Source organism: Triticum aestivum, chromosome 2D (genome assembly GCF_018294505.1).
Source record: "Triticum aestivum cultivar Chinese Spring chromosome 2D, IWGSC CS RefSeq v2.1, whole genome shotgun sequence".
In the NCBI taxonomy this organism is placed as follows: Eukaryota; Viridiplantae; Streptophyta; class Magnoliopsida; order Poales; family Poaceae; genus Triticum; species Triticum aestivum.
Genome location: NC_057799.1, coordinates 73,031,438 through 73,102,574, shown reverse-complemented (window position 1 = coordinate 73,102,574; position 71,137 = coordinate 73,031,438). Strand labels below are relative to the sequence as shown.

Genomic DNA, 71,137 nt, shown 5'->3' with positions numbered 1-71,137 from the left:
GATATTTGGTACTCCTCACTAAGCTTGCACTAGAGTATTGGTGTATATATGATGGTGGAATTTGTTAGTGATCTCTTTGTACTACCCTATTGGAAGAAAATGCTTCCGTGAGACATTAATCTCGTGAATTCACTGCCGTTGGTTTGCGTACTTGTATGCACGGTAAGAACGTTCTGCAGTTGGTTTGCGTACTTGTATGTTGTATGCACGGTAAGAACGTTCTGCAGGTGGGTTATGTATGCGTTGCCATTTTGAATATCCTCATGGTTATCAGGGGTGGTCATCTACTGTGCCTCTACCTGCTGGCATGTCGTATTGTACTCCCTCCCTCCCTGGATTGTAGTTGTAGTTGTAGCCTTCAATTTAGGCATCGCAAACTTCAAACGTACGTGAAATTCCATGTCCTTGTGGCGGGTTTAGGTCTTATACAATGTAAGGTGCTTAGGAAAATAAACCAGACTTAAGCACCGGTGCTTATTTGTACAGGGTAGATATTTAATTAGGCGTCTCTCCTGTAGAAAAATTCACCGGTGCTTCAGAAAAAACGGTTTATTTTTCTAAGTACCTTCCTAAACATCTAGCATTGTACAAGGCCTTAATAATCCGATCAAGCGACCAGGAAGGTTGGGGGCTTAGGGCAATGAGCACATATGGGCCTCTGCCAAAGAAAAAGATCTTGCAGGATCCATTTATGTTCTCAAATCAGTGTCTCTCTCGTCCATCTCCAATGCACCGAACTCAGTCCAAGCACATCTCTACTCCCTCCTTTTCGGTTTATAGAGCCGATCTCAACTTTTTTGTTTTTTTCCAATTTCAAGGACTCATCTTCATCTCATTTTTAATTTCCGAGAAGCATTAAATCTTTGCATGCAAGAATTAAAAAGGAACACACCAATGCATGCAATGTTTCTACTCATCTAGTGGCGAAGCATGCATGTGTTGGTTTGATCTGACGACTAAAACAACCAGTTAGATCTATTAGTCTAACAGAAAAAAGGAAAATGGATAACGATAAGTGAAGGGGTCTACGCACCAACGTACGTGAGCCTCGACCAGAACTAACGCGCCCTGATCGGGGGCGCCCAAAAACCAACTCAGATTTTGGGTCCCCTGTCGCTAGCGCTATATTAAAGGATACGAGAGAGAGCTGGCACCTGTGCGGTCACAATTCATGTAAGGTTTTCTCTCCTCCCGATATTCTCACCCCATCCGATCAAGGGGAGCGCTGCAGCAAAGGGAAGACCTAAGCCAGCGGCCGCCGCCGTCCCAGGCCAGTGCCGGTGGTGTTCGGATGGCATCAGGACGTCGAGGAGAACCTCTACCTCGACTACATCACCCCTCGATCACGCCTGCGCCGAGCAGGCGATCATGTCGACTTCCGTGACATGTAACGATCCCCTAAAGCCTTCTTTGTTCATGCTTTTAAGGTGATCTAGATGCAATCGGTTCCTGCTAATGGCATCCTAGAGATGTATTAAACCCTTCTCTGTTCATGTATTTGATCTAACGGCTAAAACAAGCCAGTTAGATCTATTAGTCTAACAGAAAAAATGGTCTAGGGTTTGACCCATCCGGTTGTTTTGCTCGTTTGCGGGGCGATCCGAGCCGTCGCCTCGATCCGATGACTGAGACAACGAGCGGCTCCGAGCTGGGCCTTCGGGCATTAAATGGGCCAATTTTGACCGTGGGCTGCGGCCCAGGTTGTGACAGTCCAGCGGAAAGTTTTTTAACGTGTTTTTTCTGCTGGACTGGGCTCTTTTATGAGTAGTCGTGGGAATTTTGGGCCAAAATCACTGTCGCGATTTTCTGTCTTTTTTTACAGTGCGTTTAAGTTAACAATTATTATGTTCTGCACTGTTTAAAACAGAAAATGCCTACAAATATAATGAACACATTATTATTCTGGGTAAAATTGAACCAACGAGATATTTTATTGAGGATTTATTATGTGTTTTTGCATGATGAAATGTTTTAAGCATCAAATAATGATAATGTTTTTTAATGTTGATGTTTAAATTGAAAATGAAATGACTCTAATTTTAATTCAGACCAACGTTGTTTTATTATTATGAGTCATCACTTTATGATATTTTTTAGTTCCATGTCTTTTATGCCCAACGGTGATATGACATGGAGTTGAAATTAAATTCTTGGCATGTTTGTTTATTTACCAACGTAAATTTATAATCATGTAAGTTTACTTATGATTTTTTATTGATAATTTCATCTTCCGCTCCATTCCGGTCCGACACGATCGAACCACTTACGGGAGTAACATCCCGCGTTGGAAGTCCCAAGTCAAATTATGTTTGGGTTGTAATGAGTTCAATTATGCCTTGAGGGAAGAAAAACCTGTAGCACCCGTGGTAGGTGCTACAGGGTATGCAGAACTCAAAAAGGACTATGATGTTAAGATGAAAAATGGAACAAGTCCAACCATATGGCGCTTCTCATTATGAAAGCGACAATATCACTGGACATTTCTGAGGCACTCCCTAAGAAAGACACTGCTAAAGAATTCCTCAATGAAATGGAGGAGCAATTTAAAGGCTCCGACAAAGTGTATGCTCATGAGATTTTCATTAAGCTTCTTCAGAAATACAGTATTGACGGAAATGTTAGGCATCACATACTAAGGCTAGTGAACGCTTTCACCAAGCTTAAAGCTTTGGAGTGTTCTTTAAGTGAAGGTCTTCTTGTAATAATGATTCTTGAGTCTCTTTGAGAAGAATTTGAACAATTTAAAGTCAACTATAACTCTTTAAAGGAAAAATGGCCACTCTTTGAGATGACCGCAAGGATCGTCCAGGAGGAAGAGAGGATCATGAGACAGAAGAAATACCATGTTTTTCATGTTGGCTCTAACAAGAGAAAGCATGACGGGCAAGGTTTCCCTAAGCCTCAAAAAAAGCAATTCAAGAAAGAAGGCCCTAAGCCATTCAACCCTAAGCCATTCAAGGGTAAAGAAGTCGAGAGCTCTTCTTCTGCTCCTAGCAGCTCCACTGCTGGAGAAAATGCTTGTAATTAACTTCTATAAAGTCATGGTGGATTAATTCAGGTGCAACCACTCACATTGCTAACTCTATGCAGGGATTCGATACGATCCAAACTATAAGAGGAGGAACAAGAAAGCTTAAGGTTGCGAACGGAGTTGAAGCTGATGTTGAAAGCTGTGGGATCTCTCACGTTGGAGCTACACACTGGCCACACTCTTAGATTGAATAATGTTATTTATGTGCCTACCTTAAGTAGGAATTTGATTTCAGTTTCTTTTTTAGATGATGATATGTACGAGTGCCATTTTGGCAAGAAAAAATTTGCTTTGAACAAATGTAATAAGAATGTAGGCCTCGGTGTTAGACGAGGCCAACTATACATGTTATCTCTTAATAATGATTCAGTTATGCATGTGAGTGATGAAATTAATGTTGAGAAGAAGTGGAAAGGAGTTAGTAATTCTTCAAAATGGCATTGTTGTTGGGGCCACATTTCGAGGGGGAGAATGGAATGCTTAGTTAAAAATGAAATACTCCTCCCATTAGACTTCTCAGATGCGGACAGATGTGTCGACTGCATTAAAGGAAAATACAAAAAACAATTAAGAAAGGAGCGGTAAGAGCCACATGGGTTTAGGATTAATTCACAACGATATATGTGGACCCCTTAATGTTAAGTTTGTAGATGGGTTTGATTCATTCATTACATTCGTAGACGACTTTTCCCGCTATGGGTATATTTATCCCATACGTGACCGGGCCCAAATTTTATTCTTAGGCAACTTACATCTAGCTAAAAGTGATAACTTTAACCATGGTAAACCTTTTGTTTAGACCATGGCAAATTTGTTACTTTAATCATGGCAAACTTCCTTGTTTTTACACCGTCATGTTTTTACACCGCCATGGAATCTTGTTATTAACCATCATTATTTTTTTGTAAACTATTTTTTGGAACATGACAAATTTAACGATACAACATGGTAATTTTGTATGTTCAACATGGCAAACATTTGTTCGGGGAGTCCAAGAGTAGCCGATGCCCACATGCGACCCCTCATTGATTGGCCCAACAAGGAGGCGATCTTTGGTTCGGGGAGTCGTTTGTTTTCTCGCTTTATGGCCGCAGTTGACTGTTTTCAAAAAATGATTTTAAAAAGAAAATGTTCACAAAAAAGGAAAATTTTTGCCGAATTCAAACAAAGTTTAGGATTTTGAAAACAAGGCTCACCGATTTAAAAAAAATCATCCATCTTGGAAATAATCACTGGTTTGAAAAAAGTTCATCAATTTGGAAAAAAGTTCACGGATTTTGAAAATCAAGTTGACAAATTGTAAAAAAAGTACACAAATTTGAAAAAGGTTCATGATTTTTTTTAAAGTTCACGGATTTGAAAAAAAAGTTCATAATTTTTTAAAACATTCATGCATTTTTGAATTTGAAAAATATCACCGATTTTTTTCAAGAATGTTAAAGAAACTTTGCATATTCAAAAGAATTAAAAACGTAGACATTTATATAGACACGTATACATTTATTTCTATAAACATAAGCATGCATCAATTATCTTATGAGCATCTCTGAGAGACCGAACCATCACATCATTTTAAGATTGATGAAGTCCCATAGACGCATTCACAGTCGACGAAAACACCTCCTCCCACTAAAATAATCCAGAAACAATACAAGCACTAAGCTTATACAGACGCACATATAAGCACCTTCTAGAGACCAATCCATGAAGAATAATTATGGAAAATAGTTGTCAGTTGCCCGTTTATTATCGAAAGTGTCCTTCTGCTCTCGAGCTCAAATGAGCTTGGTGAACAGCGAAATAAAAAAATCTGATTTTTTTTTGACAAAAGTTTCAATTGCTTGCAAAAAAATCGTCATGGAATCACATTACTCTAAGGCGTGGCAAAAAAAAACTTAATGCTTCAAAATGCTTTTGAAAGTAGTATTTTCAGAGTATTGATATTGTTTTTCTTGCCACGCCTTCTATGAATGTGATTTCATGACGAATTTTTGCAAACACTTGAAACTTTTGTCAATGTTTGTCATAAAAAAAATAGATTATTTTGAATTGTTTTTTATTTTACTGTTTGCCCGAACTCATTTGAGCTTGGGAGTAGAAACTCTGTGTCCGTTTGTTACGGGCTTTCCATCCAGACGTAGGGCAGTTAGCCGCGAATAATCAGGGGGATTTGATCATATACCATTATACTAAATTACTCCTCCAGCCATCTTTGGGAGACCATGATAATTGTCTCTTTCCCCCTTAACATGATTGTACTTGTTTATTTTTGTATCAGCTTGTTTGGTTTGAAGAATTTCAAACTTTCAAGGACAAGACCAGCGCCACTGTTACTGGTGTTAACGAACAGCTTACTACCATGATACAGAAGCACATCGAACCTGGGCAGAAAATAGCTGTTGGAAAGCTTGAATATAAAGATATCATTGAAGACAAGTTCGTCGGTGTTGACTCCCTTGTTTGCTTATTCTGAACAATTAGAGTACCGATTTTGTTGTGGCTTTCTTCAGGGAATTTCCTGCCTGTTTGATGATACTGTCATGGAGTTGATGTGGGGCCTGAAGAATTGCATGCAGTATTTAGTGCCTGGAGAAAAGTCGGAGCTGACTAAGGAGGATCACCCTCATATGAGTGAAGGGATGAAAATTGTCCTGTGTAAATATAAATTTGAAGTCGAACCGGAGATGGTGAGTTCATCACCTCCTTCATTTCCCAGTGCGCCGATTCCTTTCTGCTTTATTACTCCAGTCACGTATCGTTACATTTCTGTGCACCTAGTGCCACCAATTTCCAGCGACCAAAGTATTTTGATGCAATTGTCCCCCATATTTTTGCCGTTTGATTTCTCCTTCTACTGTCCAGGTTAATACACTTATCATTGAGAAGACAGGCATTCTGTATAGTTCTGATGTTTGTGTCAACAAACATTCCGAGTTTATGCGGTCTGCTGGTGAGCACCTTAAGAAGATATCAGACATCGACTCTCGGCATTGGGGTTTAGTTAAAATAGCGGCTGCTCTCAAGATACTATGTTACCCTGACGAGGGACTTCCTGGCGATCCTCGACAGGTAAATCATACAGTAACATTAGCAGATGTATTATTGGCCTTTCGCTGTGTGCTTTTGAAGGGAGCCTGTTATTCAAGTAATGCATGGGTCAAAGTATACAATCTTTTCAGGTTTTCTCAAGAGATGAGTTATTCAAGCTGGTGCATCATGGACCTCTATACGAAGGTAAAATATATAATGTGGCTTGCAAGATGGTCTTAGAACAAATGGTGTGGGCACGTGGCCTTAGGAATAAGGCACTAACACTATTGGCCCATTACGTGAGGGGAGCTGACCAGGCTTTGATGAGCAGCAGATGATCCGAGAGGAAAAAGTATACTGCCTCCAAAGTTCTCTTGCTGACATTCCCTACTCAGTAGGGGAGTACTACTCGCCATTCTAGCTGAAGTACTACTCAGCAATATTAGCAACATCGAATGCCTAATAAGTACTTCCTCCGTTCCAAATTACTTGTCGTGGTTTTAGTTCAAAACAACGACAAGTAATTTGGAATGGAGGGAGTAGTCACTAATCTGCATAGAACTCTTGTGGGATAGAGCTTTTGCATGAGATGCTCTTTTTTACAGCGAAAGTAACCTCTTATTGCTCAACGAGTATCAAGCATTTTACAAGCACGGGCAGAAGAAAATTAGGAGGTTCATCCAACCACGAATCAATAGGGTTTCTATTGGCTTGCCTATCTAACTCGTCTACCGCGTAGTTAGCTTCTTTTGGGTAGGGAACGAAGGTTACCTTCATGAACTTGCAGGCAATCTGCAAGCACAACTGGGCTAGAGTATAAGTTCTCGATTCATAGCATCAATTATCGCTTGCGCATGCACAATTAGATGGTTTGATGCTCCGATGAAGAAGCCTTTAGGGTCTAGCACTATGGCACTTGTGGGACCACTTAAGGTAGCCTCACCAAAGGAAGTGTTGACATTCAACTTCACCATGTACGTCCTTCAGTGGCCGTTCTTCTAATCCCAATAGTCTTCTTTAGAGCCGACTCAAAATTAGCTGTGAGCACTGTAATTTGACGCAGTCGATCACTCAGGGGACTGAACTCGCTTTCCGTTAATATGTTTCCTTCTTTCCCACCGAACGTTCCATGTACAAACTACAATCAATAGTTTGAGTTGTGCATGGTCAAGAACCGGCGATTTGTGGATTGCATCACAAATTAAATGTTCCAGCAACACCTGTCATGCTGTATCAACTTGCAACACTTCCTTAATTAGTGGTTGGGGTCCTAGGGCTTTCCAAATAGATGTAGCTTGATCACAGGTTTAGAACATCGCAAATCCCCTACTCCATGCCCGCATATCGGCCATTGAGCGTTGACCTTAAGAAGTCGATCCGCTAGGCATGCAAAGCCTTCCACATGAATTTCTACCGCTTGGATATAGCATGCAACTTCCATAACTTGCACAACACATGATTAGTATGGGTCGAGTCGATGTCGGCCATTCTACGAAACTTATGTCCGTACTGATGCTCCGCTCTACATAATACTCCCTCCGTCTTAAAATTCTTGTCTTAGATTTGTCTAAATATGGATGCATCAAGTCACATTTTAGTATTAGATACATTCGTATCTAGACAAATCTAAGACAAGAATTTTGGAACGGAGGGAGTATTACTTTACTGTCAACACTCTAGTCTTGGAGTGGTGCCGAACAAGAAACTCTTTCATCGATTTTGGAGAAGGAAAATTTGAATACGCTCGGCGTCTACAGGCCAAAGCACATCTATCTCGTATCAACACTTCATTGCAAATTGTTACTACCTTGTAGTACTATTCAACATAAGAATAGTGCAAACCGACGGCAGTCATACCAATTCATCACCAGATTAATGTCTCGTGGAATCATTGTCTTCCGATATGGCTATTACAAACAGAGAGCACGAATTCTACCATCATATACACACCAATACTCTGGTGCAAACTTCTAAGCAAGTAGCCCGGAGTAAAACATCATCACCACACCCATAATGACCCACCAAACTTCACGGCTATAGACGATTACGATCTAGTGATAGCAGAAATAAGCAAGTCTATAAACGTGTTCATGGCTAATGACAATTAGGGTCTACTAATAGTAGAAAGGAGCAAGTCTGCAAAGATTCCTTTTCCTCTGAAAACTTGCATCTGTTGGGATCACTCGTAAGTCACAACCATCAGCGGAATGGGAACTGTGGCTTCTCTTCTTAGCTTCATCTGCAAATTACCCAACGTAAGATTTGATCATATATTCATATTGCCACATTTTCATATCAACGTTAATAAGCATCCAATAGGATAGTTGCAAGTACTGTAAATCTAATCTAAAGACCATTTCCATATGTTTGTTCTTTTATGAGTATGAATCTTTCCTGTCCATTCAATTGGTTGTGCTAACAAACACACAACTGATGACATGAATTTAGCTGTTCTCAAAGGCACGCCTACCAAAATATAGTGGCATAGCACCACCTTAAAGTACTAGATGAGCGTCCACTTACTGTCATGTTATTTATTTACATGATCAAACAGTTTACTTGCTGGGCGGGGACCGGTTCGATGGGCGGACCGGCGCGCGAGCGACGGCTATGATTGGTCGTCGCTTGGCGCGAGGCCGCCGGGTCGGGGCGATGCAGGTGTCCCGGTCGGAGCAGGGCGTTGACGGCCGGCGCAGGGCGATGAGCGGACGGCGGCTGGCCCTGACGGGCCGCCTCGGCACGCATGGCCGCCGGGTCGGAGGAGAGGCCAGCTGGTCGCGCCGGGGTCGGAGTAGAGGCGCACGGGGGTCGACGGCGGCGGCGGGCGACGCAAACCGATCAAGAATAGATCAAAAAACAAAAAGGAAAAACGCCGATCAAAACGACTGGCGAGAGAGCGAAAAAACCCGGAGCAAGGGCTCGGGAAAAAGACTCTCTAGGGCAGCCGGCCAACACGGCCGGCGGACGAACCCTAGGTACGGGCGGCGCGGCCCCCGACGGCGGTCATGGAGGCCGACCGCCCCGGGGCGGCGCGCAGGTCCGGAAGCGGCGGCGGCTAGGGTTTAGGATCGACTTGCAATAGATACCATGTTAGAAGGGAGAGAAAGGATTGGTGAAATTGTTCGTTGTATAGCTTGAGCCTCGTGGGCATATATATAGGAGTACAATCATCTACTTGGAGTACAAGACAAGCCAGAACAAATCCTAGTCTATCTCGTCTTTCCTAATAAACATTATACTCAACATCCCCCGCAGTCACAACGGTAGCGACGCAGACGGTGAGACTGGAGAAGAATCCAAAGGCAAGCCGACGGACACCCCCCCCCCCCCACAGTCGTAACGGTCGACGCATCGCGGAGTCGTGGCTGGAGTGGAAACCGACGAGGTTGCTCAAGCAGGCGATAGCCCTTTGTGCCGTTTGTCGATGTAGCAGAGAGCGTGGGTGGTGGAGCCGTGGTCGAGGTAGCCGTGCGAAGAATGCCGTGGTCGACGTCGAGTCGGGGTGGCCGTTGTCGAGGAAGTCGCCGTGGAGCCGCGGGCGCAAGGGGGCGCCGAGTTAGCATGGGCGCAGTGGTGTCGAAGTTGGGGTACGCCGGGAAGAAAATGTTGTTGACGACGCGTCGCGGCGTGTTTGCCAAGCCCGGGGACACATCGTGGACGAAGGCACGCATCGGTGTTGCCAGCACCGGGCATGCGTAGACGGACGAAGACGAAGTTGACGAAGCGCCGACCAGGCTTGCCAGGCCCGGGGACACGTCGTGGATGAAAGAACGCATCGGTGTTGCCAGCACCGGGCATGCGTAGACGAGGGACATGCATGAGCTGTACGCCATGTCGGAGAAGTCGGAGAGGCCAGCAGAGAAGGACTCGACGACGGTTGCGGCGCCAATCGCCGCAAGGCCAATGTTGCCTGCGGTTGTCGAAGTAGATGAAACGGTCGGGGTAGATGACGGCGACGCTGGAGACGAGCTGGTGCTGGTTGTTGGCTTTTGATCTTGTAGATCAAATCACCCGAGCAGCGGCACACGTACGTGTAAACTAGCAAGCAAGCAGTCTGGCGCTTGATTGATCCACAGTACACGGGCCGGCTTTGGACCAGTGCGAGAGGTGCGACGGCCCGGGGCCCATACTAAAAGGGGGCCCATAGTATATATGCAGTATATATATTATATATTACGGATTAGTGGAAAAAAAGAATGACTAACGTCCAGCCCAGGTAGCTCCGAGCCCACCCAGCAAGCAGCACACAACCACCACTAGGGCCTGCCCAACCAAGCCCAGGCAACGCACGTTGCCCTGTCGTTCGCCTGAAATCCAGGGAGACGCACCGACACAGGAGCACGGAGACGCATCGACACAGCAGCACGCCGCCTGACGCCGACACCAGCGCACCGCACCGAACCTGGAGCTGAGTTTGGGATCAAATCGGCAAGAATTCGGGGAAGAGATCAACTGATCAAGATCATCATTCAGAAGGTAATAATTCTTAGATCAATCTATTCATAAATCCTAATCTATAGGCGAATATTTTCCGGTGGTCTCAATTCTGAAACTTCTCATCTAAAAACATAACATCTTCAATCTCTGATACTGTATTCGTGTTTCTCACTTGCAGCATAATCATGTTACCTAAAAACATCTATCTGGCTGTGAGAAAAGAAACAACAAGAAAAGAGTAGACAAGTTGATTAAATCTCAGGAAGGCGCTATGGATATGTTTGTCTTGAGGACTGGTGCTGCTACAAATTCAGAGCAATTATATATCACAAATGGTGAAGAAAAACCTGATGATACTAAGAATGCCGTTGAGGAAAATCATGTCGAGAAAAATAATGCTGCGGAAAATGATGCCGATCAGCACACGGAAAATTTTAGTGACCATGAGAATCTTGGAAATGCAGATGAGCAGGGTTCTTCTTTTGATATATATGATCCTAGAACTTGGAATATTCTTGACAATAAATCAAGAGATATTCTCATTGAAAAAGGACCTATAAGGGAATACAATCTTGTGTTTCCCGAAGATGAAATTAGTGGCAGGCATTTTTCATATGATTACTACACAAGAAAGTTAAGGAATGGCGAGTTCAGTGATCGGAGGTGGTTAGTGTACTCTAAACACGTGAATAAAGTCTACTGCTTTTGTTGCAAATTGTTTAAATCTGGAAAAAGCAAAAGTCTGCTAGCATCCGAGGGATTGAAGGATTGGAGACATCTTAGTGAGAAGCTCAAATTGCATGAGAATAGTGTTGAGCATATCACTAACATGAATACTTGGAATGAGGTAAGGCTGAGGCTAAGTAAGAAGGAAACAATTGATAAAGACATGCAACAAGAGATTGCAAGGGAGAAGGAGCGATGGAGACTTGTTTTAATTAGAATTGTTGCTGCTGTGAAATTTCTTGCTAAACATAGTCTGGCTTTTCGAGGATCGAATGAGAAATTATATCAAGATAACAACGGAAATTTTTTGGGAGTAATTGAAATGATGGCAGAATTTGATCCTGTAATGCAAGAGCATCTTCGGCGCATTAAGAATAGTGAAATCCATCATCATTATCTTGGCCATAATATTCAGAATGAGTTAATTTCCCTTCTTGGTCGCACTGTTAAATATTCTCTGTTGAGGATAATTAAGGATGCAAGGTATTTCTCTGTCATCTTGGACTGTACACCTGACGTGAGCCATCAAGAACAAATGACTCTAATTGTGAGGTGCGTAAACATGTCAAGTACTACTACAAAAATAGAGGAGTTTTTTCTGGAGTTCTTGAAGGTGGATGATACATCCGGACTTGGACTTTATAATGTGTTAATAGATTCACTTAAATCTGTTGGTTTGGATGTTAAAGATGTTCGTGGACAAGGGTATGACAATGGTTCGAACATGAAGGGAAAACACCAAGGGGTACAGAGCAGACTACTTGAAACTAATCCAAGAGCATTATTCATGCCATGCGCTTGTCATAGCCTGAACCTTACTCTTAGTGATATGGCAAAATCTTGCGGTAAAGCTGTTACCTTCTTTGGTGTTGTGCAAAGAATTTATATATTGTTTTCAAGCTCTACTAAAAGATGGCAGCTATTGCTTGATCATGTTCCAAAAATGACAGTTAAGTCTTTGTGTAACACTCGATGGGAGAGTCGAATAAAGAGTGTTCAGGCTATCAGATATCAAGCACCCGAGTTAAGAAAAGCATTACTGGAATTGAAGAGAACTTCTACCGATGACGCCAAGACTAAGAGCGACGCAAAATCTTTGGCTAGCGCACTTGAGAAATTTGAATTTTTACTTGGCATGGTCATTTGGCATGACATTTTGTTCACTGTAAACATGGTGAGTAAGAAGTTGCAGTCTAAGTTTGTGTGCATTGATGTTACTCTTAAACAGATTGAAGGTGCCATCTCATATTTTAAGAAGTACAGAAATGACGGCTTTGCAACTAGTCTGGATATTGCGAGATCTATTGCAATTGACATGGGTGTACAACCTTTGTTTCCTGTCAAGAGACGTATTACTAGAAAAAGACAGTTTGATGAAATTAGTGGCAATGACGAAAATAACCAGAATGAAGAAACGCAAGCAAGTGAGGTGGAATCATTTAGAGTTAAATACTTTTTGGTGATGATTGATGTTGCAATTGCTTCCCTAACTACTAGATTTGAGGAACTGAAGACATTTGGGAGCATATTTGGTTTCTTGTTCAACTCGAAAGAGTTGAAGTCCTTGGGTGATAATGATCTAAGAAGATGTTGCACTAATTTTGTCAACAAATTCACTCATGGTAAGTCAGCAGATGTCGATCTAGATGATTTCGTTTCTGAACTAAAAGTACTGCAGATGACATTGCCAAACACATTCATGTCAGCGGATCAGATATTTGAGTTTGTTAGAGATGCGGATTGTTATCTAAATGTCTCAATTGCTTATCGTATCCTTTTGACCATACCTGTGAGTGTTGCATCAGCTGAAAGGAGTTTCTCAAAATTGAAACTATTGAAAAATTATTTGAGGTCAACGATGTCTCAAGAAAGATTGAATGGATTGGCCATGTGCTGCATTGAGAAGAATATGCTGGATAGTATTGATCTTGACACTCTCATTGATGATTTTGCGTCAAAAAATGCACGAAAGTCTCGTTTCACATGATCACTGGAGGTTAGCATGCTACTTCAATATGTTTTTTCTGCGTTGTAACTTCCATGATACTTGGTTTGGAACAAAGACAGGGAAAATAACATATGCTTGATTCTAGTAAAAATATATTAGTTTTATGATTTTATAGCAATTTTATATTTTCATGTATCAAATTGGATTTTTCTCTCTATTGGGCCCACTGGTCGGGTTCGCACCGGGGCCTTCGAAATCATAGAGCCGGCCCTGTAGCTTCAACTTGGCGACCGGCAACTTAGATTGATCAACTCTCTCAGCGGAACTCACGAACACGAATGAATCGATGGATAGCCAAAGGCTCGTATCGAGCCTTGCTTTTCTTTATTGGTTTGAACTTTTTCGTTGTGATACAAAAGCTACCCTCCCGGTGCTTTATATACACGTCCAGGGGCTAGATATCCGACTAGGACTAGTAATCCTACTAGAACTCCACTAATCTACCCCTACACGGACACAACAAGGTTAATCTCTACATTTACCTCCTTAACCTTATTGATCTTCGATTACGACCTACTCGTATGCTTTATCTTTGGCATTGCTTTCGCCGTTCCTTGTTGCATTTCAGGGACCGCCTTCGCTGTCGTTGGCTCGTCAAATGCTTGACAACGACTCTCCTACTTGGTCATGTCTTCAATCTTCACATGTTCTTCGGTGCTTGGTAGACTATCTTTCGGATCGTCGAGGGTACATCTCTTGAACCCGAGCGAGATCAAACTTTGGTCTAACATTGAGTTCCAAGCTCTTGGCGCTTGCTTCAGCCCGTAAATTGCCTTCTTGAGCTTGTAAACTTTCCCTTCTTCTCCTTTCTTCTCATAGCCGAGGGGTTGTCCCACGTACACTTCTTCTGTGAGGTCGCCGTTGAGGAAAGTGGATTTAGCATCCATATGATGAACCTTCCAGTCCTCTTGTGCTGCCAAACCTAGGAGCACTCTCACCGTCTCAATTCGAGCAGCCGGTGCAAACACCTCCTCATAGTCAACTCCTTGACGTTGTACGTAGCCCTTTGCAACGGGTCTTGCCTTGTACTTCACAATGGCACCCTTCGTGTCCTTCTTCAACTTGTAAACCCACTTCAAACCTATGGCCTTTTGGTTCGGAGGTCGGGTTACCAAAGTCCACGTGCCATTGCTCTCGATCGCCTTCATCTCCTCATCCATGGCATGCATCCAACTTGAACTTTTGCTCGCCTCTACGAAGTTCGCCGGCTCCTCAACTTCGAGTAAACACAAATCGGAGTACTCGAGCGTAACTGGCTTTGCGTACTTGTAGACTTTCTTGAGGTTCTTGTAGCGACGAGGCCCGGAAGAATCCGTTGTAACTTGCGAAGGAGGCGACACAAATTGTGTCGGCGTCGATGCACTTGAGGGAGACGGTTGAGTCTCAGGCGTGGTAGATGTCGGGTCATTGGCATCCGCGTCGTCGGCGTAGTCGTCGTGATCGTGACCATCATCTTGATTGTCATCATCACTATGCGCCTCGTTGTCGATTTCGTTGCCGAGATCTCTACCCGTGTCTTGCGCGTCGTTGTCGCTATCACCTTGCGACCCATGCGCGTCGTCGTTGGTGTTGGCACCATGATGATCACTACCATTGTGGTCACCTTGGTTGGGCGTCTTGCCAACCACCTGGACGTCCTCCCCTGCATCATCATCAGTTGGAAATTCAACTGTGAATATGTTACCATTTGGAGCATCGTCGGCTGCTGCGCTCCAATTCCACGCTTAGTTTTCTTCAAACACGACGTCGCGTGAAATCCGTAGACGCTTGGTTCATGGATCGTAGAAGTGGTATGCCTTGGTGCCGGAAATCCTCTCGTATCCGATGAACACCATCTTGGTGCTGCGATCGGCAAGCTTTGAGAGATGCGGCTCCGCCTTCTTCACATGTGCCACACACCAAAACGTCCGTAGATGAGACACATTCGGCTTCCGTCCGTAAATTGCTTCATACGGAGTCTTGCCGACCACTGCCTTCATTGGAGCCCGGTTGAGAAGATAGACCGCTGTCGAGACAGCTTCTCCCTAAAAAGTCCCTGGCAAGTTCTTGCTCTTGAGTAAACTTCTCGCCATGTCAACAACAGTTCGATTGCGCCTTTCAACAACCCCGTTCTGCTGTGGCGTATAAGGTGCTGTGAGGAACCTCTTTATGCCAATATTCTCGCAGTAGTTGTTGAACTCGTTCGACGTAAACTCTCCGCCGCGATCTGTCCGAAGAGCGCGAACCTTTAGCTTGTGTTCCATCTCCGTTGCAGCCTTCAGCTTCTTGAACGCTTCAAACGCCTCATCTTTAGATCGTAGGAGAACGACCCACATGTATCTCGAGTAGTCATCTACCACAAGGAAGAAGTACTTCTTTCCTCCGTGAGTTGCTGGGGTGATAGGGCCACATAGATCACCATGGAGCAGCTCGAGTGCATCACTTGCACGATAGGTAGACTGAGCAGGGAATGGCATGCGGTGCTATTTTCCAACCAAGCACCCATCACATACTCGATCAACATGGTCGACAAATGGCATCCCAGATACCATCTCCATCTTCGACATCTTCTTCAAGGTGTAGAAGTTAACGTGTCCAAATCTAGCATGCCATAACCACGAATCATCATCACTCTTGGCGAGCCAACACTCCGGTTGAGATTGATCAAGGTTTAGGATATAGAGCCTGTTCCGCGTGCGATTCACACGGGCTAGGACGTTTCGGAGGTTGTCGAAGATCGTCATCACTCCGTTCTCGATATCCACCTTGCATCCATTCTCATCAAGTTTCCCGAGAGAGATGATGTTGTTGTGAAGCCTTGGGATGTAGTATACTCCAGTGAGTATGTGATGTTCTCCTGTGAGACCTTCGAAGAGGACAGAACCTTGCTCGCAAATCTCCACATTTGAACCATCGCCGAACTTGACCGAGCCTTGAACATCATATTCCAGCTCAAGGAACTTCTCCTTGCACCCCGTCATGTGGTTACTGGCACCTGTGTCTACATACCACAACACGTTCTGGCTCCCGGATAACTTTGGTGTTACCTTTTTCTCATGAAGTAGCACCTTCCGGTTTGGTTTCACAACCGCTGTTTGGACGAGATCACAAACTTTGGCCATCAGAAGACCTGGACGTTCGTCTTCCTGCTTCGCCAAATTTGCCTTGATCTCCCACTTGTTAGGCTCCGGACAATCCTTCGCAAAGTGACCCATATCGTTGCAGTTATAGCACTTGACCTCGGACATATCCAAGTTCCGTGGCTTCCGCTCTTTAGATTGGTCCGCCTTACCACGACCTTGTGGCTTGCCTTTTCCTTTGCCTTCTTCGGGTTGTCCACCGCGCTTCGCGTTGCTTGGGCCTTCACCACCGTCACGCCTTCCTTTGCTACTTGGGGCCTCCCAATCTGCACGCGAGTACATGAGTTGGTCGCTACCTCCTCCTTTGCCTTTCCGACAGCCACGAGCATTCTCTTCCCATGTCCGTAAGCGTCCGATCGCCTCCGTTATGGTCATGTCGTCGATGTCGTAAAGCTGCTCGAGCGTGCCGATGATGTACGTGAATTTATCAGTCACCGAACTGAAAAATTTCTCCACAATCTCGGCTTCCTCGAGCTTTGCACCAAGCGCGCGGATCTCTCCCACCAAAGTAGTCAGACGCATGGCATAGTCGTTCACCGATTCAGTTTCCTCCATGTGCAACTTGTGAAATTGGCGCTTCAGCACTTGTGCCCGAGCCTTCGTGACGCGATCTTCTCCAATCCTCATCTCTTTGAGTGCGTTCCACACCTCTCTTGCTGTCTCGACCTCCGCCTATGTCATCAGCATGGAATCTGGCACAGACTGGGCTATGGCGGCCATGGCACCTTCGTCGCACTCCTCGTCGACGTCGTCGTCCGTGATGGCCTGCCACACTTGTAGGGTTCGGAGAATGATCTTCATCTTCACTGCCCACATGCCATAGTTGGCGTCGGTGAGCATCGGGTACTAGATATGGATGTTGCGATGCGCCAGTACGTTGACGCCGCTCGTTCCTCCACCACTAGTCGCTGACTTGCCGCCCTTCTTCACCTTGTCGCCGTTCTTGTTCGCCTTGGAACCGCCATTGCCGGACTTGTTCCCCTTGGAACCGCCGTTGCCGAACTTGACTGACTTAGCATCGTTGTCCGTCATTGTAGATCGTCGAGGCTCTAGATACCAATTGTTGGCTTCTGATCTTGTAGATCAAATCACCCGAGTAGCAGCACACGTACGTGTAAACTAGCAAGCAAGTAGGCTGGCGCTTCATTGATCCACAGTACACGCACGACCTGGGCTAGCTTCAACTTGGCGACCGGCGACTTAGATTGATCAACTCTCTCAGCGGAACTCACGAACACGAATGAATCGATGGATAGACAAAGGCTCGTATCGAGCCTTGCTTTTCTTTATTGCTTTGAACTTTTTCGTTGTGATACAAAAGCTACCTTCCCGGTGCTTTATATGTTGGGGAACGTAGTAATTTCAAAAAATTTGCTACGCACACGCAAGATCATGGTGTTGCATAACAACGAGAGGGGAGAGTGTGTCCACGTACCCTCGTAGACCGAAAGCGGAAGCGTTAGCACAACGCGGTTGATGTAGTCGTACGTCTTCACGATCCGACCGATCAAGTACCGAACGCACGGCACCTCCGAGTTCAGCACATGTTCAACTCGATGACGACCCTCGAACTCCGATCCAGCCGAGCTTTGAGGGAGAGTTCCATCAGCACGATGGCGTGGTGACGATGATGATGTTCTACCGACGCAGGGCTTCGCCTAAGCACCGCTACGATATGACCGAGGTGGATTATGGTGGAGGGGGGCACCGCACACGGCTAAGAGATCCAAGGGATCAATTGTTGTGTCTATGGGGTGCCCCCTGCCCCCTATATAAAGGAGCAAGGGAGGGAGAGGCGACCGGCCAGGAGGAGGCGCGCCAGGAGGAGTCCTACTCCCACCGGGAGTAGGATTCCCCCCTTCAAAGTAGTAGGAGTATGAGCCAAGGAAAGGGGAGAGAGAAGAGAAGGAAAGAGGGGGCGCAGCCCCTCCCCCTAGTCCAATTCGGACTAGGCCTTGGGGGGCGCGCAGCCTCTCCTCTCTCTTTCCCCTAAAGCCCAATAAGGCCCATATACTCCCGGCGAATTCCCGTAACTCTCCGGTACTCCGAAAAATACCAGCATCACTCGGAACCTTTCCGATGTCCGAATATAGTCGTCCAATATATCGATCTTTACGTCTCGACCATTTCGAGACTCCTCGTCATGTCCCCGATCTCATCCGGGACTCCGAACTACCTTCGGTACATCAAAACACATAAACTCATAATATAACCGTCATCGAACTTTAAGCGTGCGGACCCTACGGGTTCGAGAACAATGTAGACATGACCGAGACACGTCTCCGGTCAATAACCAATAGCGGAACCTGGATGCTCATATTGTCTCCCACATATTCTACGAAGATCTTTATCGGTCAAACCGCATAACAACATACGTTGTTCCCTTTGTCATCGGTATGTTACTTGCCCGAGATTTGATCGTCGGTATCTCAATACCTAGTTCAATCTCGTTACCGGCAAGTCTCTTTACTTGTTCCGTAATACATCATCCCACAACTAACTCATTAGTTACAATGCTTGCAAGGCTTATAGTGATGTGCATTACTGAGTGGGCCCAGAGATACCTCTCCGACAATCGGAGTGACAAATCCTAATCTCGAAATACGCCAACCCAACAAGTACCTTCGGAGACACCTGTGGAGCACCTTTATAATCACCCAGTTACGTTGTGACGTTTGGTAGCACACAAAGTGTTCCTCCGGTAAACGGGAGTTGCATAATCTCATAGTCATAGGAACATGTATAAGTCATGAAGAAAGCAATAACAGAATACTAAACGATCGAGTGCTAAGCTAACGGAATGGGTCAAGTCAATCACATCATTCTCCTAATGATGTGATCCCGTTAATCAAATGACAACTCATGTCTATGGTTAGGAAACATAACCATCTTTGATCAACGAGCTAGTCAAGTAGAGGCATACTAGTGACACTCTGTTTGTCTATGTATTCACACATGTATTATGTTTCCGGTTAATACAATTCTAGCATGAATAATAAACATTTATCATGAAATAAGGAAATAAATAATAACTTTATTATTGCCTCTAGGGCATATTTCCTTCAGTCTCCCACTTGCACTAGAGTCAATAATCTAGATCACATCGCCATGTGATTTAACATCAATAGTTCACATCACCATGTGATTAACACCCATAGTTCACATCGTCATGTGACCAACACCCAAAGGGTTTACTAGAGTCAATAATCTAGTTCACATCGCTATGTGATTAACACCCAAAGAGTACTAAGGTGTGATCATGTTTTGCTTATGAGAGAAGTTTAGTCAACGGGTCTGCCATATTCAGATCCGTATGTATTTTGCAAATTTCTATGTCTACAATGTTCTGCACGGAGCTACTTTAGCTAATTGCTCCCACTTTCAATATGTATCTAGACCGAGACTTAGAGTCATATAGATTAGTGTCAAAACTTGCATCGACGTAACCCTTTACGATGAACCTTTTGTCACTTCCATAATCGAGAAACATATCCTTATTCCACTAAGGATAATTTTGACCGCTGTCCAGTGATCTACTCCTAGATCACTATTGTACTCCCTTGCCAAAATCAGTGTAGGGTATACAATAGATCTGGTACACAGCATGGCATACTTTATAGAACCTATGGCCGAGGCATAGGGAATGACTTTCATTCTCTTTCTATCTTCTGCCGTGGTCGGGCTTTGAGTCTTACTCAATTTCACACCTTGTAACACAGGCAAGAAACTCTTTCTTTGACTGTTCCATTTTGAACTACTTCAAAATCTTGTCAAGGTATGTACTCATTGAAAAAACTTATCAAGCGTCTTGATCTATCTCTATAGATCTTGATGCTCAATATGTAAGCAGCTTCACCGAGGTCCTTCTTTGAAAAACTCCTTTCAAATACTCCTTTATGCTTTGCAGAATAATTCTACATTATTTCTGATCAACAATATGCCATTCACATATACTTATCAGAAATGATGTAGTGCTCCCACTCACTTTCTTGTAAATACAGGCTTCACCGCAAGTCTGTATAAAACTATATGCTTTGATCAACTTATCAAAGCGTATATTCCAACTCCGAGATGCTTGCACCAGTCCATAGATGGATCGCTGGAGCTTGCATATTTTGTTAGCACCTTTAGGATTGACAAAACCTTTTGGTTGCATCATATACAACTCTTCTTTAAGAAATCCATTAAGGAATGTAGTTTCGATATCCATTTGCCAGATTTCATGAAATGTGGCAATTTTCTAACATGATTCGGACAGACTTAAGCATCGCTACGAGTGAGAAAATCTCATCGTAGTCAACACCTTGAACTTTGTCAAAAACCTTTTTCCGACAAGTCTAGCTTTGTAGATAGTAACACTACTACAAGCGTCCGTCTTTCTCTTGAAGATCCATTTATTTTCTCTGTCTTGCCGATCACCGGGCAAGTCAACCAAACTCCACACTTTGTTCTCATACATGGATCCCATCTAAGATTTCATGGCCTCAAGCCATTTTGCGGAATCTGGGCTCATCATCGCTTCCTCATAGTTCGTAGGTTCGTCATGGTCAAGTAACGTGACCTCCAGAACTGGATTACCGTACCACTCTGGTGCAGATTTCATTCTGGTTGACCTACGAGGTTCGGTAGTAACTTGATCTAAAGTTACATGATCATCATCATTAGCTTCCTCACTAATTGGTGTAGGAGTCACAGGAACAGATTTCTGTGATGAACTACTTTCCAATAAGGAGCAGGTACAGTTACCTTATCAAGTTCTACTTTCCTCCCACTCACTTCTTTCGAGAGAAACTCCTTCTCTAGAAAGGATCCATTCTTAGCAACGAATGTCTTGCCTTCGGATCTGTGATAGAAGGTGTACCCAACAGTCTCCTTTGGGTATCCTATGAAGACATATTTCTCCGATTTGGGTTTGAGCTTACCAGGATGAAACTTTTTCATATAAGCATCACAACCCCAAACTTTAAGAAACGACAACTTTGGTTTCTTGCCAAACCACAGTTCATATTGTGTCGTCTCAACGGACTTAGACGGTGCCCTTTTTAACGTGGATGCAGCTGTCTTTAATGCATAACCCCAAAACGATAGTGGTAAATCGGTAAGAGACATCATAGATTGCACCATATCTAATAAAGTATGGTTACGATGTTCGGACACACCATTACACTGTGGTGTTCCAGGTGGCGTGAGCAGTGAAACTATTTCACATTGTTTTAACTGAAGACCAAACTCGTAACTCAAATACTCTTCTCCATGATCAGATCGTAGAAATTTTATTTTCTTGTTACGATGATTTTCCACTTCACTCTGAAATTATATGAACTTTTCAAATGTTTCAGACTTCTGTTTCATTAAGTAGATATACCCATATCTGCTCAAATCATCTGTGAAGGTCAGAAAATAATGATACCCGCTACGAGCCTCAATATTCATCGGACCACATACATCAGTATGTATGATTTCCAACAAATCTATTGCTTGCTCCATTGTTCCGGAGAACGGCGTTTTAATCATCTTGCCCGAGAGGCATGGTTCGCAAGCATCAAGTGATTCCAAAATCCCATCAGCATGGAGTTTCTTCATGCGCTTTACACCAATATGACCTAAACGGCAGTGCCACAAATAAGTTGCACTATCATTATTAACTTTGCATATTTTGGCTTCAATATTATGAATATGTGTATCACTACGATCGAGATCCAACAAACCATTTTCATTGGGTGTATGACCATAGAAGGTTTTATTCATGTAAATAGAACAACAATTATTCTCTAACTTCAATGAATAACCGTATTGCAATAAACATGATCAAATCATATTCATGCTCAACGCAAACACCAAATAACACTTATTTAGGTTCAACATTAATCCCGAAAGTGTAGGGAGCGTGCGATGATGATCATATCAATCTTGGAACCACTTCCAACACACATCGTCACTTCACCCTTAACTAGTCTCTGTTCATTTTGCAACTCCTGTTTCGAGTTACTACTCTTAGTAACTGAACCAGTATCAAATACCGAGGGGTTGCTACGAACACTAGTAAAATACACATCAATAATCTGTATATCAAATATACCTTTGTTCACTTTGCCATCCTTCTTATCCGCCAAATACTTGGGGCAGTTCCGCTTCCAGTGACCAGTCCCTTTGCAGTAGAAGCACTTAGTCTCAGGCTTAGGACCAGACTTGGGCTTCTTCACTTGAGCAGCAACTTGCTTGCCGTTCTTCTTGAAGTTCCCCTTCTTCCCTTTGCCGTTTTCTTGAAACTAGTGGTCTCGTCAACCATCAACACTTGATGTTTTTCTTGATTTCTACCTTCATCGATTTCAGCATCACGAAAAGCTTGGGAATTGTTTCCGTTATCCCTTGCATATTATAGTTCATCACGAAGTTCTACTAACTTGGTGATGGTGACTAGAGAATTCTGCCAATCACTATCTTATCTGGAAGATTAACTCCCACTTGATTCAAGCGATTGTAGTACCTAGACAATCTGAGCAGATGCTTACTGCTTGAGCTATTCTCCTCCATCTTTTAGCTATAGAACTTGTTGGAGACTTCATATCTCTCAACTCGGGTATTTGCTTGAAATATTAACTTCAACTCCTGGAACATCTCATATGGTCCATGACGTTCAAAACGTCTTTGAAGTCCCGATTCTAAGCCGTTAAGCATGGTGCACTAAACTACCAAGTAGTCATCATATTGAGCTAGCCAAACGTTCATAACGTCTGCATTTGCTCCTGTAATAGGTCTGTCACCTAGCGGTGCATCAAGGACATAATTCTTCTGTGCAGCAATGAGGATAAACCTCAGATCACGGACCCAGTCCGCATCATTGCTACTATCATCTTTCAACTTAGTTTTCTCTAGGAACATACATAAAACATAGGGAAGCAACAACGCGAGCTATTGATCTACAACATAGATATGCTAATACTACCAGGACTAAGTTCATGATAAATTAAAGTTCAACTAATCATATTACTTAAGAACTCCCACTTAGATAGACATCCCTCTAATCCTCTAAGTGATCACGTGATCCAAATCAACTAAACCATGTCCGATCATCACGTGAGATGGAGTAGTTTCAATGGTGAACCTCAGAATGTTGATCATATCTACTATATGATTCACGCACGACCTTTCGGTCTCAGTGTTCCGAGGCCATATCTGTTATATGCTAGGCTCGTCAAGTTTAACCTGAGTATTTCGCGTGTGCAACTATTTTGCACCCGTTGTATTTGAACGTAGAGCCTATCACACCCGATCATCACGTGGTGTCTCAGCACGAAGAACTTTTGCAACGGTGCATACTCAGGGAGAACACTTGTACTTTGATAATTTAGTGAGGGATCATCTTATAATGCTACCGTCAATCAAAGCAAGATAAGATGCATAAAAGATAAACATCACATGCAATCAATATAAGTGATATGATATGGCCATCATCATCTTGTGCTTGCGATCTCCATCTCCGAAGCACTGTCATGATCACCATCGTCACCGGCGCGATACCTTGATCTTCATCGTAGCATCGTTGTCGTCTCGCCAATCTTATGCTTCTACGACTATCGCTACCGCTTAGTGATGAAGTAAAGCATTACAGGGCGATTGCATTGCATACAATAAAGCGACAACCATATGGCTCCTGCCAGTTGCCGATAACTCGGTTACAAAACATGATCATCTCATACAATAAAATTTAGCATCATGTCTTGACCATATCACATCACAACATGCCCTACAAAAACAAGTTAGACGTCCTCTACTTTGTTGTTGCAAATTTTACGTGGCTGCTACGGCAAGAACCGTTCTTACCTACGCATCAAAACCACAACGATAGTTTGTCAAGTTGGTGCTGTTTTAACCTTCGCAAGTACCGGGCGTAGCCACACTCGGTTTAAGTAAAGTTGGAGAAACTGACACCCGCCAGCCACCTGTGTGCAAAGCACGTCGGTAGAACCAGTCTCGCGTAAGCGTACGCGTAATGTCGGTCCGGGCCGCTTCATCCAACAATACCGCCGAACCAAAGTATGACATGCTGATAAGCAGTATGGCTTATATCGCCCACAACTCACTTGTGTTCTACTCGTGCATATAACATCAACGCATAAAACCTGGCTCTGATACCACTGTTGGGGAACGTAGTAATTTCAAAAAATTGCTATGCACACGCAAGATCATGGTGATGCATAGCAACGAGAGGGGAGAGTGTGTCCACGTACCCTCGTAGACCGAAAGCGGAATCGTTAGTACAACGCGGTTGATGTAGTCGTACGTCTTCATGATCCGACCGATCAAGTACCGAACGCACGGCACCTCCGAGTTCAGCACACGTTCAACTCGATGACGTCACTCGAACTCCGATCCAGCCGAGCTTTGAAGGAGAGTTCCGTCAGCACGATGGCGTGGTGACGATGATGTTCTACCGACGCAGGGCTTCGCCTAAGCACCGCTACGATATGACCGAGGTGGATTATGGTGGAGGGGGGGCACCGCACACGGCTAAGAGATCCAAGGGATCAATTGTTGTGTCTATGGGGTGCCCCTCGCCCCCGTATATAAAGTAACATGGGAGGGAGAGGCGACCGGCCAGGAGGAGGCGCGCCAGGAGGAGTCCTACTCCCACCGGGAGTAGGATTCCCTCCTTCCAAGTAGTAGGAGTAGGAGTCAAGGAAAGGGGAGAGAGAAGAGAATGAAGGAGGGGGTGCAGCCCCTCCCCCTAGTCCAATTCGGACTAGGCCTTGGGGGCGTGCAGCCTCTCCTCTCTCTTTCCCCTAAAGCCCAATAAGGCCCATATACTCCATGGCGAATTCCTGTAACTCTCCGGTACTCCGAAAAATACCCGAATCAGTCGGAACCTTTCCGATGTCCGAATATAGTCGTCCAATATATCGATCTTTACGTCTCGACCATTTCGAGACTCCTCGTCATGTCCCCGATCTCATCCGGGACTCCGAACTACCTTCGGTACATCAAAACACATAAACTCATAATATAACCGTCATCGAACTTTAAGCGTGCGGACCCTACGGGTTCGAGAACAATGTAGACATGACCGAGACACGTCTCCGATCAATAACCAATAGTGGAACCTGGATGCTCATATTGGCTCCCACATATTCTACGAAGATCTTTATCGGTCAAACCGCATAACAACATACGTTGTTCCCTTTGTCATCGGTATGTTACTTGCCCGAGATTCGATCGTCGGTATCTCAATACCTAGTTCAATCTCGTTACTGGCAAGTCTCTTTACTTGTTCCGTAATACATCATCCCGCAACTAACTCATTAGTTATAATGCTTGCAAGGCTTATAGTGATGTGCATTACTGAGTGGGCCCAGAGATACCTCTCCGGCAATCGGAGTGACAAATCCTAATCTCGAAATACGCCAACCCAACAAGTACCTTCGGAGACACCTGTGGAGCACCTTTATAATCACCCAGTTACGTTGTGACGTTTGGTAGCACACAAAGTGTTCCTCCGGTAAACGGGAGTTGCATAATCTCATAGTCATAGGAACATGTATAAGTCATGAAGAAAGCAATAGCAGAATACTCAACGATCGAGTGCTAAGCTAACGGAATGGGTCAAGTCAATCACATCATTCTCCTAATGATGTGATCCCGTTAATCAAATGACAACTCATGTCTATGGTTAGGAAACATAACCATCTTTGATCGACGAGCTAGTCAAGTAGAGGCATACTAGTGACACTCTGTTTGTCTATGTATTCACACAAGTATTATGTTTCCGGTTAATACAATTCTAGCATGAATAATAAATATTTATCATGAAATAAGGAAATAAATAATAACTTTATTATTGCCTCTAGGGCATATTTCCTTCAGTCTCCCACTTGCACTAGAGTCAATAATCTAGATCACATCGCCATGTGATTTAACATCAATAGTTCACATCACCATGTGATTAACACCCATAGTTCACATCGTCATGTGACCAACACCCAAAGGGTTTACTAGAGTCAATAATCTAGTTCACATCGCTATGTGATTAACGCCCAAAGGGTTTACTAGAGTCAATAATCCAGATGCAGCCGCGAAGAGAACCATGGGGCGGCGGCGCTGCGGCCCGACGGGGCGACGCAGCAGCAGCCCGATGCTCGATCGGCGAAGAGGCGTGCGATACTTGGGACGATCTTCACGGGACCTGCGGAGGCGCGCGTAACCGACAGGCCAGGTCGGTCGCGCGGCGTAGATGAGGCGGATCACGACGGCGAGCGGGTGATCAAGCCGAGCGCGCGCGAGGTCGAGGACGCCGCTCGGTGGAGGCGGGGTGGCGGCGGAGTCCGCGATGAGGCCGGCGACGACGAACGGCGTGGGACGTCGCACGGACAAGCTTGTCAGCACCAGCACCCGGGCTGCCAAAGCAGCACCAACGCCCGGGCCGCGAGGCCCGAGCGACCATCGGAGCAGCGGCGCCCGAGTTGAGGCAGCCGACGAGCCTAACGTAGCCGTCCCGACGCAGCCGAGAACAAGGCCGGCGAGGTAGACCGCCGGGCCACCGTGCAGACGCGGCAGAGGCGGGTGATGTGGATCGATGGGCGGGCCGGCGCGCGAGCGACGACTATGATTGGCCGTCGCTTGGTGCGAGGCCGCCGGGTCGGGGCGATGCAGGTGTCCCAGTCGGAGCAGGGCGTTGACGGCCGGCGCAGGGCGATGGGCGGACCGACGCGCCGACGGCGGCTGGCCCTGACGGGCCGCCTCGGCGCGCATGGCCGCCGGGTCGGAGGAGAGGCCGGTTGGTCGCGCCGGGTCGGAGTAGAGGCGCACGGGGGTCGACGGCGGCGGCGGGCGGCGCAAACCGATCAAGAATTGATCGGAAAACCAAAAAAGAAAAACGCCGGTCAAAACGACTAGCGAGAGAGCGAAAAAACCCGGAGCAAGGGCTCGGGAAAAAGACTCTCTAGGGCAGCTGGCCAACACGGCCGGCGGACGAATCCTAGGTACGGGCGGCGCGGCCCCCGGCAGCGGTCATGGAGGCCGACCGCCCCAGGGGCGGAGCGTAGGTGCGGAAGCGGCGGCGGCTAGGGTTTAGGATCGAATTGCGATAGATACCATGTTAGAAGGGAGAAAAAGGATTGGTGAAATTGTTCGTTGTATTGCTTGAGCCTTGTGGTCATATATATAGGAGTATAATTATCTACTTGGTGATCTTTTGAATTGATATGCACATTTCAAAGCAAAGGGGAAGAGATCTATGTATATACCTCAACAAAATTGCGATGGTGCTTTGCTGTCCGCCCGGTCCTGCCTCCAGGCACCAAGTGCTTGAGCTGGAATGACAAAAAAGCAGGATATTGCGTTGAAACCAATTATCCCCACATCCTTGAGTACAGAACCGACCATTTCTCCGTGAGATATCGATCCCTCCACATGCGACAACGTCGCTAACAGAAGACCGGCGCCAAATAGGAGGAAGAATGACACATCTGCGATCAATCCAAGCACCACAACGCGGGGTAGCCTGTACGAGTCTGGAGCCAACTCCCACTTGATTGCTCCCAAGGCACCCTAAGGACGACAATTTCAGCAAAGCCACATGGATGGGCATGAGCATTTATGCAGACGAAGTGATGAACTCAAATGGAACACTAGCACTACTGCTACTCATCTGCTGATCTACTAGTGTTGTAATTCGGCCAGAATAAATGTTACTAGATTGAGTTAATTTGCATGATATACCTTCTTGAATTCTGAACCGGATCCAGATAGAACTGCAACCGCGGACGCCACGCAGAGGACGCACAAGAGCAGCGCGGCAAGCGCGAGCGAGACAAGGGAGCTGCAGGCCAAGACCAGGAAAGCCCAGTCCGTGAGCGTCTTGAGGAAGAGGAAGGAGGCGGGGCCCTCGCCCCAGGCGCGGCGCGCCACCACCTTGGCAGCCTCGGCCACGGAGAGAATCCACGCAACGGTGAAGCAAAGGTAGCGGAGGACCCCCGCCACGACGGGGAGGGCGCGCCCGAGCGCCGGCAGCGGGTCGAGGACGAAGCGCACGAGCGCCAGCACCGCGACGACGATCTGCGGCGGCGAGGGCAGCACCGCGTCGGCGACGGCCATCGGTACGGAAAACCCTAGCTCCTGGAAGCTTCCGCCTTCGATGGGAGCGGAGACGCGGAGTGGGAGTGGGAGTGGTTGGTGGGAGTGTGAGTGTGAGTGGTTGGGTACTTGGGTTGGCGGAGCGAGGGGAGGAAATGGGGACTAGCGATGAGCACGGGAGGATTTTTCTTTGCCGCGAGGCGAGCTCCTCCGTTTGCGACTGTGAAGTTTTGAAGACCGAACTCCAGGGAGCTGGTATTTAAAAAAGAAAATCAAAACGCATATTTAAAAGTTTCAAAAAAATCTGAAAATTTTCATGGAAACATATATTTATTCCATAAGAACTTGTTAAATTTCGTTTCAAAATATTGTGATTTGTAGACTACACAAAAAAACAAAAAATACGGCCCAACAACAAAAAGAAAAGGCCCATTTAAAAATGCATGTTTCTATTTTTTTGCATGCCACGTGTGAAAGTATAATGCTATGAAATTTTGCACATACGTAGTATACATGTGTATGTGTGTCCATAAATAAATTCGAAAATTTTGTGCTGTGGAAATTTGAATTTGAAAAACGAGCTCCCTGTATCTCGGGCTCTATTGGCATTTTCAGATTTTACACCCGCCTATCTAAAAGTTCTAACCGGGTATGCAGCGATGGATCGTTTCAATTTTTTGCAGATTCAATTAAATGTTGGAGAATAAGCAGAGCACAATGAGGTCGAGGTGGGGGTGACACGGCCGACTGGCGTCTCCGACGTGCCCTCAGGGGGGCCATGCCAGAGAAGTTGTTTTAGTGTTTACTTGCTGCTGGAAAAGCCGAATACATGACCAGACGGTGAGGGGTAGCACCCTCTCGGAGGACAGTGCTTTTCTAGGCGTATATAATTTGGCATGTTTGCAGCTTTATGTTGGATGGCTACTAGTTCTTCGGAATTGGTTGGTCCTGTGACAGTTATCATAGAATTAATGTTGTGTTTGCAGTGGTCTGCACTACAATTCTGTGGAGTATGTTCATTCTTGTCGTGTGGATATTTCGTAGGCAAAGCTCATATCTTATGTAGCTTACGCTTTAAAATAAGAGGTGGTGATCTTGAATCTATAACTACAAATGTTTAAAAGGAAGGGTTACCTCTTAAGTATTTTGATTTTGAAATCAATTCTTGTGGGTTAACATTTCTTTGTACTGTTCTTCGGATTGTTTGCATTGAAGGCATGCCTCAACTCCGAGGCGTATACATTGTTATATAGTTGCCCAAGTTTTGTTCGTACCAACGGCAAGCAATTCTCATATGTGCATAATTGACTATTATTCACGTCAGTAAATTACATTGAATTGCAACACTATTTGAATATAGTTCCTGAAACTGGGTTATCCCCAACAAGACGGTACAGATATTAGAACGAACATGTTCCGGGGCACACTTTCCTCACACCCTAATCTTCACCTCGTAACCTGGACTCCAAGCTATATTCATGTTCATGATGAAAACCTGGACTGTAAAGTGGTTATGGGTATGAACCCCCTAGCCACTGCCATCCACTTGACTCCATGTGGCACAAAAATCTCATCTTCAGAAACAAGAAATCGAATTCATGTTCCTCCAATCCCATTAGCTTGAGCATTTCAATGATATATATGACCATCCTTGTTCTTCCTCGGATTATCGCTACCCCTGTCTCTAGATGAGGAACTCGCTTGCACACCAAAACCCTAATCGCAACACCTAACGTCTCGGTCTCCGGAGCACCACGAAAGCCCGGCAAGTGCACAAGTCAACCCCCCCCCCCCCCCCCCCCTAGTCAGCTCGAGCAAGCGTAGTCGGGGGAGAAGATGGACTCGCATGGGATATTGGAACTCACATCGGGAGGAGAGAAATCATAGTCACGAGGAAACATGAGAAAAACAATTCTCCCAACCGTAAAACATAAATTGACTATTATTCTGTTACACATGCCTAATGGTGAACTGGTAATGTTTGACTATGCCATAGTAATAATGGCACTGCCACATGGAGTGAAGGCAGGTGTTAGCTTAGTTTGTCCTAGCCGAAATACGTTGCACTGATTTCTTCTATTGTTATCCACCCGAACATAAAAATGAATAGTTGTGGTTGACGAGTGATGCATTGAACTTAAAGTCCACCATGGAAAATATATATGCATGAAGCATAGAAGAGTTGGGTAACAAAACAACAAAATTTGCATTTAGTCAAGCAAGATTATAGTAACATAATGCAATGCCAAACGTTTAGCCTGCTTGTGTTCTCCCACCCGACCCTCTTTATTTAGTGTGGACATTTGCGGCTCCAACTAGGTTTTCCGCCTCCTACCAGTAAGGCGGCCGATCTGCCTCGTCTATTGTGGCCTTAGGGCCATGGAAACGTGTGGATCCCGACCCTCGCCGAGGGAGGGCTCCTTCTTCCTTTTAGGTGTTTTTTGTGTTTTTCTAGGGTTTGTGTCCTACCCAGTAAGGCGAAGCGGCGATGGCACCCTGAATATGGAATAAGGTTCGCCCTGTCTAGCCACGTCCTTGTGGTGTCCCTAGCGTCACAGGAGGACGTGTGGAGGTGTGTCTCCAACAGATCTCATGGAATTCGATCGGTGTTTGTTTGCGGTGGATCTGTTTGGATTCAGTCTTCGTTTGTCTGCATAGGTATGTCTACATGTCGGTGCTACTCACGATCCAGAGGATCAAACTAGGCTAGAAGCTTGATTCCACGGCTATGTAGACGAACTAGTTGTATTACTAGATAAATTCCTCCCGACCTCTCCCACCTCTGTTCTAGTACTGAATTACAAGCCGACCGAAAGGCCAATTCCTTCTTCGCCAAGTTGATCCCTACGACTAGACTAGTATATTAGGTAATGAGCTTTTACGGGGTTTAGTGGACCCATTCTCGGCCTGCAAGCCGAGCTGGTAGTTTAGCTTCGCGTCTGGGCTGGGCCGCCGGCCCAATAATTGAATTAGAGTTGGCGTCGTTGACAATCCCCCCTTCTTGAGTACTGGCTTGATCCCAAGCCTTTGATCGAGGAAATTGTTGGCGCAATGAATCCAAATCTTCCCAAGTAGCATCTGATGCATCCGTCCCACACCATTGGATGAGAACTTGTGGGATAGTACGGTGACCCTGACAAGCATGGCGATGCAAGACTATGATAGGAACCTACAGTAGAGCATGAGGAGGAGGCAATGTCGATTGTACCTGATTTTGACACTAGTGCATAAATACTTACACATAATCATAATTGGTGGCGCGCCATTTTCTATCCACACCACTACTATTTTTTTGAAATTGTGATGGCATGGGTATATTTCGTATGCGACCACTATCCTATTACTGGTGGCGTGTGAGCAGGAGGCTACGCGGCAGATGTGTGGGCCCAATAACCTACCCATTCGCGGACATAATTGGTGCATCAGGTACACGGAACGCCACTGATTAATTACCTAGCTATGGCGTGGCCTAAGGCGGTTGGGCATGCACAATTATTAGATGGTTTGATGCTCCGATGAAGAAGCCTTTAGGGTCTGGCACAATGGCACCCATGGGACAGATTAATGTAGCCTCATCAAAGGAAGTGTTGTATTCAACTTCACCATGCCCTTCAATGGTCGTTCCCGGGCATGTCCTCTGTTAGCACTGTAATTAACATAGTCGATCTATTAGGGGATTGAACTCTCTCTCCGTTCACATGTTTTCTTCTCTCCACCAAATGTTCCAAGTACAAACTACAATCATAGTTTGAAGTTATGCATGGCCAAGGACCAGCGATTTGTAATTTGCATCACAAATTAAATGTTCCAGCAACACTTTCCATGTTGTATCAACTTGGGACACTTCCTTAATTAACGGTTGGAGTCCTCGGGCTTACCAAATAGATGTACTAGTTCGACCACAGGTGAATAGAACATCACAAATCCCCTATTCCATGCTGGCATACCGGCCATTGTGCGCCGACCTTAAGTAGTCGATTTGCTAGGATAGCACGGAATGGTAGAGTGCCATGCGAAGCCTTCTACATGAATATCTACACCTTGGATATAACATGTAACTTCCACAACTTGTACCAACACATGATTAGTATGGGTCGACTTGATGTCGGCCTATCTGTGTTGATGCTCGGTTCTACATAAATAAGCTTATTTTACTGTCAACACTTTAGTCTTGGAGTGGGGCTGAACAAGAAGAAATTCTTTTGTCGATTTGGTGAAGGAAATCCTAAATATTCGCTCGGCATCTACGGGCCAAAGCACATCTCGTATCAACACTACTTCGTCCCACTACTTATCTCGTGTCAACAGTACTTCATCCCACTACTTACCTTTGAATTAGGGTTTTGGAGTTGGAGGCGCAGCGGATGGAGTTGGATCGGGGTCCTTCAAGAAAATGGCTTGGTTTGACTTAGACGGAGCTGACCGCTGGTTCAGGTTTTTGGTTTCCATCGACTCACCTAAGTGGCATACCCATTTGTATATCCAAAGCCAAATTGTTTACTCCCTCCGGGTGTGAACAAGTCAGACACAAGTGTGTAAGTCTTTGGTTTGATTAGCAAAAAATTGGTTTGTCATAAAAAAATAAAAAAATAGTTTTACATTCATCGTTGAGTGAAGTTTCTAAACATACTTCTTTTGGCATTTTTTTAGATCTCTTTTGGCATATTATATATGTTCCACTTGTTAAATTGACCACCTAAGTTCCCGTGCCCATAATGACCAAACTTATATTCCCATCCAGAAGGAGTACTAAATATTAAATACAATTGCAAAAGCTAATCATATCTTCTTTCTTTTTATTTAAACTGAAAGCTAATCATTACACCAATACTTCACGGGGTAGCATCAACCATCATGACCAGACCAATAATGACCCAACAAACTTCATGACTATTGACGGTTACGATCTAGTAATAGCAGAAATAAGCAGGTCTACAAAAGTTTCATGGCTAATGATGATTAGGGTCTACTAATAGTAGAAAGAAGCAAGTTTGCAAAGACTCTTTTTCCTTTGAAAACTTGTGTCTGTTGGGATCACTCACAACCATTAGCGGAATGGGCACTGTAGCTCCTTGCCACATTCTCTGGACATCTTCTCTTCTTAGCTTCGTCTGCCAATATATAACCCAACCAAAGATTTGATCAAATTATACCACATAAAAGAGCATTGACATATCAACATTAAGCATCCAATAGTATAGTTTCAAGTACTATAATCTAAAGGTTATGCCACTCATTTTCCAGCAATGAAGTAACTTCTACCTTGTGAAATGGTATTGAATTCGATTTGTTCTTGTCCTTTCAGTCGGGAGTGCTAAAAAACACACAACTGATGACACGAACTTGCAACGCCAGAAATTCGTTCTCAAAGGAACGTCTACCAAAATGTAGTGGCATGGCACCACCTTGAAGTACTAGATGTGTGTGTGTCCATTTACTGTCATGTTATTTATTTACACGATCAAACAGTTTACTTCTTTTTACTAAACTATAAAAAAGCATTAAACTGAGTCATAGAACAGGGGACAGAGACACAATGGCACTTCTACCAAAATGTAGTGGGCATAGCGCCAAATGGAAGTTGGTAATCGTTAAAAGGACTAGAAGTGTGCTGTTTTACTGTCATGTTATCTATTTACATGATCGAATAGTACACTTCTGTTTACCAGAGTCACAGAACATGGCACAAAGTCACAATTGCCAAAAGCGGCCAAGTAGAGTATACTCCTATGGAAAATACACAGGAGCACATGGGTGCTCGACCTCCTATACAAAAATTAAATTCAAAAAATACCAGGAAAATTTAAAAAAATCCTTAATCTTGGGATCTCGAACTTGGGTGCCTAATCTACTCCCGTATGAAGTTTCGTAGAAAAATACCAGGAAATGTATCCGTGGCGAAGAAAATACAATCCGAACTAAAACCCATCCAAACAGGGTTTTTTTCAACATAGGAATTGTTTGTCTTTTTTGCGACGGATACGTTTCCAGGTATTTTTTTCACAAAATTTCACATGAAAGTAGATTGAGCACCCAGGTTTCATATCCCCAAATCCCACATGTTTTTTTAATTTCGTGGTGTTTTTCTGAACTTAATGTTCATATAGGGGTGGGGAGCACCCAGGTGCTACAAATCCTCTTCCATACTCATATGCCAACTTAAAGACATTAGGTCTTTCCATTGCGGTTTCAATAGAGTAATTATCAATGATGAGAGCTCTCAAGAAAGTGGCTTGGTTTGACTTAGACGGAGCTGACTGCTGGTTCAGGTGTTGGTTTCCATCGACTCACCTAAGTGACATACCCGTTTGTATGTCCAAAGCCAAATTGTTTACTCCCTCTGAGTGTTAATACAATTCAGACACAGGTTTGTAGGTCTTCGCTTTGATGAGCAAAAAATTGATTTTCATAAAAAATTAAAAAATATATGTTCAGATACATCCTCGAAAGAAGTTTCTAAACATACTTCTTTTGGCATATTATATATGTTCCACTTGTTAAATTGACCACCTAAGTTCCCGTGCCAAACTTATATTCCCATCCAGAAGGAGTACTAAATATTAAATACAATTGCAAAAGCTAATCATATCTTCTTCCTTTTTATTTAAACTGATAACTAATAATTACACCAATACTTAACATCATCACCAGACCCATAACGACCCAACAAACTTCATGAAGATTGACAGTTACGATCTAGTAATAGCAAAAATAAGCAAGTCTACAAAAATTTCATGGCTAATGACGATTAGGATCTACTAATAGTAGAAAGAAGCAAGTTTGCAAAGACTCTTTTTCCTCTGAAAACTTGTGTCTATTGGGATCACTCACAACCATCACAGGAATGGGCACTGTAGCTCCTTGCCACATTCTCCGGACATCTTCTCTTCTTAGCTTCGTCTGCCAATACATAACCCAACCAAAGATTTGATCAAATTATACCACATAATAAAGAACATTGACATATCAACATTAAGCATCTAATAATATAGTTTCAAGTACTATAATCTAAAGGTTATGCCACTCATTTTCCAGCAATGAAGTAACTTCTACCTTGTGAAATGTTATTGAATTCGATTTGGTCTTGTCCTTTCAGTTGGTAGTGCTATAAAACACACAATTGATGATACGAACTTGCATCGCCAGAAATTAGTTCTCAAAGGAACGCCTACAAATGTAGTGGCATGGCACCACCTTAAAGTACTAGATGTGCGTCCATTTACTGTCATGCCATTTATTTACACGATCAAACAGTTTACTTCTTTTTAGTAAAGTATAAGAAAGCATTAAACTGGGTCATAGAACAGGGGACAGAGACACAATGGCACTTCTACCAAAATGTAGTGGGCATAGCGCCAAATTGAAGTTGATAATTGTAGATGGACTAGAGGTGTGCCATTTTACTGTCATTTTATCTATTTACATGATCAAACAGTACACTTCTGTTTACCGGAGTCACAGAACATGGCATAAAGTCACAGTTGCCAAAAGAAGCCATGTAGAGTATACTCATATGCCATAGGCAAAACTTGAAAACATTGGGTCTTTCCATTACGGTTTCAATGGAGTAATTATCAATGACGAGAGCTCTCAAGAAATGTGTTCGCGACAGTTTAGAGGCATGCAAACATTGTTATAATCTCACTCGCTGCAAAGATACAACAATCACAGGGGGCGATGGAGGGTAAGAAATTAATATTATTATTTTTCTAATACATGGAAATGATCATTTATATTATCATTACTTCGTAACAAATTAAAAGCATATGGTAGAATTGCATCAGCTGGCTACTCTCACAAATATAAGATCCATGACAATCCAAATTTTATCATGAATGCTAGTATGCAATGACCAGAGGAAATAGCAGAATCCTCATCGATCAGTTTTATATACAAGAACACTCCATCTTAACAAATATCAACACGAGTAATCAGTAAACTAAGATGAATGATTCCATGTATCTATGCGCCATAGAGAAAGATGTTATAGCTCCCGGGTGCCCCTACACCCTCTATCAACAGTAAAATTAAAAAAAATAGAAAACAATCAAAAAGATCGTAAACTTTGTGACATCAAATATGATCAAACTGTGTAGGTTCTTGCAAGTTTTCATAACAAAATATCATGTAGAGGAAGGTGTATGCACGAGTTTCAGATTTCAGTGCGCTAAAAGTGCTCAAAACTTCAAGCACTTTAATCTTTTTCTATTGTAAAGCTCCTCGAATGTTTTTTTTTGCATGAAACTTGCAAGAACCTATAAGGTTTGATCATATTTGATGTTGCAAAGTTTCAGAATTGTTTTTTATATTTTGTGAATTTACTGTTCATAGAGGGTGTAGGGGCACCCGGGAGCTGAAAAACCACTTTCATGCGCCATAATATCGTTCCAATTGAAGTGCGTATTTCAAAGCAAAGGGGAAGAGGTACCTCAACAAGACTGCGACTGTGCTTTCCTGTCCGCCTGGTCGGACCTCCAGGCGCCAAGTGCTAGAGCTGGGATGATAAGAATGCAAGACGTCGCGTGCATTCCAAAAAACCCCACATCCACGATTACAAAACCTACCATTTCTCCCCGAGATACCGATCCCTCCACATGCGACATCATTGCCAACAAAAGGCCGGCGACAACTAGCACGAAGAAGGGCACAACTGTGATGAACCCAAGCACCGCCATGCGGGGTAGCCTAAACGAGTTCGCAACCGAATCCCACGTGATTGCTCCCAGGGCACGCTGAGGAGCACAACAATTTCAACAAAAACACATGGATGGGCATGAGTATATTTGCAGATGAAGTGATGAACTCAAATGGATACACTACCGCTCTTCATCCACTGCCACTAGCGTGTATAGTGCTGTAATTCGGCCAGAAGAAATGTGATAGGGAGTTGATTTGCATGAGATACCTTCTTGAATTCTGTACCGCGTCCAGATAGAAGTGCGATTACGTACGCCACGCACAGGCCGCACAACAGCAGGACGGCGAGCACGAGTAGGACGAGGAAGCCGTAGGTGCAGACCTTGCAGGCAGCGGACGTGAGCGCCCGGAGGAAGAGGAAGGGGGCGGAGCCCTCGCCCCAGGCGCGGCGCGCCACGATCTTGGCAGCCGAGGCCGCGGAGATGGCCCACGCGAGCGCGAATGCCACGTAGGGGAAGACCCTGGCCGCGATGCGGAGGGCGCGCCGGACCGCCAGCATCGGCACGAGGGCAGAGCGCATGAGCGCCAGCGCCGCGACGACGATCCGCGGCGGCGGTGGCGGCGTCGGCGGCGTCTGCGGCGACGGCGAGGGCGGCACATTTTCGGCGACGGCCATCGATCGGTGCGGGAAACGCTAGCTCCTCGCCCTGGGCTCGATGGGGGCGGAGTGGTTGGGCTGCGCAGCGAGGGGGCAGGGGGTTTGTGGGAAATGGGATTAGCGACGAACGCGGCAGTTAAACTGAATGTGTGCATGGTTACAAGCATACATGCGTGAGAAGGAGAGGCTAACCGTATGCCCTCTACAGATGGCCTACGTGAGATCCTACAAACCAGGAGTGGAGTGCATGCGTGAGACTAGGCAAACGTACGACAATAAACACGCATGGCGCTTACTTCAGGACCCTGATTTCCATGGAGACTTCATGGACGCGCAGTTGGGCAATGCTCCATCTCAGGTTTGGCAGGGTATCTGTGAAGGCATTACTCCCTCCTTTTCGGTTTAGAGGCTCAAATCTGAAATCTCATCAACCATGGCATTTTGTGAGTGGAGGAATATATCTCGTACTTTACAAAACTACTTCAACTAAACTTATGCATTAATTTGGATTAATTGCAGTGCATGTTGTTGGATCTAATACATCTCTAGGATGCCATTAGCAGGAACTGATTGCATCTAGATCACCTTAAAAGCATGAACAGAGGAGAAGGGTTTAGGGGATCGTTACATGTCACGGAAGTCGACATGATCGTCTGCTTGGTGCAGGCGTGATCGAGGGGTGATGTAGTCGAGGTAGAGGTTCTCCTCCGGACGCCACCGGCACTGGCCTGGGACAGCTGCGGCCGCCGACTTAGGTCTTCCCGTCACTGCAGCGCTCCCCCTGATCGGATGGGGTGAAAAAATCGGGAGGAGAAAAAACCTTACGTGAATTGTGATCACACAGGTGCCAGCTCTCTCCCGTATCCTTTAATATAGCGTCGGCGACAGGGGACCCAAAACTTGAGTTGGTTTTTGAGCGCCCCCCATCAGGGCGAGTTAGTCCTGATCGAGGCTCACGTACGTTGGTGCGTGGACCCCTTCACTTCTCGCTATCCGTTTACCTTTTTTCGGTTAGACTAATAGATCTAACTGGCCTGCTTTAGCCGTCAGATCGAACCAACATTCTCTCTCTTGATCGTTAGGCTTAACTTCATTCGACCATTCTATATAAGAATGATGTACCAAAGTGAGGTGTTACAACGGCTCGAAACGCCATAGAACTCCAACACTTATAGCACACCCGCCTATTTCGAAATGCAAAACATTTTACTAATTGGGGAGTGGTTTATTTTAATGGTCCTCTCATTCCAGAATCATAAGGCTTCCAGTAATCCCATGCCGGCAACATGCTCATGAAAAATACTGGGTGGTAAACCTTTAGTTAACAGATCCACAAGCATATGCTTCGTTCTTATATGTTTAACATCAACTGTTTGATCCTGGATTCTATCTTTCACAACACGATACTTGATGTCAATGTGTTTGGCCGCATCACTTGACCTGTTGTTACTTGTATAGAAAACTATGGGTTCATTATCGCAGTATAATAAAATTGGTTTAGATATGTTGTCAACCACTTTAAGTCCGGGAATAAAATTCTTTAGCCATACAGCCTGCCCGGTAGCCTCAAAACATGCTACAAATTCTTCTTGCATCGTAGATCCAGCAGTTAACGTTTGTTTGGAGCTTTTCCACGATATAGCCCCCCCCCCCCACGAGTGTGAATATATAACTTGATGTGGATCTCTTACTATGCACACACCCGGCAAAATCAGAGTCTAAATAACCAACAATTTCTAGGTTATCAGTTCTTTTATATGTAAGCATGAAATCTTTAGTTCCTTGCATATAACGCAAGACTTTCTTTGCGGCCTTCCAGTGGTCCGGTCCTGGATTTGATTGGTATCTGCCAAGCATCCCGGTTACAAAACATAAATCAGGGCGTGTACACACTTGAGCATACATGATGCTTCCGATAGCTGAAGCATAAGGAACCGACTTCATCTGATCAGTTTCATACTGGTTCCTCGGACATTGAAATGTCCCAAACTTATCGCCCTTAACTATAAGATCAGGTGAGGGTGAGCACTTATGCATATTGAATTTCTTCAGCACTCTCTCAAAGTATGCCTTTTGAGATAGTCCCATCGTTCCTTTGGACCTGTCTCGATGAATCTCGATGTCGGGGACATACGAGGCTTCACCAAGATCTTTCATATCCAAATTGGATGACAAAAAATTCTTGGTCTCATGCAGCGTATCCTTATCGCTACATGCCAACAATATGTCATCAACGTATAGGACTAAAATTGTGAACTTACTGCCTTTAAACTTAACATATATGCAGTTGTCCACAAAATTTTTGGTGAAACCAAAAGTTTTGATAATTTTATAAAACTTGAGGTACCACTCTCTTGAAGCTTGCTTCAAGCCATAAATTGATTTCTTTAGACGACATGCTAAATGTTCCTTCCCTTCCACAACAAAACCTTCCGGCTGAGCCATGTAAACGTTTTCTTTTAGGTCATCATTTAGAAATGTCGTTTTAACATCCATTTGGTGTAGTTCTAGGTCGTAATGAGCTACTAATGCCATTATGATTCTGAAAGAATCCTTCGTTGGCACAGGAGAGAAGGTTTTCTTATAGTCAATTCCTTCTATCTATGTATACCCTTTTGCCACTAGCCTTGCCTTGAGTCGTTCGACATTCCCTTTGGAATCATACTTGGTTTTGTAGACCCACTTGGAGCCTACTTTCTTAGCTCCATCGGGAACTTCTACTAAGTCCCAAACGTCGTTTGAGCCCATAGATTTCAACTCGTCTTCCATGGAAACCAACCACTTGGGACGAATTTTCGCTTTTAGTGGCTTCCTTATAAGAGGTTGGATCCTCCACCTTTCCCATATCATTCATATCATCAATCATGAAGGTGACATAATCATCTCATATGGCTTTCTTCCTCTCATACCGGGAGGAGGTGGTGGTGGTACATCATCATTTTGAGGATCATTATTTTCCTGGTGGTCCTCATTTGTGTCTGGATTTTCATTATTAGTCTCCGGATCACCATTTGACTGAGAAACTGAACCGTGAGATTCAGGATCATCAAATGTCACATTTCTTCGTATTGGAAGAACAATCTCTTGGCTAATCGGGGACGGTGCACAAACCCACTTCTCTTCAAGATCGATCTCCCTTAAATTTGTGACCTTATTATCCTCAAAAAATACCGCTTGCCTAGTCTCCACAAACTTGGTGGTGTGACTTGGACAAATAAAACAATATCCCTTTTCCCTATGAGGGTATCCAACGAAGAAACAACTAACTGTTTTTTGGATCCAATTTCTTAAGTTGTGGATTGAAAACTTTAGCTTCGGCAGGGCAACCCCACACCCGTAAGTAATTCAAGCTCGGTTTCTTTCCCGCCCACATCTCGTAAGGTGTGTTCGGTGCTAACTTAGTTGAAGCAAGATTTAGTATGTGTGCAGCTATCTTTAATGCCTCTATCCAAAGGCTTACTGATAAAGTCGAGTGACTAAGCATGCTTCGCACCATAAGGGTGCGATTGCGACGCTCAGCTACACCATTTTGTTGTGGTTCACCAGGCATTGGGTATTGAGCAATGATTCCATTTTCAGATAAAAACTTGGCAAAGGGTCCAGGAATCTGCCCATAAGGAGCATGCCTACCATAATACTCTCCCCCGCGATCAGACCGTACAACTTTGATTTTTGCGTTCAGCTGATTTTCAACCTCAGCTTTATAGACTTTGAATTTCTCCAAAGCTTCCGACCAGTCGATTTTTCTGACTGTTGGTGATGTTTGAAGATTTGTGCTCCCTTTTTTTCTGTTGTGTGATGTGTCTTGTTTTGGACTGGAAATTTTTGACTGGCCTCTCTATTTTGGGTCTATCAATTCCTTAACAGGTCGGCCCATTAGCTTTTGCAATCCAACAAGCTCTATGTAGCCCATCTGAACACCCAACCCTTCCCACCCTCCCTTTGTTTTTTCTATTTTATGTTTTTATGTGTTTTTTTTTCTTTATTTTTATTTTCAAACAATCTGGTTACTTTTGTGTTGACGAGCAGTGTGCGCAAGAGTGTAATCGTGTGGCGAAGCAAGCGTAACTCAAATGGTTAGGTTCCTTGTGGTGGAACCAGTCCACCAGGGTTCAAATCCTAAACTTGGCACTAGTGCTCGCATTTTCCTAGATTTATTCTAGTCCTTCTGTCAATGTTCCTTCAGTGGAAGGAGAAATTTCCATCGACTATGAGGCGCCCCTGGTGACTTCGTGGATAACAAACATCACCAATTCACCATGGCAAATTTAACCTTTATTGGCATGGAAATTTAACTTTATTGGCATGGAAATTTTTATTTAACATACATGGCAAATTTACATACTGTCACTCATGGCAAATTTACTTCTGTGGAGCATGACAAATTTTACTTTTATTTCCCATAGCAAAAAAAAGTACCTTACGTTGACGGCAATTTTTTGCCTTTTTTCCGCCGTTCATGTGATTTTTTTCCCCATGAACCTTTCTCTTGTGCCATTTGCAATCTTTTTTGACCATGGCATTTTTTGCTTTATAAAGATGATGGCAATTTTTTGTTTGAATCCATTGGGTATTTTAGTGGTATCTTGTTTTTTATTTTCTATCTATCATGACAAATTTATTTTTCGATCATTCCAATATATTTCAGAGTATGGCAAATTCTGGCCTTTATTATCCATCGGCAAAAGTGGGCTTATTTTGGTCACAGTTTTTTGGCCCAAACTGGGCTGCAAACTGATCGATGGACTGCCTTCTTCCGAACGAGTCGTTCGGTCTGGCTCCTCCCCAGACCGAACGTTCGTTCAATATCGACGTCCATTTTTTTTCTTGGTTTTCTAGACTGTTTTTTCTTGTTTTATTTCTCTTTTCTTTCCTTTTTATTTTTCTTTTCGTTTTTTCCTTCTTCCTTTTTATTTTTTCTATTCTATTTTTTGTATGTGCAAAGTTTTTTCAAAATTGTGATTTTTTTTCATATAAATAAACAATTTTTTCAAACCACATTTTTTTTTCAAATTAGTATTTTTTAAATCGACAACCTTTTTTAACATTCTTGATTTTATTTCAAAATAAGTGATATTTTTCTAAATTCATGATTTTTATTCAAAATTTACGAACTTTTTCATATCCATGAACTGTTTTTTCCAATCTGTGATATTTTTTTCAAAATTCTTGTTTTTTCAAATTCATGAACTTTTGTTAGAAAATCTGTGAACGTTTTTCTAAATTGATGAACTTTTTCTAAATTGGCAAATTTTTAAAAATGGATGAACATCTTTTAAATTGGTGAACTTTTTTTCAAAATCCCAAACTTTGTTTGAATTTGGTGAACTTTTTGTTTTTTGTCAACATTATTCTTTTTTATCATTTTTTCTTGAAAGTCGAGAGTCAACTGCAACCACAAACCTAGAAAACCAATGACTCCCTGAACCAGCGACCGCCTCCTTTTATTGGGCCAATCCATGAGGCATGAGGGGTGGAGCGTGAGCGCCAGCTACTCTTCCCAACGCTTAAGGCGCTAGGGAGGAGCTCTCGTGCAGCTGATACGAAAGATCCCCTGGCACGAACACCCTCCCCCAGAGCTCTACTGGCCTTTTTAAACGGGCCTCACCTGTCCCCAACGGTCAGCATTACACCACAACCAAAAATGACATTGAAAAGCCCCAAGGTTTGTGACTCCTAAAAAAACTTCAAATTGGAATTTGTACCAAAAGTCTACATAATTTTGAATACACAATTTTTTCCATAAATTACCATGTATAATAAGTTCCCATCATGCTAGAAATGGATCAGAACTTTAAAAACTTAGCAATTATATGTTTTAAAGCTGTGTCGGTACGAATAGATCAAAACAATTATGAAACTACAAAAAAAGTGCCAAAAATTTAAATACATAGAAGAACCTTTGGCAAAATTATGCTGAACTAAAAGTTTGTCATTGTTTCAAAAAAATGTTTGCCAAATTACCATGTTGTATCATAAAATTTGTCATGTTCCAAAAAATAGTTTAAAGAAAATGAATGATGGTTAATAACAAGATTCCTTGGTGGTGTAAAAACATGAAGGTGTGAAAACAAGAAAGTTTGCCACTATTAAAGTAATGAAGTTGCCATGGTCTAAACAAAAGCTTTACCATGGTTAAATTTATCATTTTTAGCTAGATGTAACTTGCCTGGAAATAGAATTTGGGTCAGTTGATATTTTCTGACTGTTGGTGATGCTTCATGATTTGTGCTCCCTTTTTTTATACTTTGTGATGTGTATTGTTTTGGACTGACCTCTCTATTTTGGGTCTATCAATTCCTTAACAGGTTGGCCCATTAGCTTGTCCGACCCAACAAGCTCTATGTCGCCCATCTGAACACCCAGTCCTTCCGCCTCTACCTTTGTTTTTTCTGTTTTTGTTTTTATGTGTTTTCGATTTAGAATTTTATTCTTCTTTATTAGTTTTTTTTAAACAATCTAGTTATTTTTTTGCTGACGAGCAGTGTGCGCAAGAGTGTAATCGTGTGGCGAAGCGAGCGTAACTCAAATGGTTAGGTTTCTTGTGGTGGAACCAGCCCATCAGGGTTCAAATCCTAAACTTGGCACTAGTGCTCGCATTTTACTAGATTTATTCTAGTCCTTCTGTCAATGTTCCTTCAGTGGGAGGAGAAATTTCCATCGACTATGAGGCGCCCCTGGTGACTTTGTGGATAACAAACATCACCAATTACGTACCTAGAGCCAGGGCTCCGCCTCCTCCTCCTCCAAGAAAGAAAGTTAGGGTTCGTGCCTCTCGCCGGCGCCGGCGCAGGTCCGCCTCATCTCCGGTGGCCCTATGGCCACGGAGGCGCGGTGGATCCTGGCAAGAGCCGGCGGAAGGGCTCCGTTTTTAGTTGTTGTTTTTTCAATCTTGTTAGGGTTTGTGTCCTACTCAGGAAGGCGAGAGGGCGGCGGCTCCCTGAAGATGGAATAAAGGTCTCCCCGCCTAGCCCCCGTTCCGGCGGTGCGTCTAGCATCGTTGGTGGGCGTGTGGAGGTGTGTCTCCGGCAGATCTATCTTTGGTGGATTTGCTCGGATCTCGTTGTTGTTCGTCTACGTTCGTGTGTCTTCAGTTTGGATCATTCCAATCTACGTTATTTTTCATCGGCGGCGGTTGCTGTTCTGGGGTGCTGGTCCTATTGGGCCTTAGCACGACGACTTCCCGACTATCTACTACAACAAGTTGTGTCCGGCTCCAGCGATGGAGGGGCGATGACGGCGCCGCGCCTTCGGCTTGCTTCGGTGCTTGTAGTCGTCGCTAGGTGGTCTACGGATCTAGATGTAATTTTTATTTTTGGTGTTCGTTGTACTGCCATGATTGAAGATGAATAGATTGAAATTTTTTCCAAAAAAAAATCACCAATTCACCATCATCAAACGTGTGGGCACAGGCATCCCAATCCCAATGACATACACACGATCTGTGGGTAACAAAAGAAGGAAAGAGTAACTGAACCATAGCGCAAAAAAAAAAAAAACCACACCTGAACCATAACGCAAAAAAAAAAAAACTGAACCATATCGCAGCTCGCAGTCACATCACGTTGAGACGGCGAGTACGTGGTGCCGCGATGGCACGTACGACCACCAGGACAAGCTGCCATGGCGACGCCGTCCCCTAGCTCCCTTGCACCCACGCTACGTAGGGTACAGAAACGTCGTCGTCGTCCACGGAGACCAAGAGCACGTCGTCGGTCCTTGAAATCTACTGGCTCGACTTGGCGAACCGGCCGTTGATCCTCACCCGGCCGTCGGCGCGGGCCTTGCGCGACTCGTACCGGATCTGCTTCCCGAACCTGCAGCAAATCAGATCCATCCAGTAATCAGCACTGCGAGCTAAAGAAAATCTCTGGTGGTGTTGCGGCATTGGTCTCTGGTTATATATATCTCACGTACATCCTGTTCTTCCTCTTCTCCTTGTAGCGCGAGATCACCTTGCCGCGGTCGGGGTAGACCACGTCGTAGCCGCCGACCTTCTTGGTCGCCTGAGCTGGTGCCGTTTGCGCCTGCAATGTCACGGGTGCCGCAGCCGGCGAAGGGTGATCGTGCCCGGCGTTGGTGGCGTCGTCGACGCTGCTGCTGCCGCTGCGGCTCAGGCCGGGGCAGACGTCCGACACCTCCACGAACGACGACAGGCTCGGCTCCGCCGACGAGCTCGCCGAGACCTGCTCGGGAAGTTCATTGCAACTCGTCGCGATCCACGCCTCCTGGTTCTGCTGTGTGACAAGGCCAGAATCATCATATGTTCACATGGCTGGCAGTGGCAGCTCGATGGAATGTTCCTGGAAAACATCTACTGTTGCTGACTGAAACATGCAATGCATGGTACTGAAACATAACTGGTTGTCCCGAGTGCATCCTTGACCGGTGTTCGACTCCCCTCGGGAGCGATATGTCCAGATGCTAGTGTCCATGGATCTCATCTTTCTTTCTTTTTTTAACTGGTTGTCCAGCGTTTTTGGCTTTGTACTGAAAGGGATTTCGGTTGGTGGACCGAAGAAATATCAAGGTCCTATTAGTGGCACTATCAAATATATCAATCAATATCATATTGATGGCCCTAAGACTAGTCTACACGAGTATACTACTAGGCGGTTGCAACCGAAAAAATCATCCTTAGCTACTCGTGTCATTGTCGATCTGATGCCTTTTATGTTATGGTATACTAGTTGTGAACGTTTGCCTTCGCTAGATGGATGCCTACGGCCCGCAACTTGGACAGAAATGGAGATGTTAGGTTGGGATTACTAGTCTAATAATGCCTTGGCCATCTCATTTTCGTACGAGTTAGAACTTATAGAGCTAACAATTGATGGTGGTAATTTTTGTGGAAGATTATGCATGGCTGGTAATTTGATTAAGAAAATGGCTTGTGAGTTCTTCAAATCCAGAGTTCAGTCTACGGCATTTGCACCTTCTATTTTGGGGGTTGGTTATTATAATTTCAGTGGAGAGACAACTTTGTAAAACTGCATATATTCTGACTGTATTCTGTAAATCTGATAGTACTATCAACAAACACGCAAATATAGCTAGTCAGGAAGAGATATCAGCGTAAAAAAAAGAATCTGTTCAAAGTTGCAAACCTGGCATGAAGGTACATGCAGGATTGCTGCCGTGCAGATGGCCTCAGCTCCAAGAGCCCCAAGATCACCATGCCCAATAGCAGCGTAATCTGAAGATCCCCATGGTGGAGGCAGCTGATCAACGCAGGCCGGCTCTGTCGCCGCCTCCTCCGACTTGGCGAGCTCCCCTAGCTGCCGGAGAACCTCGCCGTCCAGCTCCCCGCAGGGCGGGCTCCGGTTCTTGCACACATCATACGTAAAAAAACATCAGAGAACGAACTTTCTTTTCCTTTTCGTTTTGCCGGACGGTGAACAGTAGCTGCATGCTACGGTGCCGGCAAGTCAGCAACCAACCTTTGGAGAGGACGATGCGAGGAGGGGCTGGAGGCCATGGCAGGCGGTGGTCGGCACGACGACGTCGTCGAAGCTGAGCACTTGGGGCTCCTCCCAAAGAGGCCACCACGCCTCAGCCGCTTTGTCGCCGACGACGATGCCGAGGATCGCCGCGAGCTCGCCCACCGAGGGGCACCCGGTGTAGCCCTCGACCATGCCACGGTCGTGCAGCAGCGGCACCTGCGTTAGCTCCCCGTGCTGCTGCTCCTCGAAGTCGCAGTTCGAGCAGAGGAACCGGGCAGCGCCGCGGCGGACGGTGGCCGCGGCAGCGCGGCAGACCGCGCAGAGCGGGGCGCGGGCGTGGCGGCAGGAGACCGTGTTGGCGCCGTGGACGTGGCGGTCGCACGGCAGGCAGAGCCCCGCGGCGTCCGCACGGCAGTACACCACAGCCGGAGCGCCGGCGCAGAAGTAGCACTCCCCGGTGGGCGTCGCTGCCGCGTCGGCAACAGCCACGGTCACCGCGCCGGTGCCGGACATGGCTTTCTCCGCCCCTTCTCCTCCTTCCTCTTGGCGCGGATGCACCGGCTTCTTGTTACTAGTAGTAACTAGTACTAGTAGGATGCGCTATGCAGCGGGTGCAGAAGAGACAAGCAAGGGGGCGGTGGCACCGTCGGTACGGGTAGGGAAGAGGTGGGCGCCCGTCGCCATGAATGACGCAGGACGAGGAGGAGGACAAGTGCGACGAGCGGGGAATTGATGGGCTCGAAAGCGAGACGAGAGGAACGCAGAGGACAAGCTCCTATTTGCTCCCAAGACTCTCGGGCGATTCCCTCGCCATGTGGGCGAGTGAGTCGACGCTCGAGAGGACGCTTGGCTCACTTCACACGCACACTGGCTGCCTCGTCGCCGGGCGCCAAGGCTGTGAATCATTGTCCGCCAAAATTACAAGGCCAGCAGACCACATACGTCGCGATGGAGGAGGCAGGGGAAACTGTGGCACTCTGGGAGGACACTGTAACTGTCACTCCCGCCGGATCTGCACGCACGAGGCAACCGTATTTTTACGCCGTGTAATCACGCGCACCACACACGTGAAGCAAGCACATCTCCTAATCGCCACCGGTCACTCCTCCATCTTCTGGCTTCTTCCCCACGTGAGTCGTGACCATCGTCCCACTTGGCGTTTGGAAAAGGGTCCCAATCAACTGCCATAACCTATAAGAAAAAAAATAATCTTGCACGGATCTCCATGCAATATCACATGGATACAGGATGGACTGAGACGGTCTCAGTCAACTGAGATTTAGCAACACTGTTTGGAAAAACAAAAGCGGGGAGATGCAGATAGTAGTGCAAACAGTCTCTCTTAATTTGGACGCCTGTTGCTCCGGCACATCCAAGTGCCAGAAGAGGACACGCCAGCAGGCACCTCCTCCTTCTCCGAGGTTGCCTGCCTCGTTTCAGATCATGGTGCGAATCTGGGGCATGATTTTGTTGTTGTTCGGAGCAAGTGCTGCTCAAAGACGATGAATGTGGTTTCAAATAAATGAAATCCAAGGGCGTGCTCTCTTTTTGGTAAACAAAGAAAAGGTGATGTTGGTGTCATGTTGTGCTATCTGGAGCAACACAATGTTAGCACTTGCTGACAGGAAACTCAGCTTGGAGCATGTTCGATGCATCCATCAGATGGTCGTTGGCAACAGAATATCTGCCCTCTTCTCTGAGGACCAGTGACTCGCTGTAAATATCGTACCAAACCGGACACACTCGTGGACATCTGTTAGACCACTGACATTTGGGTGATCCTCGGACTGCTAGCCCTATGGTAACACGAGGGTGCGTCGGGTGTAGCTCACGATAGTACCAGTCATGTTGGTTGGTCATTGGGCCACTAACACTCAGTACTTTGGAAATTTTTGGTACATCACCCTCTTCCTGGGGTGTTGTTTCAAGATCTTGGAGGTTGAACCGATGCTCTTGGGCATCTTCAAGTGTGAAGTCTTAATTTTCCTTGCTTGCCAAGAGTGGTGTAGGACTGCTGAGAGTCTCACTACGAAGAGGCCTGCAACTAAGTGTGCACCTGTGTTGCAACCAATCGGAGGAGACCATGACCCATCTCCTGACAGCTGGTCGCTCTTCTTGCGTGCCCCGTGGTGTGGCGCGAGTTCATATCTTGGATTCGATCCGCCATTGCGCCTCTAGTTGCGAGTGAGAACTTGGTAGATTGGTGTTAGCGGACCACTGGCCGGTACACCCCGGCCACGATGCACAAGGGGGCACCTCCTAGTCCTAGGCGATCATCCTCGTGATTTGGTTGGATTCGAAAGCATGGCAATGTTGTATTCAACAACGTGCAACCTAGCATCGATGTTTTGATCGACACAATCAAGTTTGAGGCACGACTACGGGCGAGGGAAGGGCGATGGGTCTTGCCTCGATCCTCCTAGCGGTCTCGTTGCGAAGCTGCGTAACGTTGTACTTGGGGTGTTTGCCCGTCTAGGTTTGTGATGTACTACCTCCGTTTTATTTACTCTGCACACTATGTTTGTCTAAGGTCAAACTTTATTAAACATTTATCAAGTTTGTAGAAAAATATATTAATATATACACCACCAAATAAATACCATTAGATTCATCATTGACTATACTTTCACATCATAGATATTTGTTATTTTAAATGTTCATATTGACTTCAGCCAAAGCCAATATGCAAGGCAGTACTATCCTTCATCTTATGTATCAATGCATCGAAATGCAAACCTTTATTTTCTCAGAAAAGTAGAAAAACACGATGATCACAAGGATATTTTTTTCAGACGATCCAAAAAATGGATCGGGCTCGACTATCATAAAGATAACGGAACAAAAAGGAAAAAAAAAACATCCTTGTGCAACAACAACAACGTAAACGATCTTTCAGCTGCCGCATGTGTACCGCTAACAGCAAAAGAGGAAAAGACTAGTGCTAAAAGCTTGGCCAAACTGGGCTAACTGAAGCAATATTACATGGGGGAAAGACCACATCCCAATCAGCCAAAAACATACACTGCCACATGTTTTCAAAAAGCCCATGATGAGCACAAGGTAGATGTTAGGGCAACTACAACGCACGATCCAAACGGATGTTCGTTTTGTCCGGAGTTCATCCGTTTGGGACGGCAAAATGGACGCTTGTGTCTGTTTTTGCCTGTCCGCCGGTCGTTGCCCCCAACGCGCGGCGGCATCCCATCTTGTCCTCATCGCATACGAAAATTTAAAAAAAAAACCGACCGCAAATGTTGAAAACACACATAAAACATAATTAAACATCAACATAAATGTTCAAACTAGTCCCGGGCGCACATTTAAACATAACTTAAACTTATTTTTTTTACAAAAAGATAGATAGACGCCGCCGCCATGGTCGTCTTGGATGCCGCCGTCGTCATCTTGGATCCCCTCATTGTCTTCATGCGCCGCTGTCCTCGTCCATGGTGAGGTCGACGTATGGTGGAGGCTGACAGAGGTGAGCCGGTGGCTCCTGCCAGGCCGGAGGCGCCTGCGCCACCTCCTCCCGTGGCTCCTGCTCCACCTCCTCCTCCCATGGCGGCGTGGCTGACCATGGCCCGACACCCACCGCATCGGTCATCTCTGGCGCCGTGGACGACCAGCTCCATCGCTGGCCCACCAAGCGTGGGTTCCACGCGGCAATGGGCGGCTCCACCACCTCCTCCCGCACCTCCTTCTTGACGGCCATGTCCAGCTCCAAGATGGCGACTTTGCCGGCCATGTCCAGCTCCAAGATGGCGACTTTGCCGGCCGCAGAGAGGGCCAGCTGGGTTTCGAGGCCCTCCCATTCGTGCTCGTCGTAGGTGCTTAGGAGTCCTCCATGACCCACCTCATGAGCTAGGCCTCCTCCTCCTCGGACATTGGAGGTGGTGGTGGCGGGGACAGGGACGGCGTCAGCGTGAGGCCGCGCACACGCGTACGTCCACGCATTTGGGGCGGGCTCTGAGCACGAGCAGGATGTGGCCGCCGCGGGCTGGGAGGACGACCGACAAAAACGGATTGCTGACGCAAGTCGTGCTTGTCGCGGAGCCATGTATCCCACAGCGGCTAGTCGACGGTGTACTTGTGGTCGTAGAGCAGATCCGGTGGAAGGCGGGAGCGCCGACAGTCGATCTCCTCACGGCAGGCGCGCCCGCTCGCCGGCACCAGTGGGATTGGCACCCGATCCACGGAGAGATGCCAATTGTTGGGGAGGTGGGCATCTCCCCACGGTAGTGGCATCGCCATCTCCCAATAGCGCCGACAGATGACGACGCCGACGTAGGGGCGTTTGTGTTGTGGGGCGGCCGGCGGCGCGATGGCAAACCTGGGTGGTGAGGGCGACGCGGACCTGGTGGAGCGGCGGCGACCGGAGGAGGAGCCGGTCTCATGGTTGTGCTTCCCCTTGCCGGTCTAATGCCAGCCCATGGCGCCGGCGAGGTGGTGGATGAGAGGGATGCGTCGGCGGCTAGGGTTTGCTCGCTCGTGTCGGGGCTCGAGGAGGCAGCCGAGCTCGAAAGTGGAAGCTGTGGACTGGCCGGTCCATGGCATCCATTAAGAAGGACGGCGACCGAGGTGGGTGGGTGGCTGCCAGCTGAGGCACACCGCGCGTGCGCAGTTATTTTGGGTGGTGGAGGTTGGTGGACGGCCGCCACGCGTTCCTGAGGTGGACAAGAAGTAAGCGCATGCTTGTCCGTTCGCTGTCCATCTGAACGCAAACTAGAAGCAAGTTTGCTCTGAAAATGGGGCGATCCGAACGCGAAAGACACATATTAAATGGCTGTGCGTTGGGCTATGGCGTCTGTTCGTTTGGACCTAAACAGAGACACATATGGACCAGATAAGATCGTGCGTTGGAGTTGCCTTTAAAAACAGAGATGAACGCCGGCGAGTCAGTTCAAAGACCAGTAGACGACCGCTGCGAGGGGCAATCAAGAGGACGGCGAGTCATTCTATTTAACTATGCTCCACACACAAATGGACAAAAGATAGAGCCGTACTTGCCCCCATAAAAGTAGAAATAAAACTGTAACTTGAATGGCCGCAGACCGGACACGCCACCGGTGCCTCTCGTTTTAAAGGAAAACGTTTAAATTCATCCGACTTAGGCCCCTCCCAATGCTCCACCTTGTATAGGTGCTAAGCCTTCCACGTAGGCAAAAAATCTGATGTGGCAAGTTATTTAAGAGGAGAGAGATGAGTATGGTGATCCCAAAAAGAAACAATGCTAAGCGCGTGATCCTAGACAAAACATTTAAAAAAGGAAGCCCACCAATACATGAAGAGCTTTAGTTGCTAAATCATTAAATGAAGCAAGCTTAGCAACCATAAGTTAAGCATCTATGCATTGGGGAGTATAGTTGCTAAGCTATTTAATGTGCTTAGCACCTCATCTAAGCACCATACATTGGCAGCAGCCTTATTTCTCCGTCGCGCAAACCTCCTCCTCTCCTCTAGCTGCCACGTGCCCCTGTGGCCCAACACGCCTGTCTCTGTCCTTTCCCTCCAGGAAACATCACGAGCCATCCATCCCATCTTATCCACTCGGGCTCTCTTCTTTCTCAACCCAAGCATACAACCACCATCGCCCAAGTGAGCTTGCCATCACCTGCTCCATCATCACACGGCCACCGCGGTGAGCTTGCCGTCACCTGCTCCAAGCACACCGCTAACATGTCGTCCTAACTGTTGCAAGGCCAGCCATTGGCCGCTGCAACAGCGGACGCACCCTTGTGCGAGATGCAACTGCCGGCAATGTAGGGCAGCGGGTGTCGATGCTGCAGATGAGTGTGCAGCCGGCCGGACCCGGGGGTCGTGGCGGTGTCGCAATAGGGGGCCGACGACGCTCCGTCCATGCTTCAAGCGAGCGACGCGGTGGCTCGCCGGTTTTTTCCAGCAACTCCCGTGCTGCCACCCGGGGCTGCGTGGTGCTCCAATGGAGCATCGCCGGGGACCCGTAGGTGCTGCAACGAAACATCGCCGGGAACCGTCGTACTGCGTTGGAGCTAGTCAGGCTGCAATGGAGCTTCGTCAGAGTTGCAATAGAGCTCCGGCGAGGTTGCAATGAAACGCCTCCGAGCGCTTCCGGGCGCCGCCGGAGCTACAGTGAAGCGCCACGGGTGTCGTTGGAGCTCCGACGAGGTTGCAATGAAGCATCGTCGGGTGCCGTCGGAGCTGCAGTGAAGCGCCGCGGGGCCGTTGGAGCTCCGGCAAGGTTGCAATGAAGCGCCGCCGGGCGCCGCCGGAGTTGCAACGAAGCACCGCGAGGGCCGTTGTAGCTCCGGCAAGGTTGGAATGAAGCGCCGCTTGACGCCGTCGGTGCTGCGAGGTGTTGCCATGAAGCTGCTGCCATGGAAGCTGCTGCGTGGTTCTACCCATGGGAGCTGGCTGAACATACGGTTGCAGAGCGTCTGATCAGACGGTTTTGAAGGTGGCTTAATTTTGAGTAAAATCATCCGGATGATTTGTAGTATCCGCCCGTTCCAAATCGGGGATGTGATGCTTTGCCCGGTGTAGCATCAGCGTCGGTACTCATTGAACCTGCCGACGATCATCAAAACCACGCATACGTGGGAATACTGTTTCTCCCATCAGATTGTTCATTTTTTTCGAAAAGGGGGATCTCCCCGGCCTCTGCATCAGAGTGATGCATACGGCCATCTTATTAACGAAATAAAAGGTTCCAACAAGGTTCCAAAGTCTCCGACTGAAAAGTAATAAAAAGACAGCTCACACAGAGCTAAAGAGGCTGGACACATAGACTAGCCAAGATAAGACGCCACAACCGGCTGGCTAAAGATAGATAAGTAAACTAATTGTCTATCCTATTACATGACCGCCATCCAAACCGGTTGAAGATATCCCGAGCTACCATCTCCCAGCGGATAGATCCAGTAACCAAATGCTCCCTGGCCTCCATCGGAGTGAGTAGCGACCATGAACGGATCACGGCCGTGGCTCGGAAAATAACCTGCAAAAAGTAATATCATTTTCAAAAATCACGGTCGTGGCTCGGACTATCTGGACTTGCAGAAATGATTTGGTTTTTTATAAGATTGTTCATAAAGTAATATCATTTTCAAACTTCGTTTTTCTTTTGCGACTACGACGACGCCAGAGTGTCAGACATGCGACGGACACAGGCGAGCACGCCTCGTGTGGTTGATCACACAAGCTATGGACGGCAGTCCATGAGTGTTGTATAGGTTAGCAAAATCTTCCGTGAGATTTCCCACCATCCGACGCTTGACGGGAGATCCATAGCGCAGCATCTCATAGTTGACGGAAACGTCTCCTCACATTTAACGCGCATCGCTGAAAATCCTAAAATAAATTCAGGATAAATGCAAGCACCAGAACTTGAACCCTGGTGGGCTGGGAATATTACTGTCTACCTAACCATCAAAGCACAGATTGGTTCGCTCATCCCTCGATTGTTGGTAGGTACTCCCTATGTTCTATTTTTTAAATCATATGTATATAAACACGTTTTATTGTGTTTATTCATCATTTCAGTCTGTATGCAGTCCTAGCAATAGGCGACTCGTGCGGTGTCATTAGGCCGGCGACATATGGCAGCCTTCCTTGGCTTCTCCCCTCACAACTCGGCGGTGGCAGGGCCTCCCTTTTTCGATGCGCAACCATCATGCGAAGCGTGAAGCGGATGCTATGGCTGATTGCTCCTCTAGTGTTAGAGCCGCTAGATGTTCTTATGGCACGCACAACAACCAACGATGAGAGGGTGGTGCGGCAGTTACTGGAAGATCCGTCACAATGTCTTCTTTGTCTTCTCTTCTAAAGAATTCCCCTTTCGTGCGACACATATTAAGTGGAAAAGAGTTTGAGCATTATTACAACACAACACCTCACAACATGTGACTACTCCCCGCAAAGAAAAAACATGTGACTACTCTCGCGTCATGATTTGGCCCAACTTTTTTGCCCCTGCAATAACAAAAGTTGAAGCCTCAGCCTTAATGTTTGCAAGTAGAACCGTCGAAGGAGCGCTTTTGTGCTGAAGAGAAGGGCATTTCTTTCATCCCAGATAGACCAAGAGATGAGCATGGAGCATGCTTGCTGCATGCATCCACCAAGATGGTCGTTGGCAACAGAACATCCATCCTCTTCTTTGAGGACCAGTGACCCGCTGTAATCTCGCCAAAGTGGGAGACACTCGTGGACATTTGCTAGACCATTAACATTAGGGTGACCCTCGGACTGCTAGCCCTACAATAATACATCTGGTTTTGGGTGAGGGTGCGTCGGGTGTAGCTCACGATAGTGCCGTCCGTGTTGGCTTGGCATTCGACCACTAACACTGACCACTTCAGCAAATTTTGGTACATCACCGTCTTCCTGGGGGCGTTGTTTCAAGATCTTGAAGGTTGAATCGACGCTCTTGGTCATCTTCAAGTGTGAAGTACTTAATTTTGCTTGCTTGCCAAGAGCGGCGTTGGACAGCTGAGAGTCTTGCTACATGTGCGCCTGGTTTGTGACCAATCAGAGGAGACCATGACACGTGGGCGTGGCGCAAGCTGTCGGGTGGTAGGTGCGACATATGCCAATGGATGGCTTATCATAGTGGGTGCCAGTAAGACGTCGCTGGTGCCTGGAAACGGGATGAGGCGAAGACATGCACGCCGGCGAATCTTACCCAGGTTCGGGGCTCTCCGAGGAGATAACACCTCTAGTCCTGCTCTACGGGGTCTCCGCATGAACACTAAATCAGAAAGAGTGGCTACAACTGCTCCTAGAGCTGTTGGGTTCAAGGGAGAAGAAGAACAAGGCTAGCTCTTACTTCCCTCTCTCTATGGTGTGTGTAATGCTAAGAAGCCAACCCTTTGCATGGGTGCCCCGGGGGGTTTATATAGGCCTACCCCCGGGGGTACAATTGTAATCTGGCTGGGCGCTGGTCCCAGCCGTCAGCGTCTACGCTCGCCGGCTTCTCCGCTGGCCGTTGGGGCCTGCCGACTGGTGGGTCCCGCCGACTGCCGGCCTCTTGGTCGACCGGCCGGCCCCACCGCCTAGGGTCTTGTCGGCGGCTGCTTTTGAGGGCTCTCACTGTAGCCTTACCTCATCTTGTCTCCTTAATGTGGCTCATGCTTCGAGGAAGGGGGTAGCCGGCTTCTGGGGGCCGGCTACGCCCTCGGCCGACTGGGGGAGGCCGGGCCGCCTTCGCGCCTCTCTCTGGCTGAAGGGGCCCGCCGCCCGCAGGCCGTACTGGTGTCTGTCGTGGGTGACGTTGAGGCCTGCATGGCTACAGTGCCGAGCCGGACGGGAGATGGCCATCCCGTATGGCGTCCTGTGGCCATGCCCACCTCGGGCTTCGGGGGTAGTGGGCCATATTGTGGCCACACCCCGTCTTGTCACCGTTATGTGGGTGTAGTTTTGGTGGTTGCGGTCTTGGCCGGCTTCTTGGAGTCGGCGCTCTTCCTGGCCGGCTCTGGGAAGTCGGCGTTCTTCATGGCCGGCTCTGGGGAGTCGGCATCCTCTATGGCCGGCTCCCTGGAGTCGGCCATCCCGTGGTTATCTTGGAGGGGAGGTTGCTGAGGCTGGGTCGTCTTCTGAGAGTCGGCTTCAAAGGTAGCCGGCCAGGGAAGGCGGCCCAATGCTTGAAATGCTTGAAGGCCCAAAGGCCTGATAATGCTTTGGAAGAGCCAGGGGCAGTCGATTAGGCTACCCGTGGCCATTTACTCCGACAGTAGTCCCCGAAGCTGATTGGGCTTCGAGGTTGGGTAGGAGTCGAGAAGCTCGGTCAGCTTCCTATCTTGACAAGCCGACAGCTGGGAGCCGGCCTTGGTTAGGCGCACCGTCTTGGCCTGGAGTCGGAGGGCGGGAACTCGCCAGCGCGTGCACCGGGCCGCGGGCCGGCCACTTGCCGCCTGCGAACCACGTGGCCTTTCTCGGCCAGAAAGGCTGCCAGCCCACGCGCGCGGCGGGACGTCGCCGCAGGGTGGGGGCCCGCCACGTCCACGTCCGGGCCCAGGCGTGGATTCTCTGCAGCCCGAAACCGCCCGCACGTCTCCCAGCGGCAGTTTCGGCACGCCTTTAGGGCGTGATAATCGCGAGGCGTGGGGGGAGTGGGTGCAGTTAATCCCACGTCTCACCCCACGTCCGGCCTCCCCGGCTTCACCTCGCGAAGCTATAAGTAGGGGGAGGGGGGAGAGCGGCAGGCTCTCGCACGCTCCTCCTCTTTCCACCATCTTCTTCCTCCTGCCGTTTCTTGCAACAGCGCCTCGCCGCCGCGCTCTTCCACTACTTGTTCCTCCGCCGCCGCGCTCGTTTTCGCCATGCCTCCCGCCACGGAGCAGTACGGCGGGGATTGGGACGGCTCCAACGTCCACGAGGATCACGTCGAATTCCTCCGCAAGACGCGGCGGCTGCCCGGCGCGGACAAGGTGGAGGTCTGTCTCGCGCCGGCGAAGGAGCTCATGCCGGAGCCGCGGGAGGGCGAGCGGGTGGTCTTCCGCTCGCATTTCTTGCGCGGCATCGGCCTGCCCGTGAGCGCCTTCTTCCGCTCTTGGCTCGAGTTCTACCAGCTCCAGCCGCACCACCTCACCCTGAACGCGGTGGTGCTGCTGTCTGCCTTCGTCACCCTGTGCGAAGGCTACCTCGGCGTCCTCCCTACCCTCGAGCTCTGGGGGGAGTTCTTCCAGTCCAAGCTGGGCACGCGCATGCAGGGCGTGCCGGCTCAGACTGGCGCCTTCATCGTGATGCGGAGGGTGGCTGCCGACAACCCCTTCTCCGTCATCACGCTGATCCAGTCGGTGAAGTTATGGAAAAAGTCGTACTTCTACGTCAGGAACGTCGCCCCGCAGGGCGACTACGTCAACCTGCCGGCTTACGTAGCCGGCCCACCGGCGGGCAGGCGGCCCCAATGGTCCTATCGGGCCGTGACGCTGACGCCGGCTGGATCCGCAGCCGTCGCCCGAGTGCGAGCGATGACCCAGTCGGAGGGCTTGTCCGGGCCCGACCTGCTGGCCGCCTTCGTCACGCGCCGGGTACTCCCGCTCCAGAGCCGCCCTCATCTGATCTGTCAGATGAGCGGCCAGCTCAATCCAAGCCGGATGTATACCAAGGACATGCCGCACGACGAGGTGGCCTATATGGTGAACTACCTCGCGAACTGCAAACTCTCCGAAGAGTGGCAGTTCGGCAAGGAGCCATATAGCCGAGCCAATCCGCCGCCCACGGTATGTTCTTCTTGTCTCTTCTTTTTCTCTCAGCTTTGTCACCGAGTTCCTTTGGCCGACTCTGACTAGTCGGCTTGTCTTCGACAGAGCCCTCTTCTTCGGCCTGCCGGCGGGTCGGACGCGGAGCGCCGATTCGTCCCCGACCGGACGCAACACGACCTGGAGGACCCCGACTTGGGGGCGGCCGCTATGGACGACAACACCGAGCCGGGTGGTGGCCAAGTCGGCGGCGAAGCAGGCGGCTCCGGGCATGGAGTCACCTTCGACGACTGGCCGGACGACGACGAGGCCGAAGTCGTCCCGCGCCGTCAGCCGGCATCTGGCCGCGGCGCGGGTTCCTCCGCTGCACCGCCTGCTCGGGGCGGCGGGCAAAAGCGTCGCGCCGCACAGGGTTTGTTCGGCAGTCGGACGAAGAAGCCCAGGGGCGGGGCGGCGGCGACCAGGTGGGAGGAGGCGGCCGCGAAGGCGGCTCGCTTCCGCAAGACGGTGAAGCAACCGCAGACGGTGTCGGCGTAAGTTCAAACTCCTTCATGTACTCTTTTTTCTTTTCTCTGGTGGTTCCTGAACCCTTGTCCTTTTCTCGAAACAACCAGAGCTCCGTTGTCGCTCGAGCGGGAGGCTGCCGCCTCCGTCGTTGAGTCGCCGAGGGGATCTGGGAGCACCACTCGCCGCGTGGACCCCCGTGCCGACCTTCAGGCGGCGACGGAGCGGAACGCGCGGGAGGTGCGGGAGGAGTGGGAGGCGGAGGCGCGGAAGGCGGCCGCCGCCCAGGCGGCGCAGGAGGAGGAGGCGGCGAAGGCGCGCGCCGACGCCGCAGCCAAGGCCCAAGCGGAGGCTGCAGCTGCGGCGTCGGCGGAGGGGGCCTTGCTGGTCACCCCACTGCGCGTTGCAGCGCCTGGGGCCATGGAGCCCCAGCCAGAAGAGGCCGGCGGCGACCAACCTGGGCTGGAGAGGGATGACGACGTCGTCATCCTGGAGAGGGCGCCGGTGCCGACCCCGCCGAATGGGGCGGCTCAAGGCGGCCGACCTGATCTGCCGCATGCGCAGTCGGTGGGGGGCGAGCCGGCCGCGAGGACTGAGCTGGCGGTCCGGATGCCGCCGAGCCGGCGCGCGGGGAAGGCTGCGTCGGAGCCACAGAAGGCTGCGTCGGAGCCGCAGCTGGCCGCGGGCTCCGGCTCGTCGACCCAGCATGCGGAGGCGGCCAGCGCTACCTCGGGGTGGACGCCGGACGGAGGGTCGGCCGTGATGAACGTGGCCGCGCAGGACGTCCGGACCCAGCTCCATGCCCAGGCTACGGCGCTGAGGCAGTACACCGACGAATTCCTTGCGACGCGGGCGGCCATCCGGGTTAGGCTTCTTATCTTGCTTCTTCTTGATCTTGGTTTTTTCTGTGGGGGCGCGTCAGCGCACCCACTGGGTGTAGTCCCCGAGTTCCGAGTCGGCTGCTGAGCAGGCGGCTTGGAACTTCTTAGTGGATTTGGCTTTGCTGTTCTTATTCTTACTTCGATCTTCTGCCTATCTTGCAGGACTACCACAATCTTCGTGCGGCCGCCTTCAACTCCCAGGCTCGGGAGCTGACCCAGAAGACCGCCGACCTAACTGAGAGCCAGGGTAAGTGCTTTTGTTCTTTATCTCACGTGGGGGCGCGTCAGCGCACCCACTGGGTGTAGTCCCCGAGATTCGGGCCGACTGCTGAGCAGTCGGGTCGGATCTTCCTTGACGACTTCCTCTTATTGTTTCTTCTTTTTCTGCCGTCTCTGCAGCGGCCAACGCCGGTCTGAGGGCACAGCTGGGAGAGTCTCAGACTGCCCTTCGTGCCAAGGAGGCCGAGCTTGCCGCCTTGGTGCAGGAACGCGACCGCCTGGCCAAGAAGTTGGCCGACCAGGAGGAGGGCCACAAGGCGGCCCTGAAGGCGGTGCAGGACCGTGAAGCCACCCTCCAGGCCGAGTACGAGACAAAAGCGGCTGGCCAGGCTGAAGCAAGGCAGACTCTGATCTCTGGCTATGGTCAGATCGAAGATCTGGTTGACGGTAAGCCGCCTACTTCTTCGTCCTTTCTTGCCGTCTGCCGCTTTTGGCTCGTTTTCTGACTTGGTGTTTTCTCTTCTCTCTTTCTTTCTTGCACAGAGTACTTCCCTGGCTACTCTACCGGCGCCAACCAGATCATCGAGGCCCGCCGCCAAGCGCGAAGGCAGGCTGGCTTCGAGATTTCGCCAAGCGCTGGCCGTTCGCTGGAGGAGCAGCTCTTGGCGATCTAGGCCCGTCTCCAGCCGGCTCACCGACTGCTCCGCCGGCTTCAGCATGCCGGGGCGCAAGTATTGGCCGCCCTCTGGCCCGGCGAAGTGGTTCCTCGCACCCCCAGTCGGACTGCCGACTGGCTGGAGGTGGCAGCCGGTCGCTTCGAAGCTTGGAAGGCCTCGGCGGCTCGGTCCGGCGCCAGGCGGGCACTGGAGTTCGTCAAGGCCTGGTACCCGGCCTGAGTCTGGACCAACTGGCTACCTGGCGGCAGCAAGCCGACACGGGGCTGGAGCCGGCGCGGCCGGCTATCATCCGGCGGGCTTCGGCGATCGCCGACTACACCGACACCAGCGTCTTCGCCCCTGAGGTAGATGACAACGGTTTCACCCAGCTGGAGGAGTGGTTCGGGCTGAACCCGGCAGACGGTGAAGACTCGGCGGAGGAGATCGACTCCAGTGACGAGGGCGAGGAGGAGGAGGAGGAGGGTGAAGACGCCGGGCCGGATGGTGGAGCGGCCGACCATCCTCAGCCTGACCGCGCCGCCAGCACCACGTCACGCGCGGGTGCGTCGCCTGCCACTGGTGGTGACCAAGCCGAGACCCGCTAGCCGGCCACTCCTTCAGCTGGCGACGCCATCTCCACCGACCAGCCTGGCTCCCACACCGCGCCTTAGTCTAGTCTGCTATCTTTTGTTTTCCTGTCTTGTCACTTTTGGAACAATATTCTGTTAAGTCTGCACAATTCCACCCACTGGGGGTGTATTCGAACTTATGTCTATTGCCGGCCTGTTGGGGGCTTTACATGTATATATAACTTATGCATGCATTTGGCTTTTCCTCGTACTTTGCTTTTCATCCTTCTGCTATTTCCTTCGCCGCCCTCCCTTGGTTGCCGCCTCCCCAGACAGACAGTTGCTCTGCAATCTGTTGCTGGAGAAGTGCTTGGCCAATTGGGAGGGCAAGTACTCTAGCTTTGTTGGATTGGAGCTGAGTGTTTAGGAAGCCGGCCAGCCGACTGTTCTGACAGCCGGCAAGCGTGGTTGGAGGCCGTCTTTTTGCTATATAAGTTCGTTAGTCCTTAGCCATTTTTCGTGTGGGCATCCTTTCTGCCTTGGCTCTTGCTAGTCTAACAGTCGGTTCTTCGAGCTGCGACTTTCAACAAGAGAGGATTCGGGAGCCGGCACACTACTTGTCTCACTTCAGGTAGAACTTTTAATATAGCTTAAGGCGGCCAGTCCCCGGGCCGACTAGTCGAACCCGGTGCCAGACAAGGAATCAAATGTAATAATACATTCATGGATATGACACTCGTCATTCATAGATAAATAAAGGCAGTCCCCGAGTACTGTTCGGGGAGCCTGTTGGTTCGTACTTAATACAAAAAGGGTAGCATGATACATACTGCTTTCAACTGTAAAATCTTCTCAGGAGTTTCGCGTTCCATGGTCGCTCCGACTCCTTGCCGGAGTCATCTCTCTTGCGTGCTCTTGGTTTTTGCGCGTCGATCAAGTAGTAGGAATCGTTGCCTAGTGCCTTGCTGATGACAAAGGGGCCTTCCCAAGGGGCCGAGAGCTTGTGCTGGCCGGCTATTCGCTGGATCAGCCGGAGCACAAGGTCGCCCTCTTGGAAGGATCTTGGCTTGACCTTGCGGTTGTGGTAGCGGCGCAGCCCTTGCTGGTAGATGGCAGACCGGCTGAGTGCTAACAGCCGGCCTTCTTCTAGTAGGTCGACGCCGTCTTCTCTTGCTTCCTTGGCCTCCGCCTCCGTGTACATGGTGACCCGAGGCGAGTCGAACTCGATGTCTATTGGGATGACAGCCTCGGCGCCATATACAAGGAAGAATGGAGTGAAGCCGGTTGACTTGTTGGGTGTAGTGCGCAGACTCCAGAGGACAGCCGGCAGCTCGTCGAGCCAGCAGCCGGCCGATCGCTCTAGTGGTACAACCAGTCGGGGCTTGATGCCGGAGAGGATGAGTCCATTTGCTCGCTTGACCTGGCCATTTGACTGCGGGTGGGCAACGGACGCTAAATCCAGTCGGATGCCCTGCGTCGTGCAGAAACGTGCCAGTGCGCCTTTGGCAAAGTTTGTGCCGTTGTCGGTGATGATGCTGTGCGGCACGCCGTACCGAGTGGTGATCTCGGTGATGAATGTTATGGCAGTCGGCCCGTTCAGCTTCTTGATCGGCTTCGCTTCGATCCACTTTGTGAACTTGTCCACGGCGACGAGCAGGTGTGTCAGGCCGCCGCGGGCTGTCTTGAAAGGGCCCACCATGTCCAGTCCCCAGACGGCAAAGGGCCAGGTGAGGGGAATGGTCTTGAGTGCAGAAGCCGGCAGGTGTTGCTTGGAGCTGAAAACTTGGCATCCTCTGCAGCTCTTGACTATTTCTTTGGCATCTTCCAAGGCAGTCGGCCAAAAGAAACCATGGCGGAAAGCCTTGGCCACAAGTGATCTTGAGGCTGCGTGGTGGCCGCATTGGCCTTGGTGGATATCCTTGAGGATTGCCACTCCTTTTTCTGGCTCGACACAGCGCTGGAAGACCCCAGTGACGCTGCGCTTCACGAGCTCTCTGTTGATTATTGCATATGCTCCGGCTCGTCGTTGCACTAGTCTTTCTGAGATCTCATCAGCCGGCAGCTCTCTGCTGACTAGGAACTTGAGGATGGGCTGGGCCCATGATGGAGTTGTGACTTCTTCTTCTATTAGCGTAGCCACCATGACTCGAGTGGGTGGGTTGGGTGGCGTGGAGTTGGAGTCGGCCACCGCTTCTTGCGTTGCTGCAGTCCCTGGGCCGACTGCTACAGTCCCTCGGCCGGGCTCTGAAGTCCCCGGGCCGGGTGCGACTACGGCAGTCCCCGGGCCAGTTGTCGAAGTCCCCGTGCCGCCTGCGGGGTTCCTCTAATCGGATCCGGCTACACCTGGCATAGGCCGTACGAAGATAGAATCCGACTCTGGAGACGGCTTGATGGACGGCTTGAGGAGGCGCTGGAGGGAGACGCCAGTCGGTATGGCTTGTCGGGTGGAGCCGATCCGTGCTAGGGCATCTGCTTGGTTGTTGTCGGCCCTTGGCACGTGAAGGAACTCGCACCCTTCGAAGTATCCGCTGATCTCCTGGACGAGGAGTCGATAGCTCGCCATGTTCGCGTCCTTGGCGTCCCAGTCTCCAGACGACTGCTGGACCACCAAGTCTGAGTCGCCGTAACACAGGATCCGGCGTATACCGAGTTCTTTGGCTAGCCGGAGCCCATGTACGAGCGCCTCGTACTCGGCCACGTTGTTGGAGGCGGTGAAGTGGATTTGCAGCGTGTACTTGAGCTTGTCGCCTTTGGGAGAGGTGAGGACGATGCCGTCTCCCAAGCCGGTGCGCATCTTGGACCCGTCAAAGTGCATCCGCCAATGGGTAGAGTCGGGAGCCGGCGGTAGGTACTGGGTCTCGGCCCAGTCGACGAGGAAGTCGGCCAATGCTTGGGACTTGATGGCGGTGCGGGGTTGGTAGAAGATCGTGTATGGCGCCAATGCAATGGCCCATTTAGCCACCCGGCCGGATGAATCCCGGCTGCCTATGATCTCGGCGAGCGGGGCGGTGCACACGACCGTGATGGGGTGCTCTTGGAAGTAGGGCTTCAGTTTCTTGGCAGCGAAGTACACCCCATAGCACATCTTCTGGTAGTGCGGGTAGTTCTGCTTTGAGCTGGATAGCACTTCGCTTAGATAGTACACCGGCCTCTGGACTAGCTGGGCTCGGCCTTCTTCCGGGCGCTGGACCACAACAACAATACTGAACACTCGGCTGGTCGCGGCGATGTAGAGGAGCATGGGCTCCTTCTCAGTCGGCGCCGCTAGGACAGGTGGAGTGGTCAACATTTTCTTCAACTCATGGAATGCTTGGTCGGCTTGATCATTCCACTCGAAGTGAGTGGACTTCTTCATGAGTCGGTACAGGGGGAGAGCCTTCTCTCCTAGTCGGCTGATAAAGCGATTCAGGGAGGCCAAGCACCCGGTGAACTTCTGCACATCTCGCAGTTTGGTGGGAATCTCCATCCTCTCGATGGCCTTGATCTTTACAGGGTTGCACTCGATGCCGCGTTCGGAGACCAAGAAGCCTAGCAGCTGGCCGGCTGGTACTCCGAACACGCACTTCTCGGGGTTGAGCTTGATTTGGAATCGGCGCAAGTTGGCGAATGTTTCCTTGAGGTCTTCCAGCAGGGTGCCGCGCTTCTCTGTCTTCACGACAATGTCGTCTACATAGACGTGGGCATTTCTGCCGAGTTGTTTCAAGAAGCATTTCTACATGCAACGCTGAAAAGTGGCACCGGCATTTCTTAAGCCGAATGTCATAGTCAGGTAGCAGTAAGCTCCAAATGGTGTGATGAAGGCAGTCTTCAGGCGGTCTGCTGGGTCCAACTTGATCTGATGGTACCCTGAGTAGGCATCCAGAAAGCTCAACAGCTCGCATCCGGCTGTGGAGTCTATCACTTGGTCAATCCGTGGCAAAGCAAACGGATCCTTTGGGAAGGCCTTGTTGAGGCTAGTGTAGTCTATGCACATGCGCCACTTGTTATTCTTCTTCAGAACCAGAACTGGGTTGGCAAGCCATTCTGGAAAAAACACTTCCATGATAAAGCCAGCGGCGAGGAGCCGGGCTATCTCTTCTCCCACGATTCTTCTCTTCTCTTCTGACAGTCGGCGGAGGGGCTGCTTGACCGGCTTCGTGTCGGCTCGGACATGTAATTTGTGCTCGGTGAAATCGTTCGGGAAACCCGGCATGTCCTTTGGGGACCATGCAAAGATGTCTTGATCCAAGTTCGCCCCAATGACAGCAAACCTCTCCGGATTCTCCGGGTCCAGAGGTATCTTCTTGGTCTCTTTAGCCGGCTGGAAGGAGCCCTGCGCATCACAATCTTTGGGATTGGGGGACAGGGCCGGCTGCTTGCCGGCCATGGCCACAACCCGCTCCAGCATCTTCTTCTCTTCTGCCACTACGAGGGATTCGGCCAGCCGGCTACTGGCCATGGCGCACTCGATGGACTTCTTGTAATCGCCGGCTACCGTGATGATCCCCTTCAAGCTCGGCATCTTCATCTTCAGGTAGGCGTAGTGGGGCACAGCCATGAACTTGGCCAGAGCAGGTCGGCCAAGCAAAGCATGATAGGGGCTCTCCAGATCCACTACCTTGAACTAGATCGCTTCTCGGCGAAAATGATCTTTGTCTCCGAAGAGAACATCCATTTTAATCTTGCCGATTGGGGAGCAAGCCAAGCCGGGGACGATACCATGGAACACGATTCGGCTCGGCATGAGCTGCTTCGCCTTGATGTTCAGTTTCTCCATGGTATCGCGGTACAGTATATTGATACTGCTTCCGCCATCTATCAGGACGCGGGAGAATCGTGCAGCTCGCCTCTCCGTTGCGAGGGTGACGTCCAAGACCAATGCATAGGAGCCAGGGGACGGCATCACCTCTGGGTGGTCGGCCTGGCTCCAGCTGATTGGCTTCTCTGACCAGTGCATGAACTCGGGGGTGCTTGAGGTGACTGCATTGACCTCTTGATGCTGACGGCGCCGACTGCGCTTGTCTTCGGCTTGGCTGGTGAAGACGACGTAGGCGGCGTGCTCTTCAGGGAACTCATCGTGAATGGCTCCGACTACCGGCCTAGCCGCCGGCTGCTGGGGGGCTGGAGGCGGCGGGCCGGGAGGCGGAGGCGGCAACAACCCTTCGCCCTTGGAGATTCGCGTCAGCCAGTGGCATTTTCGGGTCATGTGGTTCGACGGCTTCGCGCCGCTGTGGAACTTGCAGGGGACGTCGAGAGTCTGCTCGTAAGAGAAAGCCGGCTGCCAAGCCGGCCTGCCACCCTTCTTCTTGGGAGCGGGCCGCTCTTCGGGCTGCTCATCTTCAACTGTGGCCACCTGCCGACTGGTGGAAGGCGGCATGGGGGCCTTGCGCTTGTGGTCGTTCTGGTAAGGGCGCCGATTGGAGTCGCCAGCCGGCGTCTTGGGAGCCGGAGCGATCACCTTCCCAGAGGCGTCCACTCGGAGCTCGGTCTTCATCGAGGAGTCGGTCGTGGCGTACTTGTCCGCGATGACCAGCAGTTCGTCGAGGGTAGCCGGCTCGTGACAGAGGAGTCAGTGCTTGAGGAGGGTGCCCTCTCGGCACCCGGCGGTGAAGTACTCGATGGCCTGAACCTCGTGCACCCCCTCGCAGGAGTTGCGAAGCTCGGCCCACCGCGTGAGGTAGTCGCGGGTCGACTCGTTGGGTCCTTGGACGCACAGGGAGAGCTGGCGGGGCTTGGGAGGCCGCTTGTACGTGCTGGTGAAGTTGCGGACGAAGACTTCCGTGAAGTCCAGCCAGCTATTGATGATGTAGGGCTTGAGGCTGTTGAGCCATGTGCGCGCCGTGACTTGCAGCATGAGGGGGACGTACTTCACAGCCACGCGCCGATTGCCGTTGGCTATGCTGACAGCAGTGGAGTAGTCGATGAGCCAATCTTCCGGCTTCACAGAGCCGTTGTACTTGGGCGTGTCTCTGGGGAGCGAGAACCCTTTGGGGAAGGGCTTGTCGCGGATGCGGGGGCCAAAGCATGGCGGGCCGACATCGTCTTCTTCTTCTAACGCCAGGGATCGAGCAAGGCGGTCGATCCAGTGGCGGGCGTCATTCTCGCCGACTCCTTCTCGGCGGCCTAGTCGGTCACCAAGAGTCGGGTGCGTGACTGGCGGCGGGGCGAGACGTCTCTCTCCTCGAGGCGGGGGAGGAGGCAGGTTTCCTTGGCGCTCCACCGCTCGAGGGCGGCCTTCCGCGTCGCGCTCGATGGTGACACGAGTCCGGCTGCGGCTAGCAGCCGGCTCCTTGTCTTTCTTCTGGCGGCCGCTGCTCGCAGTCGGCGAACGGGACGTCGCAGCGTGCTCTCGGCGCGGGGGATGACTATCGGCGCGGGCGCCGGCTTCATGCCACTCTGCAGCCGCGTCGATCAGCTGCTGGATCCGTCTTGTCATGTAGGGGAGCTCATCGGCTCCCAGCCCATTTAGCACTTCGGCGGCCGCCTGAGCGGCTCCCAGATTCTCGAGCGGGGTGGCGTAGATGGGGTGATCTGCCCCCAGCATGCTGGCAATAGCCGCGCCGCGCTTCTGGACGAAGCCAGCTCGGCTCGGCCCGCTAGGCGGCGGCGTACCGAAGGCGGCGCGGTCGACTTCGCGCTGGTGGGCCTCGGTGAGGCATCTCATGGAGGCTATCTTCTGGCCTTCCGCGATGAGGGCGAGGCGGCGTGCCTCCAGGGTCTCCGCGTCGGTGTCGGCCGGGATGGGGACAGAGAGGTCGTGCATCGCCGCTTGCAGGGCGTCGTGGGCATTCTCGCCCGAGTTGGCGACGTGGCTGATGACCAACACTTCGGTGACAGCGGTGCTGCCACTGTCAGCTCGAGGGAGAGGGTCGTCGAAGACCACCACGTCGGAGGGGTAGGCGTCGAGCGATGCCGTGTCGGAGTCGACGAGCATTGGGTCGGTGGAGCCGACCGACTCCACATCTGCAGTGGGCTCGCTAGAGACGTGGAGCTGGTCGAGGAGGCTGACGAGGCGGCTCTCGGGGTAGTCCGTGCCCGCGTCGGACGCGGGCTCGTCGGAGATGCGAGTCTCGCCGAGAATATCGGCGAGGCAGCTCGCCGCGCAGGCGTCGTCGACGCCTTGCAGCGCGTCGAGGCAAACGCCATCGGGCGCAGCAGGCTGGCTGCGCTCGCGGGGGAGGAAGAGGGTTCCTGTCCAGAACAGGTCTCCGGACGACGGTGCACCTGGCCCCATGGTGGGTGCCAAATGTCGGGTGGTAGGTGCGACATATGCCAACGGATGGCTTATCATAGTGGGTGCCAGTAAGACGTCGCCGGTGCCTGGAAACGGGATGAGGCGAAGACATGCACGCCGGCGAATCTTACCCAGGTTCGGGGCTCTCCGAGGAGATAACACCCCTAGTCCTGCTCTACGGGGTCTCCGCATGATCACTAAATCAGAAAGAGTGGCTACAACTGCTCCTAGAGCTGTTGGGTTCAAGGGAGAAGAAGAACAAGGCTAGCTCTTACTTCCCTCTCTCTATGGTGTGTGTGTAATGCTAAGAAGCCAACCCTTTGCATGGGTGCCCTGGGGGGTTTATATAGGCCTACCCCCCGGGGGTACAATTGTAATCTGGCTGGGCGCTGGTCCCAGCCGTCAGCGTCTACGCTCGCCGGCTTCTCCGCCGGCCGTTGGGGCCCGCCGACTGGTGGGTCCCGCCGGCTGCCGGCCTCTTGGTCGACCGGCCGGCCCCACCGCCTAGGGTCTTGTCGGCGGCTGCTTACTGTAGCCTCGCCCCTGATGACGAGGGCTTCGTTGAGGTAAGCGTGGCTACAGTGTGCCGCCTCGAGGGCTCTCACTGTAGCCTTACCTCGTCTTGTCTCCTTAATGTGGCTCATGCTTCGAGGAAGGGGGTAGCCGGCTTCTGGGGGCCGGCTACGCCCTCGGCCGACTGGGGGAGGCCGGGCCGCCTTCGCGCCTCTCTCTGGCTGAAGGGGCCCGCCACCGCGGGCCGTACTGGTGTCTGTCGTGGGTGACGTTGAGGCCTGCATGGCTACAGTGCCGAGCCGGACGGGAGATGGCCATCCCGTACGGCGTCCTGTGGCCATGCCCACCTCGGGCTTCGGGGGTAGTGGGTCGTACTGTGGCCACACCCCGTCTTGTCACCGTTATGTGGGTGTAGTTTTGGTGGTTGCAGTCTTGTCCTGCATCTTGGAGTCGGCGCTCTTCGTGGCCGGCTCTGGGAAGTCGGCGTTCTTCATGGCCGGCTCTGGGGAGTCGGCATCCTCTATGGCCGGCTCCCTGGAGTCGACCATCCTCTGGTTATCTTGGAGGGGAGGTTGCTGAGGCTGGGTTGTCTTCTGAGAGTCGGCTTCAAAGGTAGCCGGCCAAGGAAGGCGGCCCAATGCTTGAAATGCTTGAAGGCCCAAAGGCCTGATGATGCTTTGGAAGAGCCAGGGGCAGTCGATTAGGCTACCCGTGGCCATTTACTCCGACACGAGCTCATATCTTGGATTCGATCCACCATTGCCCCTCTGCTTGCTAGTGAGGACTTGGTACATTGGTGGTAGCGGACCACCTGGTTCACCCTGGCCACGATGCAAGGGGGCACCTCCTCGGCGATCATGTTGGTGCCTTTGTTGGATTCGAAATCATACAATGTTGTCTTCTTCGCCAATCGTGAGACCTAGCATTGATGTTCTGATCGACAAAATCAAGTTTAAGGCTCAACTGCGGGCGTGGGAAGGGGCGAGGGGTCTTGCCTCTATCCTCCCAGCGGTTTCCGTTGTGAAGTTATGCAACATTGTACTTGATGTCTTTGCCCGTCCAGGTTTTGTTGGGGAACGTAGCATTCCCTTTGTCATTCCCTTTGTCATCGGTATGTTACTTGCCCAAGATTTGATCATCGGTATCATTATACCTAGTTCAATATCGTTGCCGGCAAGTCTCTTTACTTGTTCTGTAATGCACCATCCCGCAACTAACTCATTAGTCATATTGCTTGGAAGGCTTATAGTGATGTGCATTACCGAGAGGGCCCAGAGATACCTCTCCGATACTCGGAGTGACAAATCCTAATCTCGATCTATGCCAACCCAACAAACACCTTCGGAGACACCTGTAGAGCATATTTATAATCACCCAGTTACGTTGTGACGTTTGATAGCACACAAGGTGTTCCTCCGGTATTCAGGAGTTGCATAATCTCATAGTCAAAGGAATATGTATAAGTCATGAAGAAAGCAATAGCAATAAAACTTAACGATCATTATGCTAAGCTAACGGATGGATCATGTCCATCAAATCATTCTCCTAATGATGTGATCTCGTTCATCAAATGACAACACATGTCTATGGTTAGGAAACTTAACCATCTTTGATTAACGAGCTAGTCTAGTAGAGGCTTAATAGGGACACTGTGTTTTGTCTATGTATCCACACCAAGTTTTCGGTTAATATAATTCTAGCATGAATAATAAAAATTTATCATGATATAAGGAAATATAAAATAACAACTTTATTATTGCCTCTAGGGCATATTTCCTTCAGTCTCCCACTTGCACTAGCACTAGTAGAAAACAGGGCATTGGTTCGGCCCTCGTAATACCATTAATCCCGGTTCGCTCATGAACCGGGACCAAAGGAGGCAACTGTCCCGGTTCGTGAGCCCATGGGGCCGGCCGGGCCACGTGGGCCATTGGTCCTGGTTCGTCTAGACCTTTTGGTCCCGGTTCCACGCACGAACCGAGACCAATGCGCCTCGCCCTGGCCCATGACCATTAGTCCCGGTTTGTGCCACAAACCAGGACTAAAGGGTTGGTCCTCGTTGCGGTCAGAAATTAGTCCCACCTCGCCAACCGAAGGGCGCTCACACCGGTTTATAAGCCCGTCCCTCTCTGCCTTGTTGAGCTCCTCTCAAAGTGAAAATAGATGCCCTTATACAGGGAATTTGACCTAAATTCAGAGTAAATTTCTTTGAAATTCATAGAAATTTATTATGAATTTAGGTTGAATTCT

At 48.8% G+C, this 71,137-nt stretch overlaps 4 protein-coding genes across 5 annotated transcripts in view; 1 reads left to right on the top strand and 3 right to left on the bottom strand.

The window, feature by feature from the left end:
- The window catches only part of LOC123051657 (uncharacterized), a 2,619-nt gene extending 2,487 nt beyond the window's left edge, over window positions 1–132 (top strand). Inside the window, exon 3 of the mRNA XM_044474615.1 lies at window positions 1–132. This exon is cut by the window's left edge and continues 264 nt beyond it. The gene's annotated coding sequence lies outside the window, so the exon portion shown is untranslated.
- A 27,252-nt stretch (window positions 133–27,384) lies between these two features.
- Window positions 27,385–28,546, bottom strand: LOC123048776 (uncharacterized). The gene is made up of 2 exons (XM_044471807.1): window positions 28,067–28,546; window positions 27,385–27,895 (listed from the first exon to the last, which is right to left on the bottom strand). Exons 1-2 carry the CDS (start codon window positions 28,439–28,441, stop codon window positions 27,593–27,595), a joined length of 678 nt encoding a protein of 225 aa, XP_044327742.1. The 5' UTR covers window positions 28,442–28,546; the 3' UTR covers window positions 27,385–27,592.
- Window positions 28,547–34,995: 6,449 nt separating this feature from the next.
- On the bottom strand, window positions 34,996–37,861 carry LOC123048774 (uncharacterized). Its single transcript, XM_044471806.1, has 3 exons — window positions 37,326–37,861; window positions 36,849–37,152; window positions 34,996–35,320 (listed from the first exon to the last, which is right to left on the bottom strand). Exons 1-2 carry the CDS (start codon window positions 37,731–37,733, stop codon window positions 36,850–36,852), a joined length of 711 nt encoding a protein of 236 aa, XP_044327741.1. The 5' UTR covers window positions 37,734–37,861; the 3' UTR covers window positions 34,996–35,320; window position 36,849.
- Window positions 37,862–45,195: 7,334 nt separating this feature from the next.
- LOC123051656 (zinc finger protein CONSTANS-LIKE 13) lies at window positions 45,196–48,082 on the bottom strand. 2 transcript variants are annotated; one of them, XM_044474613.1, is made up of 4 exons: window positions 47,156–48,082; window positions 46,823–47,041; window positions 45,633–45,952; window positions 45,196–45,532 (listed from the first exon to the last, which is right to left on the bottom strand). In XM_044474613.1, the coding sequence occupies exons 1-4, from the start codon at window positions 47,669–47,671 to the stop codon at window positions 45,442–45,444; spliced, it is 1,146 nt and encodes a 381-aa protein (XP_044330548.1). In that variant the 5' UTR covers window positions 47,672–48,082; the 3' UTR covers window positions 45,196–45,441. The 2 variants fall into 2 exon arrangements, with proteins under 2 accessions (XP_044330548.1, XP_044330549.1); XM_044474614.1 differs by having other exon boundaries at window positions 45,197–45,532; window positions 45,633–45,949; window positions 47,156–48,078.
- Window positions 48,083–71,137: the final 23,055 nt, after the last annotated feature.

Coding starts and splice junctions, on each gene's coding strand:
- LOC123048774 (XM_044471806.1), bottom strand. CDS start 37,733: ATGGCCGTCGCCGAAAATGTGCCGCCCTCGCCGTCGCCGCAGACGCCG. Junction 37,153..37,325: donor GCGGTACAGAATTCAAGAAG/GTATCTCATGCA, acceptor TGTGCTCCTCAG/CGTGCCCTGGGAGCAATCAC.
- LOC123048776 (XM_044471807.1), bottom strand. CDS start 28,441: ATGGCCGTCGCCGACGCGGTGCTGCCCTCGCCGCCGCAGATCGTCGTC. Junction 27,896..28,066: donor CCGGTTCAGAATTCAAGAAG/GTATATCATGCA, acceptor TGTCGTCCTTAG/GGTGCCTTGGGAGCAATCAA.
- LOC123051656 (XM_044474613.1), bottom strand. CDS start 47,671: ATGTCCGGCACCGGCGCGGTGACCGTGGCTGTTGCCGACGCGGCAGCG. Junction 47,042..47,155: donor TCGCATCGTCCTCTCCAAAG/GTTGGTTGCTGA, acceptor GATGTGTGCAAG/AACCGGAGCCCGCCCTGCGG. Junction 45,533..45,632: donor GAGAAGAGGAAGAACAGGAT/GTACGTGAGATA, acceptor GATTTGCTGCAG/GTTCGGGAAGCAGATCCGGT.